The 61,098-nt window shown below is 35.7% G+C and overlaps 2 protein-coding genes and 1 pseudogene across 2 annotated transcripts; 2 read left to right on the forward strand and 1 right to left on the reverse strand.

Annotated features, from left to right (window-relative positions):
- The first annotated feature begins 10,810 nt into the window (after positions 1–10,810).
- On the forward strand, positions 10,811–12,283 carry LOC132046106 (zinc finger CCCH domain-containing protein 48-like; annotated as a pseudogene).
- Positions 12,284–34,118: 21,835 nt separating this feature from the next.
- Positions 34,119–36,094, forward strand: LOC132046105 (receptor-like protein 35). Its single transcript, XM_059436645.1, has 2 exons — positions 34,119–34,314; positions 35,028–36,094. Exons 1-2 carry the CDS (start codon positions 34,119–34,121, stop codon positions 36,092–36,094), a joined length of 1,263 nt encoding a protein of 420 aa, XP_059292628.1.
- An 8,998-nt stretch (positions 36,095–45,092) lies between these two features.
- Positions 45,093–49,634, reverse strand: LOC132046107 (ammonium transporter 2). The gene is made up of 4 exons (XM_059436647.1): positions 48,912–49,634; positions 47,801–48,086; positions 46,728–46,831; positions 45,093–45,734 (listed from the first exon to the last, which is right to left on the reverse strand). Exons 1-4 carry the CDS (start codon positions 49,560–49,562, stop codon positions 45,297–45,299), a joined length of 1,479 nt encoding a protein of 492 aa, XP_059292630.1. The 5' UTR covers positions 49,563–49,634; the 3' UTR covers positions 45,093–45,296.
- Positions 49,635–61,098: the final 11,464 nt, after the last annotated feature.

The following is a 61,098-nucleotide window of genomic DNA, read 5'->3' on the forward strand; positions in this document are numbered from 1 at the left end:
AATTTCTTGATGACAAACTATTGTAGCTATTAGTAGACTATTGCCACGGATGTTAGTACTCGAAGCAAAATATTTATTTAGCTACAATAGTTTGTTTAAAAATAACTTTTTGTGGCTAAAAGGTTACTATTGCTACAATAAATTTCAACTTGTGGCAAAAAACCAATGATTAGCTATGAAATTTTATTATAGCAAAAACTTTGTAGCTATAAAATTTAACTATTGTCACACTTGTTTATAACTTGAAGCAAAAATATTTAGTTAACTACGACATATAGTTTCAAATAATTTATTGTGCCTAAAGGTTACTATTGCTTCACTAACTTTTATTGCGTGGCAAAAACTTATGATTGCCTACAAAACTTTATTGTAGCAATAATGTTTATGCAATTTAGATAATTATTGCCACGATTGTTAGCAATTATAACAAAAAAGAGGAATTAGCTTTGTCAATTTGATTTTCATGGCTAAGAAATTTTACAAATTTGTGGATAGCCATGGAGTATAATTTTTTGTGGCTATTAACGATTTTTGAATTCATGGCTAAACTTTCGTAGCTATATATGCCTTATGTTGTAGTGACATTAAGATTTAAATACTTATTGTTGCGAGACAAAGCAACAGTTTTCAACACAACTACTAACTTGGCTAATAGCCTAATACGAAGAAGATTCAGGAAACTTATATCGCATTTAAATTGTAAGGCTGCCTTCTTGAATGAAAGGCCACAACCTAGGCCAGGCAAGGTGTCACAAATACATGTCAAGTTAGTGAAAGGAGCCTTCTTGATTCCTCCAAATTCTGCTCTCTTGATTGCAAGGTACGTAAAATGTTGTCGCACTGGTGTCGAATTTTTCAAAAATGCATAGTTTTTAGAGGATCCGCCACATATCCGATAGTATTTTAAAGTGTCCGAACAAACATAGCATAAAACAACATGCCCTTTCTAGAGTTTTTATCTTTTTTTTTTTTTTTTTTTGGTTCCCTTTGACCAAATTTCTTGCATTTATTTGACTTCTAACAGCATTTTTGAGGATCCAACATGCAACCGGTGGCTATGTTGCTTGGATTTTCCAAAAATCTTGCAGCACTCGTATCAGGTCCTCCAAAAGTTTTGCAAAACTTTTGGAGGATCCAACACACACTCGTTGACATTTTTAAAGAGTCTAAGTATCATAGTCTGACGATAATTTTGAAGATTCCGTGCATCGTAACATAAAACAGCAATGCCCTTCTAGAGAAATTTTCTGGCATTTATTTGACTTTTAATGGCATTGAATTGAATTGGGCGCGTCTAGGAATCTTGAATTGCGTAGATTTCAAGTTATTTTGGTGTAATGATCGTTGCTGGTGTGTTTGGCATTGAATGGGGTGGGGAAATTTTACTCTTACTAGTCTATTGATAGGAAAACTTTGGCATAATCAGTTGTTTTGTAATTGGAAATTTCAAAGTTGTTGGAATTTGGAATTGCCAATGAAGATATTGCTAGAACTCTCAAAAAATGTTGTCGCATCAGTGTGTCGAATCCTCCAAAAGTATACTACTTTTAAAAAATACAACACGCATAACATTTTTGAAAAATTCCAGCAACAAAGGGCAATGACCCTTTCTTGCATTTATTTTGTACCCAATTGGAAAAGACACTGATATTGATCACTTAGTAGCAATCTTTGATATTAAAATATTATGTGAATAGAATTGGTCCAAGTAGGACATAATGAATGCAGATGATTTATATAGTCGATTCCAACTCAATCTTTACAGGTTATTGGGACCTCAAAAGACATTGTTGAGAACTGAGAAGCCGAGGCAGTTATCAGCAAAGAGGCGGCTGACAGTGGTAGCATCATACTCCGATGACTGGTACATCAGCAGTAACCACGGCTGGTACTGAAGTGCCATCAACAAGGTCCAAAGCTTTATTCCATCGACGCCCCCTCCAACTTCGGTTAATGACAGAACCTCCAAGAAAGGGAATTCCACATAGAGCCCCAAATTCCAATCGGAGGACTACTCATAGAATTATATGTGCTCAACATTGAAGTTCATTTTAGTAGAAAACACTTCTGAAGTTGGTTTTAAAGTTGGTTTAGAGTAGAACAAGTTTAAAAACATAGCACTTATGAGAAGATTATAGTCTAATACAAATCAGCTTGTTGTAATACAAATCTTGCTTACTGTAAAGGCCTTCGGTGATCAAGTTAAGCACTGAAAAGCAGATTGAAAACACTCATTCTTCTCTTTTTTTGGTAGAAACTGAGACCAAGAACCATCTGACCATTTTTAAACACACATTGATCGACTCATGAATCACAAAGGCTAGATTTCTGCATCAAGCAAGAGAATTGCACCCTCCCCATCATAAAGCTTGAGAAATGGTGTACACTATCGTTCTAGTCGAGCAGCGAAAAGACAGGCCATGCACATATAGACCAATCTGTCAAAGCGCCATTGTAATGCTACTACTTACCTTTCTAGCTAGAATTCTTTCCCAACTTATATCTTGCAGTCACGATTTTCCGTTGGTTGAGTGGCTGTAGTTTCTTGCTTCTCCATGTTTGAAGTTACTTCTCGAATTTGCTTACCATGCTGACTGTATCCCCCGCTGTGTCATGTACAAGAAATGGTCAAGCAAAATGGATAGGATAATAGAGGTTAATTACCTCTATTCTCAAGCATCTGGTACTTTCCTCAGTTTAAAGATATTTAGTTCCTTAAGCTTCGCTAAAATTGGCATTCCCGCTGGTATCTCAAGTACACATACATTACGCAATAAATGGGTGTGACGTAACTATTAGCTCATGATAGGCAACACAAATTAGAAGCATCTAAGCCTCATATGTTTTTAGCACAGAAGACGGATGAACCTGCAGAAATCAAATAGGTACTTGAGATTTGAGAATTGAAATTCACCGGTTCAAGTATAAAATCATAATAATGGAACATTTACATAACACCAGCAGATATAGATCTAGTGTCAAATATAATAAACTGACTACGTAGTACCTACCCTGTTGGGAATAAAAATAGACCCGCAAAAATAATATTCACGGTATTAGTGATAAACGCGGAACACTAACTTATGGTTAAATCAACAAGAATAAAATGCAGCAATAATGACACCAAGATTTTACGTGAAAACCCTTCTGAACAAGGGAAAAACCACGGCCAAGAGGAGCAGCTGATATCACTATAGAAAGGAATTTTCTGTTAGTGTATGATCACGAGTATAAATACTCCAAAGACACTACACACTCAAAAAGAAAAAACACTCTTTTGATTTTCCACTCACTACAATATCCCTCACACTCTATTTTTTCTGAAGACTATTTTCTTACGATCTATGGAATACCTTGCTCTCTATAATTTTTTTTCTCTCTTTTACAGTGTGTTTAAAGATGATGGAGAGCTTCCTATTTATAGGGATGAAATGTGCATTTTTCGTCCTTGCATTTAATTTAGTAGGTGCCAAATTAATGCAAGGACGAAAAATGCAATTTGTTTCATCCCTATAAAATGATAGCTCTCCATCATCTTTAAACACGCGATGAAAAGAGAGAAATTTCATTTAGAGAGCAGTGTATTCATCATCTATAGACTATAAGAAAATAGTCTCAGAAGAAAATAGTGGAGGGATATTAGCGATAAGAAAAATCAAAAGAGTGTTTTTTTTCCTTTTTTTTTGAGTGTGTAGTGGTCTTTGAAGTATTTATACTCGTGACTACACAGTGTAAAATTCCTTACTATAGTGATATCATCTACCTCATCAATAGCAACATCGTTATCATCATCAACATGCTGATCTGGAACATGATTCTGGGCATCACCATCGTCATCGAGCCCACCAACGTCATCAACATTTGTATGAGGGACTTGATCAAGATTAACTAAACCTTGTAACTTGAAGATTTTATCTTCTCCGTTGGTTAATATCTTCAATGGTTTGATCCTCCACGAAGATAACATCGCGACTTCTCACGACCCTTCTTCTCAATTGGATCATATAGCTTGTAACCAAACTCTCATCAAGGCCATAACCAATGAAGATGCCTTTCGCCTTGTCTTGAAAGTTAATTTTGACCTCTCATCTTTAGGCACATGTACAAAAGCTTTGCAACCAAACACTTTCAAGTGGTCATAGGAAACATCCTTGCCATACCAAACTCTGTTTGGAACATCACTTTGCAAAATAACCGCAGGGGATAGATTAATAATATGTGCGTGGTCAACAATTCCTCCCAAAAGGAATTCGGCAACTTTGCTTGTAAAGCAAACATCTAACTCTTTCCATCATAGTCCTGTTCATCCTCTCGCTAAACCATTAAGCCGAGGAGTCTTGGGAGGATCTTCGGTGTCTAATACCCGTTGCTTGCAATATTCGTCAAACAATCCACAATATTCACCACCGTTACGCACGAATACACTTGACTTCTTTCCGGTTCTCTTTCAACCGAAGCACGAACTCGCTTAAAGACACCCAACACTTGGTCTTTAGTCTCAAGACGTAGACCCAAAGTTTCCTTGAGCAATCATCAATAAAAGTAGCAAAGTAAAGTGCACCACCCAAAGTCCTTGTCTTCGTTGGACCACATAAATCCGAATGCACTAACTTAAGCAACTCTTGTCTTTCTTGAAGGAGGATGAGACTTGAAAAGAAATTCTATTTTGTTTTCCGGCCAAGCGATTGCTCACACTTTTCTAATTTAGCACTTTCGAAATTTGACAATAATTTCTTTTGGCGAACATTTAGTCATTTTTCGCTAATGTGGCTAAGCCTCTTATACCATAATGTTGAAGAGCTATTGCTCTATTTGCATTACCATATCAACACGGAGAGGCCGTAGTCCGGTATAGACCAAGACGCTTTTCGCCATGAGCCACAATCATGGAACCTTTAGTAAGCTTCCACTTTCCACACCATTGAGTACTGACATATCCCTCATCATCCAAAACACCAACAGAGATCAAGTGCAAACGAACATCGGGTGCATGCTTTACATTGTTTAAAACTAGTTTAGTTCCAATACTAGTTTCCAGACAAATCGTTCCAACACCAGCCACCCTAGATACAGTCTCATTACCCATACTCAAAGTTCCGAAGTCACCGGAGTATAGGATGAGAAAAATTCCTTCCTTGATGTCACACGAGATGCGGCACCCGTCCACAACCCAACTTGACTCATCACAAGCAATATTTATCGGATCCGCATCAAGGACGGTGACAAGATCTTATAGTGACGGTGGCCACACGATTGCCATCTTCTTTCTTTTTCTCCTTATCTTTATTCTCCTTTTTTCAAAATCCGGAGAACTTTGTGTGCCATTGTTTCCCGCAATGATAGCACTCAATATCTTTAAGTCTGCTTCTAAATTTGCTTTTATTATGTTCTCTATTTTGAGAACCACGATTCTTGCCTCTCCCTCTAGTGTCAGTCACCAAGACATCTGATGAGGAGGAACCTTGAGATTTTCTTCTCATCTCTTCATTTAAAAGATCGTTCTTGGCAAGATCCATGAGATCACACCATCCGAGACAGAAATTGATAATGAAGTTCTAATAATTTCCCAAGAATACGGTAGGGAACAGTAGAAACAAGCTTGAATTTCTTATCAAAATTAATGCCCATAGTAGATAATGGTTCATGATCCCTCGAAAATATTCGGATGATCTGTCATTGCGGGAACCATTGGTATTTTAAACCCAACATATTTGCTTTATCAAAAACATGTTGTTGTTACCGAGTTTTCGAGCATACAAACTTTCAAGATGCTCCCATAGGATCCAGTACATGTGTCTCCCAAGAAATATGGTTCAACACATTATCATCAACCCACTGTCTAATAAAGCCGCAAACCTGCCGATGCAACAAATTTCACTCTTTATCTGATTTATTATTAGGCTTTTTAGTGGCAAAGACAGGTTGATGAAAATTCTTGACATAGAGCAAATCTTCCATTTTGCCCTTCCAAATGGCATAATTTACGCCACTCAAAGTAACTATTCTACTAGTGTTGACTTCCATCGTTTATCACAAATACAAATACTATTTATTCGGAGACCAAAGTAATTCTTTTCTGATGTGGAAGTTCAGACTGTACTGCAACCACAGAGTATACTTAGACAGAACCTTGGCTCTGATACCACTTGTTGGGAATAAAAATAGACCCGCAAAAATAATATTCACGATATTAGTGATAAACGCGGAACACTAACTTATGGTTAAATCAAAAAAATAAAATGCAAAGAATAATGACACCAAGATTTTATGTGGAAACCCTTCGAATAAGGGAAAACCACGGCTAAGAGGACGGTGATATCACTATAGTAAGGAATTTTACGGTTGTAGTCACGAGTATAAATACTCCAAAAATCACTACACTCTCAAAAAGAAAAAACACTCTTTTGATTTTTTTCACCTCACTACAATATCCCTCATACTCTATTTTTCTTCACAGACTATTTTCTTACAGTCTATGGAATACCTTGCTCTCTAAATTTTTTTTTTTCTCTCTTTTCTGGTGTGTTTAAAGATGATGGAGAGCTTCCTATTTATAGGGACGACATGTGCCATTTTTCATCCTTGCATTTAATTTGGCCGGTGTCAAATTTAACCATTTGCAACTATCTTTGAAAAGAGTTGCAATTTGGCTGGTGCCAAATTCTTCCTTTGCAAATTTTTCCTTATCAAATAATGGGGATGGACCCCACATACACCATATTTAAAGTTCATTTTTCAAACTAAAGATGAAACTTGAGCCCATGACCTCCACAAAAAAGGGACCATCAGGACAGATTACCACTGTGAAAGAGTAATTATCTGTATGAGTTCAGACTTGAAACCAAGAGTTCGATAAATACGTTCAGCAAGCTGATTAGCATAGTCAATGCACTATGATTTCCTAGTTTTTTAAGAAAAAAGGACAAGGTAAAATTCTACAACTCCCGAACAGGGAAATCAGAAAGGATCTTTATTTATCAATAGTTTCTGTTTTAACAACTCTAGCAACAGGAAATCATTGCGTTTAGCAATTTTCTGAATACTTGTTTGATTTATTAGTTGTATCCAAAAATTCAAACTTTCCATTCATGCTTACTCGGTAACATATAGAAGCAAGGTAACAGAAGAAGACAAGAACCCTGAACGATCAGCAGAATCAATTTCAACTTTCAATTCATGCTTAATTGGATATGTTCCGACTTCTGAACAAGATTATAGTAGAAGAATACGAGAAACTGGATTAATTAGCAGTATCAAAATCCAAAATAGCTTCACATTAAAGAACAAGCTCCATATCTGATCAGTGATACGGCAGTGCAAAAATAGATGACCAATAGCTTAAACATGCTTTCCACATAAAAACACCTATTGCACAATATTTCTCTTTTATATAAATATTCATGTGTTAGACATGTGCTTAAATTTCTGCACTCTTGTTGGTTTGCCTCTCCGTCCACCACTAGAAAATTTCTATTTTCCCACTGAAAAATGATCAGTGGATATTTCCCACTGAATGTAGTTTAGGTGGAAAAATGGGAAAAAAAAAAAGTAGTATTTTGACATCTAATGGAAAAATTAGAAAATTTTGGGTTTTGCGTGAATTTGATACGGGATGAAAAGTGAAGGGAATGTAAAAGAATGCGTATATTTACCCACTACATGCATTTTTCCCAATGATCTAGTTCGGTGGAAAAATCATGTTTTGTAGTACAAATTTCCACTGAATGTCGGTGGAAAAAACTTTTGTTTCTAGTAGTGGTCTTTTACTTGTTTGGACATCTAATGAGCCTAGTTTTAACAAGACAACATAAAGCGACATTAGGAGCTTGATTTTCTCAGGAACATTATGGAGGCACCCATGCATTTCCCTAAACCAGAAATTAATAAACACTAATTTAAGGGAGACACAAAGTTAATCGCATGGTAGACTATAGATACTGAATTCTGATATTTAAGAGAAAAGGACAAGTTAAAATTCTACAACTCCCGATCAGGACAATCTCAAATGATCTTTATTTGTAAATAGTTTCTGTTTTGAAAACTCCAGCAACAGGAAACCATTACCTTTGCAATTTTTTGCATTATTTGAGATAACTGTTTCCAGACATACTGTCACAAACACCATCCCACATACCTATAATTGTTGAATTTATCAAAATATTTTCGCATCTCACTCCGGTCAGTAGCAATACTTTTTTTTTCTGTTGACCTCCAAAATAAATAGAATATCCTTATGTCCAGTGGCACAAAAAGTTAAAAAGATTTATCATACTTCAAATAACAGTAAAAATCAGTAGTACTGGAGAATCACCTATTGGAACAACCCATTTGAACTTCAAAACCAAGAAGTGTCTTAAATACCAACAGCTAGAATTTAAGAATGGCAGAGAAGGCCTGAACAAAGTTGAATAAACTGAAATATAACAAACTGTTATATAAAATAATAGGAATAACAGTGTTTGTTGCTTCAAAAAAAATTCTGCAAAAATGGTAATCCTACACTAAAGGTAATGAGATACTTATTATTTAGACGATCATCATACACCCAATTTTGGAGAGATCAAACTTTCTGTATAAATAAAACCATGCTGAATGCTGTATACATCATTACCATCACAATCTAGAGGCCACTTTGGATTGCTTAATCCAAATGATCCATTGGACGTCCTGTATATACTTCCTTTATTACCAAAGTAGCTAAGTAGCACTTCATCATCTGAAAACCTATATATCGGTAGGATTGTACTAACCCCATTACTTGCTAAATTGACCCATTTCGTCCAAGATTCTTTGATACCATAATCTTTCATTACCCATAAATTAAAATTTATCTCGTCGTTATGATAATAACAAATTCTTCCTCCCACCGCTGATATTGGACGAGTGTGCTCTCGCTGGGTACATCTCATTCGAAATATTAAATGAAAGCACACAATACTTTTCCACACCGAGCCAATGAAATGCTCTATCTACAAATGCCAAACATAATTCCCTATCATGTATCTGAACGCCGTTCATCCCCCTGAGGAACCGGTTTCATCAATTTTCCTCCAGGAACCACTTTTAAGTGCGAGAAATTTGTCAGATGCTTCTTCATCAAATGCGTTAATCCTAAGGATTTTATAGTCATCAGTAGTAGAGTCATATCCCAATCCATAAGTATATTCCTCTGGTGGCGATTTTGGATATTGACTTGGATGTACTATTGACTCTCTCATGGAGGGGTTCCATCGCAATAATATCGGAGGAAGTTGGTCTCCCTCCCCAGGTTTACTCCAAATCCCGATGAAAAACAAGCCATCACAACAACAATAGAGTCTACCATGCCTTGGTTTAGAGCTTAACGGCCAATCAAGTCTGTGTATATCCTTAAGTAGTCGTTGACCCGAGCTGAATAAAGAACAAGAATAGAAGTAAAAAGTTTGTTTTTGATCATGAATACTTTGGCCGATAAGCATTTTTTTGGGGGGGAACTCTGGTGAATATTGAGATGCATTTTTTATTTTTATTTTGGCAAAATATTACCATATCAGCAAATTTAATACACCTAAGGAGCACCAGTTCCCTCAACCACCATTTGGAAAGGTGTTGAGCAGAATCCAGCCTCAGTTTCTAGTTACATACCCTGTCTAAAAAACCAATACAGTGCCTTGCTAATTTCTGACTTCTACACTTATTTATCCTCTCTATCACTACAACTTTTATCTGTTGAATTGTAAACTCTATATTTACATGTTGTCCCTTGAGTATCTTCCCATTTCTAGCCTGCCAAATATGATATAGCACAGCTCCATAGCTAGCAGCCACTACTTCTCTCTTGAATTTGCTCCAGTGTTTGTGTTTAATCTTCTGCAGAATTAAGTGAACTTTTTCCAGTTGCATTGTAATCCCCAGCCAAGTCTGGATGCCTTGCCAAACTTCTTAAGCCCAGACACTCCACAAACAAATGTATTGCATCCTCTGGCCTGTATGTTCCACATAGTACACACAAGTCATCTTCACAGTCAATCCCCAGCTTGATCAATCTTGCCCTTGTAAGAAGTCTTTGCTTCATGGCTAACCATACCACCACTCTAGGCATTTTCTTAAAGTAACCTTCAGAGATTAATTTATTCCAAGATTCTGAAACACACTTGAACCGAAGAAGAGACTTTACGGGTAGCCTGCTAAGGATGTCCATAATTATTTCTTCTTGAATATGGTGAGTTCCCCTTCCTACATCACACACTTTGAGGTATGGTTCTTTCCCGGACCTTGCCAACGCAGAATGCTTTGTGCACCGGACTGTCTTTTGCCTTTTTTCCATTCCTGGCAATTAGAGAATAAAGATGATTTCAAAGACTTCTGTTCCTGAGAGAAAAAAAAAAAGAAACAGGGTTAATTAGCGTTGATCTAAGCTAGTGGCTGTATTTATATTTTTTTCAAAGAAACTATTTTCCTTAATTTGATTCCTAAAAGAATTAGGATTACTTGTTTGTTATTTTTTGGTCCATAATTGGGTTTGTAATCCTAAAGGAATTAGGATTACATAGTTGTAGACAATTTGTTTACTAGTCAAACAAGTAATCCTAATTCTTTTAGGAATCAAATTAAGGAATTTAGTTTCTTTAAAACATCTATAAATACAACCACTAGCTTAGATCAACGCTAATTAACTTTCTTCAACCCCAAAAATTACAATTCATTGAGCTTTTTCAATCAATTTCATTCCCTCCTTGTCATGATCAAACCCAAAATTAGGATTTATCTCCCAAAGATCCACTGAGAAGAAACTCGCAAATTCAAAATCACACGGAGTTCATATAAGGTAATGGACATGCATGGAAGAAAGCACGTATTCCAGCGGTTAGGTCCTTCGTCACAACAACAAGGGGACACCAACAACAACAGTAATAACCATAATGTGCAAAAAGTATGTGCTTATAGGAGGGCTGGAAGATGTAGCAGATTTCCATGTCACTTCCCCCATACAGAATTACCAGGACCACCGCCACATCAGCAGTATGGAAACAACAACAACAGTAATAGTGGGATATGGTCCTCGTTGTCGAAGAGGCCTAATGGTGGTGGAGTTGTGAAGAAGACAGATAGAGTTTGTAATTATTGGGTTAAAGGGAATTGTAAATATGGAAATACATGTAGGTATTTGCATGCATGGACTACTGGCGGTTGCTTCACATTGTTGAGCCAACTTGAAGGCCACGAAAAGGTTGTTACAGGGATTGCTTTGCCACCAGGTTCGGATAAGCTTTATACAGCGAGTAAGGACAAGACAATACGAGTGTGGGATTGCCAGTCTGGGAAGTTTGCAAAGGTTGTCAATTTTGATGGTGAAGTAGGTTGTATTCTAAGTGAAGGGCCATGGATTTTTGTGGGAATAACTAATCTTGTCAAGGCATGGAATACTCAAACAGGAACTGACTTCAGTCTTAATGGTCCAGTTGGACAAGTTTATGCTCTTGTTGCTGGCAATGATATGCTCCTTGCTGGTACGGAGGATGGGATATTGGTATGGAAATATAATGGGAGCACCAACAATTTTGATCCATTCACAGTATTGACTGGACACACACATCATGTGGTATCACTGGTTATTGGAGATAATAGACTATATTCTGGTTCCATGGACAATTCAATAAGAGTATGGAACCTTGAAACTTTTCAGTGTCTACTGATCTTGACAGATCATACAAGTGTTGTTATGTCTGTTCTATGTTGGGATCAGTTTCTTTTATCATGTTCACTGGACAAAACGATAAAGGTCTGGGCTGCTAACGAGAGCGGGAAATTGGAGGTTACATAGACTCATCAAGAGGAACGGGGTTTACTTGCTCTCTGTGTCATGCATGATTCAGAAGAAAAGCCTGTATTGCTCTGCTCTTGCAATGACAACACAATTCGCGTGTATGATTTGCCATCATTGTCCGAGAGGGGGAAGATATTCTCTAAAGAGGGTGTTCGTCGAATCGAGATCGGTCCTGCTGGTTTATTTTTTACTGGTGATGAATCAGGTCAAGTTAGAGTCTGGAAGTGGTTAACTGAATCCAGCAGTAGTACATCTTGAGAGGGTTGCTGCATTTATAGCGAATATATTTTTATGTTGCTAGCCAGCAATTATCTTGTTTTTCTTCTCCCCGTGAGAAAATGTACCGAACAAGGAACATATATATAAGATAAAGAAGTACCAGTTTTGATTTTCAGAGGTAGAGTACTCCGAGTCACGTCCTAGCAGCGTAGCTTAGAGCCTTGCCATTTTGTTGATTTTAACTATTGAGTGAGCTCTTGATGGGATCCAGGAATATTTTTTTCCTAGTTTGGTTTGTACTCAAAATCATGATATTCATGTAAATCTCTGGAGGAGATATCTATTATGTCCTGTATTGTTTTTCACAAGTTATGGATGTAGCTCAAAAGTCTTGTGTACCCTGAATAAGTTTACTCTTGTATGCACTGAGCGTTCACAGTGAACAATGTTTCTACGGACAGAATCAAGCATTCTTAACTAATTAGTGATCTCAATGTTTCGCTTTTAGACGTGTCCCAGAGAAAGAAAGGCTAGCCTAGACTGTAATCTGAACTAGAAAAGTTAGAAGTGCAAGTTTTGTATCAACTTTGAACCCCTGGTGTGAGTGATTTGATTTGAATTATATTTATCAAATGTAAATCAAAAAACAAAAAAAATGAGTTTGAAATTAATTGCTTATTGAAAAATGAAAGGTTAAAGTGCACTGCATGAAATGAGGGGAATATCGAGGTTTTGAAAATTCGATGGCATAAATTCCATGTTATATGTTGCTTTTGTTCTCATTAGCCTTGCTCGTTGTACTTCCATTTGGGTACAATAATTTCTCTTTGTATCAGTTGATTTAAAATCTCCACATGTTCGCAGTCTTCTGCACTTAAACTGATTTTAGTTTGGTTATTTTGTAAGATGCAGTGTTTCTTGTACCTAAAGTTTACTTTATTTTAAGCTACTCTGTAAGCTACACAATTTGTTCTCCAATTGTCCTATGTCACTGAATGCATATGCACTGTACATCACAATCACAAAATTACTGAAATACAGGCTTCTGGTTTGCCATTTTCGTGGTAATTGTACACTCTTAAGTTGTAATTATGTTTAGAGATGTTAAAGAGTTTAGTTCCTATTGATCTCAAAGGCACTTGGTTATACAATCATGGTTGAACTTCCTCTAGCAGTTTCTCCTGGAAACAGGAAACATATGCTGCTGTTTTGGAAAAGACAACTAATACTATATTAGATAAGTAAACAGAGTGGGATTTGTGACACCCTAGCTTAAAAGGAAAGTTTCACATCGCCAAAACACAAGAGAGATGCTGGGTATATAAGTAAGTATGTCTTATCTCCTAGTAACGCCTTTTAAAGCCGTGCGGGCCTAGGCCCAAAGCATACTCTATCACTGGCAGGCTGGGCTTTTACAAAATGTGACACCCTAGCTTAGGAGGAAAGTTGATGCGTTTTAAAGCCGTGTGGGCCTAGGCCCAGAGCGGATAGTATCACTAGCGGGCTGGGTTGTTACTGGATTACAATCCGGTTCTGACCAGTTGAAGGACAAGTGTGTGGGAAATACACACTCCTCTTTCTTCCCTTTAATTTGCCCCCTGAACTTTTCTCTGTGTACATATTGTTGTAAGAGGGTCACTTCAGAGTATAGAAATTATGTTGGTTGAAGCCTTGCATACTCTGTAAGCTTATATCTCCTCTGGGTTGAAGGCTAATGAATGCTGTTGTGTCTGAAGCACAATAAGAGTAAAGCGAAATCGAAGTCATTTCAGCCAAAACTTGCTTACAAATTTTCATGAAACCAAGTGAAGTCAAGAATGTGATTTCTTCTTTTTCATCTTCGTCTGGTTTTAAGATGTAACAATCAGCAGTGCCTATTTATATTCTTCTCCTTCTCGTTTTTTCTGCACATTGCCACTTCTCTTCTTCCATGTCGTCATCTTCTTCTTCCTAATATCTATATCAACAAGGATTTTCATCTCACGACCAACATGACTCTCGTATAGGTATCGCCATCTTATTTTATAGGAGTATAAATTGAAGTTTGAACTATAATTTAAACTTAAAGACATATAGTCCTGATTCAAACTTATAGACAAATTTTCATGAACATATGCACTGCGTTAGACTTCTACTCACCAAAGTTGAAAACACAAAATTGAACTTCAGGACACAAGCCTAAAATTTGAAATACAATGTGAACTTCAGGACATCGCGTCCCTAAATGAACTACACAATGAGAATTTCATGACATAGTGTCCCTGAAGTTTAAATTGAAAAAGCTAAACTTTTGGACACTAAACCGAAAATCCTGAAATCCTGAAGTTCGAATTCAAAAATTAAACTTACGGATATAATGTCTCGAAGTTTTGAACTGGAGAAACTAAGCTTAAAATGAAGGCAAAATACATAACAGACCCTCAAACTGACCTCAGCTGGCAAGTATGCCCTCAAACTTTGGGTATACATAAGTAGGCACCTCAACTTGTATAAAGTTGAACACGTAAACACAAATGCTGAAATGGCACTGATGTGGCGCATAAATTTTGGAGGTGTCTAGATGATCATTTTGTAAGTTGGAGTGTTCAACCGACAAAGTGGAGACAAGTTGAGGTGCCTACTTGTGTATACCCAAAGTAGGAGGGCACACTTGCTAGTTGAGGTCAAGTTTGAGGGCTTGTTTATGTATTATGCCTAAAACGAAGTATCTAAGTTTTGAAAAAAATAATTAAACTTAAGGACGCAATATTCTTAAGTTTTGTAAATATTAAACTTCAGGACTTCTGGAGTAACAATTGAAAAATAGAACTTTGAATTAATTGACAGAAAAACAGTACTCCTAATTAATTAAATTATTCAAATAGCAAGAGACCAAAAAGTGCTCGAGCCCACTCAATCAGTTTCCACAAGCAAAGATCTACGAACTGGAATACAATTTTGCCCTGTCATTTTTTATTTTTGGCTACTTATATGATGTGCAAACAGACATAACCATAAGTAAATAATTTAATAGCAGTAGGTAGATCGATCAGAACTCCTCAATCAAACATCATTCTTACTTAACGACTAAAAGAGACCATATAAAATTAACAAATACAGTATGACGTTACACTTCCTTCTGGAGCATTTCATTGAATACTTCTTAGAGTTATTAAAAACATACATGAACTATTACTTTTTCGTGAGTTTCCTATGTGAGCTATCATGTGTGCTAGTTTCTACCTGAACTATCACCAACTATTTATCAAAACACACCTAAACTATCAATTGTTCACTTTTCCTACCTGAACGATGGTTAAGTGTTAAAAATTTACGCAAAAGACATACGTCATGCATCGATAAATTTATTGTAATCACCCGATGCAGATTAATTTGGAGGCATTAACAATTCTCCAAATGCTCAATTCTCATTTATCCATCATTTCATATCTGGTTGAGCATAGTTTCTAACAAAGGAAATCAAACTAAAATCAAACTAAAATCAAATCTCTACAAGTCTTTCCTTTCTTTTTCCAAGAAAGAATTTGAACCCCTAATCTTCAAAAATTACATTAATGAATTTTAACTATGAGTACAGATAACTTGAAGCTGAGACAGGTTATCACCAACATCCTTAAGATTCTGGAGGGGGCCTCATAGCAAGTTACTCATTGCTTTAGGGAAGCAAACTCTGTTGGTGACTATCCGGCAAAGCTTGCATCATCAAATGGAACCAAGACCTTATACGATTCTCACCAAAGTCTACCAAGAGAAGTCAAGGGATTAGTTCAACTTGATAAATGGCAGTTGCCCATTGTTAGAAAAAGATATGAAAAATGCAACTTCTTTGTTAGTTAACTTGCGTTGTATTTATGGAAAGAGCTTTGTATAGGCTAACTCTTTCATTTTAAGATTGATATACTCAATCTTCCTTTGTAGATTAGAGGCAAGGTTCCATGTCCCCCTCTAATCATTGTAATCTTATTACTTCAATTAACATGGTAGGGATCAAGCCAAACCCTCCACACCCTAGACTCACAATCTAGTGGTGATGGCTTAATATAAAAAATAAAAAAATAAAAATAAAAATAAAAATAAAAATAAAAACTATGAGAGTCCATTAGATCAGACCTCCAACCCCTAACACATCATAACCTTAAATTCCTCAAAATCAATCATTCCATCACCGTCACAATAAGTGGCGGAGCCACATGCATCCAAGAGGTGTCAACCGACATCCCTTCGCCGAAAAATTACACTGTGTAATAGTGTTTTAAAAGACAGTTTTGGGACACGCCTCGGGGCTCGCCTCAAGGCAGGGCACTGGCAAAACGCCTTGGGGCTTACGTGTGGGGCTTATGCCCTAAGCGCCCGACTGTACGGCCTAAACACGTCTAACTCTCAGGGCTCGCCTAACAGTTCTTACACAAATTATGTGTCAAATTCCTTAGTTTAACAATATTGACCCTCATAATTCTTTAATAAAATCTTGTTTAATAATTTTTTCATCTATAGAAATAAGAAGATTGAGAGTAACTCAAATAGCAAGCCATAGTATTGCATACTTAATTGAGAACACTGTGAGGGTGAATAGCAATTAACATTTACATTAAAAATAGATAGAAATAGATAGACGAATTTTACTTATCATTAGTTTTCATGTTTTTGTCCTATGTCTCAAGATTATCATATTTTATTATTTCACTATTTGAAAGTAGTTTTGCTTTTATTCATGAAGGAGTGACGTTTTAATTATAATACAGATAAAGTTTATTAATTATTTTCTTGCAGGGAGGTAAATTGCATAGTATGATATTGATGTATTTTATGAAATTGTGATTCTTTTATTGTTTGAAAGTAAGATGTTAGAGTTGATTTGCATCTCATAATAGCTTTTATATCATTGCATTACTTAAACTTGTATGATCATGTTAGAAGTCTTATTTTCTATGAGTTTCTTTAATGTTTTTAATTTTTTTAAAACTATTAATGTATTTTTTGATATTACTTTTGTGTTATTATACTATTTTATTATATTATAAATCAAATATTTAAAGATTTACGCCCACATGACTCGGGCTTACGTCTTGCCTCATGCTAAGTAAAACGTCTCGCCTCACGCCTTTTAAAACACTCATCATGTGTAAATACGTAAAAAGAACCTTTTTATGTATATATACTATGTGTTGAACACCCTTAATACGTCGTATATTTACTTTTTTATATTTTGACACCCCTTAGTAAAAATTCTAGTTCCGCCACTGATCACGATCAACACCGTTAATCATTTTTCTGCACTCTTCCAACGAGCATTCTTCTCCGATACTATTCATCACATTCTTCAACTCCTCAGCATATATCAACCCGTTCTTATCCACATCAAACACCAAGAAAGCATCCTTAAGATTCTCTAAAACCTCGTCCGAATCGATGTTCTTCGTGTTGTTTAGTTTGCTATTCATTCTCAGCTATTCTTCTTCCATTACGGTGTTTCCTAAGCTGACCATGATGAAACATAGTTCTGGTGACGATATTTTTCCATTGCCATTTATGTCGAATTTGTTGAACACTTGTTCTAGTTCATATTCGATCGTTGTTGAGTTATTTGTGTTGGGCGGGTTCTTTTTCTTTAGATTGAAGAAAACTGGAGATGTATGGGGATTATGAAGAGATTAGCGTGAATATTAAGTACGTATATTTTGTTACTAGTCCTAAACATTTTTGGATTTTGGTGAAACTCTGTTACTGGGTGGATGCACGATGAGAATCATGCCATCCGTACCCACCTGCTATAGTTGCAAAAATAATACTCCCCCAGTCTCAATTTATTTGATATAATTTGACTAGGTACATAGTTTAATTAAGAAAGAAGGAAAGAAAGGAAGACTTTGAAACTTGTAATCTAAAATAATCCATAAATATTTGTGTGGTTGTAAATCATTTCATTAAGGATAAAAGGAAAAGTTTGAACTTAAATTATTTCTATTTCTAAATAAAGAAATGTATTATCCTTTTTTGACATACTACACATAAATTAGGACAGGGAGAGTAATAATTATAATCTAAATTTTTTGTCCGAAAAAAATAATTGAAATTTAGGATAAATTTAAGCTAAACATCTTCTAAATCAACACTAATTAGCTCATAAACCCATGACCTGCCCAACCCGCTCAAGTTTGAGGGGGTTAATGATCCGTCCAATTCAGCTCATCTAAAAATAGGATGATATGTAACCAAAATTGATCCATGAAATTTTTTATGTTTTGGGAAAATGACCTAACAATACTAGTTAAGATCTTATATTACTAAATATAGGGATACTTTTCCTTATTTACAAAACATAACAAGTTAATTACAAAATATACCAGATTGGGGTTATGCACAGACCCATGATTTTGGGCTAAACTTTAGGGATCTGATATTGGGCTGAATTCTGGATAGTAGTTACCCATTTAATTCCATCTCTTTTCAAAATATTTCTCTCTCTACAGAAATATAGTTAACGTGATTTTCTCTCAATTTTGAGACTGCAAATTCATCCACTTCAAACTACGATTTCATCATCATCAACAAAATATACGATTCATCTTCTTCAAACCACTCTTTCACCATTCTTATTGTTCATTGTCATTTTGTGTATTAATAGTGTTTTCGATCCTATTTTCATTTGTTTGTGCGAAATAATGGGTAAAAAAACAACAATGAATCTTTCTCCCCGTAAAAGCCCTAACATTGCAGCTTCAACGAGCTTTAAGAGATGACCGGAACCAAACACTGAACATTGAAGAAGAAGGATCAAGCCGAAATTGAAGGTATAAAAATAATTGGGATTCATTTTATTTACTTTCACTGTTTGATTGTATGTATTGTGTATAGAATTTATATACTTTAGTTCTAGAATGTTTTCACAGTTGATTATGTGGATCGTGTATGTAAAGCATTGTGTATCGGTTTTTAGGTTTTTTTTGTTTGTGTGTATGGAATGTGTATAATTTTTGTTTACCTTAATATTACTATTTTGATTACTGTTTTTTGAATGAAATGTGTATGAAAATCAGGTTGCACTATTTTTTTTGGGGATGTGTGTGGTTACTGAGTGTATGAAATGCTTATAGATTGTGCATAAAAACTTATGTGCACCAGGAAAAAATTGTGTGTTTTGTTTATGTTTGTATGAAATGTATATAATTTGTTACTTATTACTATTTATTCATTACCTTTAGGCCATATAAGACATTAGCTAGCATATCTATGTAAAGTGTATGAAATGTGGTTTTTTACCTTTTCATGTCATGTAAGACATTAGTTAGCATATATGTGCATGTGTAATTAAGGTATATGAATTTTTTTTTTTTTTTAACTTTTTATGTCTTTTGACTTAATATAGAGAACTATTGAAAAAGAACTGAAAGTTGTCTAAAGCTAAAAGTTGGCTCCTCAATTACTAAGTTGGCAATTCAAATTGCAGCTGTAATTTCATGACTTTTTCTGTTAATTCATAAAAGGTTAACTTGAACCTGAAATTATAATTGATTAGAACTGAGTAGCTCTAGTGCTGAAATCCTGTCTTTATTTATCCACTAAAAGTTTCTTAGTTTGTTAGCACTTTATGTGCAAATGTTTTATGATTAAGAACTTGTTTTGGTTGTTTGAATCTCTTAGTGCATTGAACTGTTGTGGAGATTGATTTGATGAACCAGATTTCGTGTTAGTAGTGAAAATCAATAGTTGAAGTGGTTATAATCTATTCTTGTCAGCTGTGTTGCTCCAGTTTGAAGCAATAAATTTTAGCCAGTTTAGCTTATAAAAATCTGCACATGTGTTCGATCAAATTAAATTATATGTATGTAATTTGCATGGAATTTGTATGGAATATGATTTCCTGAAATCTGATTCATAGTTTCATTGACATGTTTTTCAACAAGTTGCTATGATTATATTTTACTCAAGGAAGCAGGCTAAGTATGGGCCAAATAATCGAGTCAGATATTTTTTTCAAGTAGTGGGTTGAGTTGATCCACCAGCAGTTTAAGGATAACAATTATGATACTAATCTGATCACTCCAGATCATGATATGGCGCAAGTTATCTGTGGATTTAAGCGGCTTGCAAATATCGTTTCGCTTGGGATAAAGTCGACTATGTACTTATATCGATTAATGTAGGCAAGGAATACCATTGGGTACTAGCTGTTTTGTTTATAAAAAGCAAGTGTCTTTATGTCTGATTCATTAGCTGTTGCGCACATTGCTGCGGTTACAGAAGTTATTGAGAAACTAGCAAAAATGATACCCCTCTTCTTCAACATAGACTGGAATACTGAACCGGCCTACATTGAGAAGGGCATTTGTGATTCTTTGGAATATATCTTGATGGATGATTTGCCAGAACAACATCCTGAATCAAAGTATGTGTTTTATTGTATGGAATATGGTTTTTATGTGTTAACAGTTTTCATACATAAAAAATAAATTTCTCTTATATTGTATTTTCACTTTCTTTTCAGTAACTGTGGAGTCTATGTATGTGCATTTACTGAATATATCAGTCAAGGCCTCGTGGAAATTTCGAAGGATGACTGCTTCGATCATAGTCTTCACCTCAGTACGTATGGTGCTCTATTGTGAGATTACGCAAGGCAAAGCGGACTGCTAGAGCTATAATGAGAGTGAAGTCACTGAAATGGTTATCAATAAATTAGGTGGGCCAAGAATTTGCAAGAAACCTGTCCCGCAATGGAGTTATTGCCGAGATCCAAAAGAAAAGTCAAAAATAGTTTATTTAGTAAACTAGTTGTAGTGTTTGATGTAAAAAGATAGTTTATTGGTGACTCATTATGCTACACTTTAATTCGATTTATCTTAGTTTTTTATTATTTTAATCTTGTAATTCATCTTGTTATAAATCTCTCGTTTAGTATATCACATTTGATACATATTGGATAAAATTTGGCATCACAAGGTTGTTTATATTTTGTACTTGTTTCACACATGACTAACAGATTGTAAGTTAAATATCTATATCAAAGCAATGCAGCGATGTGTATATAATATGTACTCCATATAACATGTATTAATATGCATTTATGTTTTCTTAAAATATGCATGGGTTTTTGACATATATTTTTGTGTTCATACAACAAGCAGTTTATATAGTTATACAATAAACAAACAGCTTTCATACACATCTCAATCACTTTAGTATAACACATTAGCATGTTAAATGCATTATTCATACAATATTCATACACTAATTATACAAATTTTAGATAAACTGTAAGATTTCATTATAGGCAATTGAAACCAAAATTGTATTGTTGATAACCAAATTTATATCAACACTCAACGTTATCATTATCAAAATTGTACCCAAGTAATAAGTTTCTACTCTCATTAAAGAAAAACACAATAACATTCTCAAATTTTAAGTTCCTTGTGGAATATTACCACAAGCTAAGTCTTCTTATTGTGCCCTTCTATACCACATCTGCTGCATGTCACCTTTGATTTCTTAAATTTTTCCTCGTGGAATGGTGTCATTCTTTTGTCAGCTGGTCTTCCCGGTGGTCTTTTATAATCTAGTGACAATACAATCTCTTTCATTACATGTATTGACATATTCCATGTAATTTCGCATGGAAGAGTCTCAACCCGTATTGCATATGTATCGAGGAAATTCTCATTGCCGTAGTAGGCTGATGAATGGTCCTCTCCATGTTGGTACCTTATATACTATAATAACCATAGCATGCCCACAAGGTATCTCATCCAGTTCAAATCTTCCACAACTACATGTCCTAGCTCGAAGGTACACTATGAACCTCTTAACACCATCAGTCCTTTGTATGTAGGAATTCAGTAGAAGCTCGTACCTGCAATCAAAATTACATTTGGACTAGTATTTAGAAATTACACACTAAATATACAACATATATACATATATCATACATATGACAAAATAAAAAGGAGTAGATAAGTTATCTTGATAAACTATTGTCTGAACCAAATCAATTAACATTACATAAATCAAATTTATAGCACATTCATTCAACTTTCATACACTCTTCATACATATATTTTTTCGGAGAACCTATTGTCTGAACCAAATCACTTTCATTCTAGATGAACACAATTTATACCACATTCATTCAACTTTGGTCACATTCATACATATATTTTTTGAAAAAATTATTGTCTGTACCAAATCACTTTACACTACATAGACCACATTTATACCACATTCATTCAACTTTCATACAATATTCATACATATATTTTTGATAAATTATTATCTGAATCAAATCACTTTTACACTACATAAACCACGTTTATACCAAATCGTTTCCACACTACAGTTATACAACTTTCATACATATTTTATACACAACTTTTACATGAACGATATCATATGCTTTAAATAAGATTCAGTACATAATATATGCGGAATTCAAAGTTATTCACCTGATGCGCCCCATCTCCCACTGTTTTGTATCAATATTGAATAAATTGTGCACTCTGCCATTGTTAGAATACGAAATCTTTGATCTGAAATTTGTTTGAAGTTGAATGTTTTATGAATTCTGGATTTCAATCACAGATTTTGGATTTTTATCTTAAACTGTTGAATTATCAGTATCTTCAAACAAATTGGATATGAAACAAAATTATATCAAAAAAAAGAGGGGAGAATAACTTTTCGTAGTTTGTAATTCTTCTGTGTATTATTTCTGACACTTTGATGTTGGGTATTTTGCTGATTTGTAAGTTTATCGATGTTGAAATCATCTGTATATTCAATCACTTGATCTGATGAAAAAAACCCTATGAAAATATGGGATATACACTGTGTATTGATTTTGAATCTAATTTGATCGTTGAAACACCTCTTTTTGACTTTGATTTGCTTCTGCGATGAATCTGGAGAAATTGGGAGAGAATTTTTGGGAGATATTATTCAATCAGTCGGTTATGATGAGAGATTTGGGGATGTTGATAAATCAGTTACCGTGTTTAAGGGATTTTAATTTAACCATGTCTTTTTAAAAAAAAACTGTAATTGTTTAGGGTTTGTAAGTATTCTAGTGTTATGTTTTGTAAACTGAAAAGTATCTTCGCATTTTGTAAATATTTACTCTAAATATGTATATATACGTTTTTTTCCCTTTTATTAAACAAACAACAATTAAAGGAAAAGTAATTTAAGAGTCACAATTTCGTAGACTCCAAAGAAAAAGTCTTTGCTGACAACTTATCAAAATATGAGACATTATCTCTAAAAGCCAAATACACAATGCTCCAAAAGCCGTGCAGTACCTTTTCATCCCTATTTTTTTTTTTTAATAAACGAGAGGCCAAAAGTAAATTGGCCTCAGGAGGTGTCAGCACATAATAAAGGTTGAAGTCTTCAAAATTAAAGACCAGCTACAGAGTCATCTTCAACCTTTCGCCGGGTCTGCTTGACCCGGTTTAAAATCCATTTCAGACCCAATATTCTACCATGATTTAAACACCCAAAACGATTTTTCAAAACACAGCCATGTTAGAAAATCGATATTATAATGATTTTCGATGTCAGTTTGCATTAAAAAATTTCAAAACCAGATTTATCAGACCCGCTTTATGCAAACTCCAAAAACGAAACAAGGCAGAGGTAAACGATTGCTCTGATACCAAATGTAAGTGATTTACATGATACGAAACATGTAAAACTTTAGTTCAAAGCAAAACGCAGCGGAATAAGGAGTTGACATACCTCCAGCCATTGTAGCGGAATCGTTGTTGCGTCATTTTTCCTCCGATGAGTCTTCTAAGCACTCAGAATATCTCACTAGATGGTGTATTATTTTAAAATGTGATTTTCTGTGCTTAGGGACCCAAACGGATGCCTCTATGTATAAACTATTCAACCATCAAGAATAGTTTTTGGGAAGCAGTTAGTCAGTTACTTAGTGGCCTAATGGGTTATGGAGCAGTTTCAGAAAGTGGTGAAAATGGAAGTTATTTGGTCCAAAACATACGGACCATCTGAAGAAGTTCAAATATTGAACTCTGTTAAACACAATCCAGTGCCTTTTGAATGTTTATTTAATTATTTCGATGAAAAGACACTTCTTACCATTTCATCCATTTTCAGTAGGTATTTATAAACATATCCCTTGTATGCATCAGATAGTTATTACTATTTCTTTTGCTGTGAATTGAAAATTTAAATATTTCTTTGTTGAATTTGTTTAGTTTTTAAGAACTTTCATAATTTTGTGGAGATGTCTACCTGCTAAATTCAGGTAATGTAAATTGATCAAATCATTTATCAGCACTGAGTGCATAGGATAGGCTTTCAGTTTAAGGCTGAATTGTCTCAACAGATCAGCTCCTTCAAATTGTGATCGTCAAGAATTTCTAAAATGATAATTAATTTGAGATAACTATTTTTTTAGAAATCATGACATATAATTTGAGGTGGGGAAGAGAGAAAATTTAACCAAAAAATTAAAGTCCTAACTCCTAACCACCACCAAAAAAAAACCACACACACGCGTTAATGATCAACAAATTTTTGGACTGAAACGTCTGAAGTAGGACCTCACTAGAAAAAAATGGTGGTGCTGTCCGGATCTTTTGAAAAATCAAAAGTGAAGCAGCCATGAATTTAATTAGTTGTGTATTCCATGTCTTCGTGGTGCCTTTCATTGTCTTTCCATTCCCTCAAATAATTACGTGGATATGTGATACTTATCTCATTTACTTCCTCTGTCCCAAAATAAGTGCACCTTAGTAAAGAAAAATTTGTACCAAAATAGGTGTTACTTTAAAAATTCAAGACAAAAATTGGCAAGCGTTTCCAACTATACCTTAGCATTAAGGAAGTAATCCTCTTTTAATATTAGTCAATTCATAAAAATAAAAATAAAATAATAAAAAAAAAAACTTCCAATAAGAAGGGGTAGTTTTAGTAAACTCTACATTGTGTTTACATGGCATAACTAACTCTAGTACATATTTATATTTAATAATTATAATTTAGATTAATTACATCTATAGCTAACAGTAATATGTTAAATACAACTAATAGCTACATATTTTTAAAGTAGAATACTCTATATTTATTATTTTATATCTTGATTGAAAATTTTAGGGTAGCTTTGAAATGCTTCTTCTCTCCGCCGCCGCTGACCACCACAAAATCACCACCGGAATCTCCGCTACAGCCGTCGTTATCCTATGGTCAAACCCTACAACTCCGATATCCAGATCCGATCGTTTTTTGTCATCTCCTCCTCTAGATCCGTCGTTTTCTGGCTTCTCTCCCCAAATCCGGTCCCAGGTCAATGATAATTAATTAATGATATGCAAATGAAGGGCGTTATTAATACATGTGGAAATTTAAGCAAGCAATTCAATGTTTTCCTTACAGCAATATTTGACATTTAAACTTGTGGTCACTTTGTCATTATTCTAGAAAAGCTGGAGCCTAAGATATAATTTCAACGAAACTTACATATAACTACTTTTCATTTTAAATGTATGCCTCCTGGAAAAATCTCATAGCTGATTTTTAGATTATATTCATTTCTTTAGGGTGTATTTTGTTAGCATAAGGGCTGTTGTTGTTGTGGTGAAATTTCCCGTAGATCTAGCCGGAAATCGTCGACAGATCTGACCAGAACTAGTGGTTGGTATTGTTATTCACGAATACGGCAATTGTATTCACTTTTTAAAGCTTTTTTTGGTTAAATTTTTAGATTGTATTCATTTTTTTTAGGGTGTATTTGTTAATTTTTGATGTATCTATTTTTTTATGTATTCAGTTTTTACTCATTCTATTCATGAATACAGCGAGCCCGTTTATGAATACAGATAGTCATTTCATGAATATAGTGAAAAAATAGCTACAAATGAATACAACTAAGTTGAATACATTTGACTTGAATACAACTTAGTTGAATACATCTGACTTGAATACAGCGAAATCTGATTTAGCTGAATTTTGAACAATCTACTGTAGCACGTGAATACAATCTACTGTAGCTACGAAATGTAATTAGCTAGCTATGCCAAATTTTTAACCCTCAAAATGTAGTCATTTATGTAAGTTTCCCTTTTTTGATTTCTTGACGGGCCAGTTTTTTTGCTAAGGTGACACTTATTTTGTGATAGAGGGAGTAAATATCAAAGGTTTAGATTTATTTAATTAAATGTGTCTAAATTATGGTCATTAATTTATTTAATTAAATGTGTCCTAAATTATATATGGTCAAAACTCAAAATGATCAATATATATTTCCACTTTAGCCTATCAGTCCTAAGTGTGATCTCCTAAAATTTTGACACCAAATAAATTCCTTAAATAAGGATTAGCATTGATTTGGCAAAATATATGAACTAATAATACAAAGAAGAAATCAAATTGACTAGGCCAGCTTTACAGCCCTAAAATGAATATTCTATTTTCTTTTGTGATAAATACTTTTTATTTTTCATGAAATAAATAAATGAATGAATTTTGTCTTTTGGTATCCATATATAGAAACTTGGGAAAATGAAAAGAAGGAGAAATAGGGAGAAATGCTCATCTCATTTAAATATCAAAGGTTAGCTATAAAAAATAAAAATAAAAAAATTTCAAAGGTTTGCTGTGACCTCTGGGAGAATACATGGTAAAAGCCATTGAAAACTCAATAATTGGAACTGTTTGTTGACAAACAGATGATACAATTAAATATCCGTCAACTTAGATTAGGTTACAACTTACAAGCATTGGTGTATAAACCCGTTTCTTATTACCTTGCTTTTCACTGCTAACTCCTTTATGCAATAGTGAGTGTTGTTTTTGGTCGGTATCTGTGACAGAACGATAGAAAGAAGCGGGGGCCAAGCCATGGTAATGATGACTGGGATAGTATAAATTTAACCCATGTCTTATACTCTATATAGTTGATCCTAGAGTCGGGTAAAATAAATCTGACACGGGATGTTTGGTTTGAAGACAAGTTATGATGGAATTAGTTATTTTTTTTTTTTTGGTTCTTCATCCAGTGTTTGATATCCGTTGGACGTGATTATGCATTATATTCGCGGCGGTGTCATTTCGGGGGGAAGCGCTCCCTATCCAGAACTTTTCCATACTCATGGCTCGAACCTGAGACTTCTAGTTAAGGGAGGAGAGGCTCCATCCACTGCACCACATCCTTTGATGGTAATATTATTTCTTATTGATTTATTTATTTGTTGTATTAAAAGTAACATGCATTGCTTAATTTTTAAGAAAAAAGTTGTTTGTGTAAAAAAAAAAAAAAAATACCCTCCACCTTATTCAGTAGAAAAAGGAGATTTGAGGGACCTCGGGGCTATTTTGTCATTTTCATTATTTTATCCTGTATAACTAGTTTTGGGATTGTTTTTCCACCCTCTGTAGGGATAATTTATCCTAGTACTATTTTTAATCCTGACATAACTTATCCCAGGATTAGTAACCAAACAATGAATATGATGGTACTAAATTTTCATCACAGGATTATTTTTCCTTATTCATCATACCAAACGACCCCTACAAGTGGCAATCATCTAAAGCCCTATTGAGAAATAAAGGACCGAATGTACTGAGGAGATATCAACCCCTCAAGTCAACAGATAGAAACCATATTGAGGGTTTATCTTGTTAGAGATTAAAGACACATCAACCACCCCACGCGTAAAAGAAATTTCAGAAACATTAAATACCGTTTAGACTTCAACATTGTTTGACTTCCAATCTTTTGAAAGTAGGACCTCATAAGACAAAGATGGGATTCGGTCTTTACCTTTTGATAAATTGTAAGTGGAGTTGTTGTATTATAAGTTGCTTATTCCTTGTTTTCCAACAATTTTCTTTGCGACTTCCTCCCATGTAGGCATAAAGCAAAATTACGTTCCTATAAAAGGAAACTTATCATCCATTCAATTGCATCAATATAATATTGCCTCACTATGAAAATATCACTCCTACATTTTTCTTTCATCACTATCCTGGGGGCACTTCTTACTGCTTCTAACTATATTACTCAAATATATGGCCAATGTTTGGCTGATCAAAAGCCTCGTTGCTTAAACTGAAGAATGGCCTCATGTTCGATCTTCAATGATATATACTAAGAGTCCACCAAAACAGATAAGGGACCAGGTACCTTCCCTACGACGGAAAAGCAGTAAGTAAATAAGCATAATATTTACGTGGAAAATTCCTTGCTCAAGGGATAGAAAACCACGACCCACCAGAGTAGGATTTCAACTCCACTAAACGAGCAATGTTTCAGATTACAAGACCTTTGCAACCTAGGAATTAAACTCGTAATCCCTCTCCTTACAATAACTTTATTACAAGCTAAGTCCTTAACTAACTCTAGCTAAGACTTCACTGATTCAACTAAATCTAGTTGAACCCTAACTCACCATAACTAACTCTAGTTAGGCGTTTAAACGAAAAGCTTGTAAAAAGCAAATACCTACCAAACCCTTCTTGAGAGAAGTGTAGGTTTACAATATTGAGAACAAAGACTTAAACAACCTAGGACTTAAGACATCTTCAGTCTAGGGATCTGGTCCTTGGAGTTATTTAAGCTTGATCTTGAAGGCTCTAAGAAAACAGTGGCGGCTGCTTCCTTCACACAAATGAGAATTCTTTCTTTGTAAGTGCTAGGTTAAACAATGCCAACATGTTATATATATATAGGGAACCAAAAGAAGAGCATGTGAGGGGCATGTGACCATGGATAGTGACATTACAAAGCCTTTGGCTTTTAGCATAACATACAAGTTGCCCGCCGAGTCACGTGTGCTAGTGTCGGAACGATGCGGCTTTACATTGGCTGTGGTCGTAAAACACCCGGGGAATCTCATGGGGACTGGTCCACTTAAAGTATGTCAATCATCAAAATTATGAAATGTTTGAACTCATTATTCAACATCTTGAGAAGCTCAATAAAGCTTCTAATTTCAAAGACGTGTTCCAATACCAACAAAAATTTATAAGATAGCAAACTTCACGTACGTATTTGTCGCAGGTACATTTGACGAGCATATTCCAATGGAATTGTCTAGATTGACACGGTTAGTGATTCTTCACCTTTCTAGCTGGGGTTAAAGCTTGAGAGCCCAGATCCGAAAGAACTGGTTAGGAACTTAGCAAATCTTAGAGAACTTTTGTCACACCCCAACTTTTGATAGGGCATGATGGGCACCCGACCCTTACTTAGGGCCGAGCGAACCCGCTGATTCTCATGATACTCGTAATCTTACTGGACTCTTAAATCATGAAATGAGTGTATAATGTAAGCTGTTCAAAAAAAACATGCTTTTCATCTTCCTCAAATCAAGTAAAAACTGTAATCACATGAAATTTGTAACATAATGCATAATGATACATCTGGCCATTAGCAGCCGCTTACAAGATCGATACGTTATATACGTGATACGTGCCGCAAGTCTCCCACATAAATCAAGATACCATAACATAGATACTACGACTCGGCAACACTCGGAAGGAGATGGAGTTTCGCAATCCAGTACTGAACATCTTCTATTAATATCCTCATCATTTGTATACACACACGTGTGCAAAAACGCGCTCGTCCACAAGAGCGGACGTCGGTACGAATAATGTACCGAGTATGTAAGGCATGGATAACAACATAATATAGATATGGGAAGGTAACATGGAATAAGAGAGATAACTTTGTTCATCCGGATGCCTCATAAGGCGGATGTCAGCGCATGCTTAGCCTTTAAAAAAATATTTCTATACATATACATAGTACCATGCCCGGCCATTAAGGGCTCGGTGTCATATATATAGTATCGCTCCGGCCATTAAGGCTCGGTGTTATGTATATAGTATCATGCCCGGCCATTAAGGCTCGGTGTTATCATACGTGCTTGCGTCGGGCCTCCCCCGCGTCCGGGCACATTACAACATGCCCACTGCAGCCGTGCGCACATCTACGTGCCATGCCCGCCGACTATAGCGCGGCGCGGTGTGAGAAAATACATACATATATATAAAGCATGCATGAGAGCTCAATCAAAAGCCACAATTATATCGGAGTGACGTAAGGCTTCCGTAGCCTCCGATTATATTATGGAATAATCATCATCGCCTATCTCACCTTGGAGAACATTATTATAAGCGAGATCAACAACAATGAATAAAATCGAGAAAAGCATGAAATAATCTCAATAATCTCATAATGAGTATTAACATCATAAGCTTTGGAATTTCTAGAATTTAAAATCATCATCATCATAGAAACATTCTCATTCATATTGTAAAAACATGTCCGTTGTTGTTGTCATAAAAGCTTATAGAATCATAAATTTTTGACTCGGAAAATAGGGACATTTTTGGAAAATATTTATGGATTATCGAAAGAAAGAAGTCGCCTTTGAATCATAAACTCTATGAATCATGAATTTCTAGTTTTGGGAATAAAATATTTTGGAAACATTTATGGATTCACGTAAAAGGGATCATGAGACCATTATTTGGGCAAACCGAAAAACAAGGGACGCGAGTTAAGCTTTTCCTTCCGCGATGCGGAAGGAAAAGCACAAGGTTCTCGAGGGCTTCCGCTTTCTTCCGCATCAATGTCCCGAAGCTTTCTCGCTCGAACTCCGTTTTTTTCTTCCGCAGAATGTTCGAGGCTGATTTTGAATGAGAAATCAAGGATCGGATTCTTGGCCTTTCGGGGTGACATAAGGTCGTTAACCCCTGAATAGTTTATGGAATTCATATCGGAGTCCAAAGGATTAATCGCCGACGATGAGTGAAATAATGTCTTAAAACCAATCAAACGACAAAACCTTAAGATTTAAAATACAAGGCATAAGAATGAAATGGAATTTGTTATGGAACGCTCGTGTTTATGTACTAATTGTATTCATAAGAAAGGAATAAATGCTTTTTAAGAAAGGGACTAGCCTTAATGTTACACCTCGGAAAAATTTCCGTTGGCATGCAAGTGATCGAGCTAGTGATGAGTGCGAGGAGTGCGTGTGTATAATGTTCCATGAGAAATGGATGAGAATGATTAGAATGAGAAGCATAAGGATTATGAAAAGTTCGTAAGTGGAAGCGTTCATGGTCGTTAACTGCACAATACGGACCGTAAAGTGCAATACGGGCCGTAAACTAGGCAGTCGTAAACTGGCATGCAAGATTTCAAGTTTCTGCGTTAAGCAATTGATTAAAAATGACCTGGAGGACGGACCGTAAAGTGATTTACGGCCGTAAACCATGGTCGTAAATCACACGCGTCACGACCAAGTTTGCTTTCGGCTAAGCTGTTTAAAGACGACCACGAGGACGGTCCGTGAAGTGGAATACGGACCGTAAACCTCCATGGACGACCACCGTTCACTGTGTGATTATTTTCAAGTCATTAAATATGAAGACCAAGACTTGTTTTATTTCATTTCTACATTACACCACTTCTCTCTAGAATCATCTCTCTACATTTATTTCATAAGTTTTCAAGGATTTTAAGCCACCAATAACATAAGTAAGTGAATCAAGTGTAAGCAAGCCATTAAATACCACCCAAGTCAAGAAATGCAAATGGAGAAAAACTAGGGTTTTGCTCAAAGAGAAGTATTATCAACTAAAAGCTTGTTCCCACATCATCCAAGGTAAGATTCATGATGTTTACATGGTTGTTAACATATTGGGAAGTTGAAATACTTGGATGGTAGGAGTATATACTAAAATGGTTAATGGAGGACAAAATGAAGAATGTGGATAATGTGAATGACTAATGGCTATTGTTATAATGTTAATGAAGGTAGGACCTTGAGCATCGGAGGAGTACGCGCAAGAGTAGAATAGTTTGACGAAGAGGTATGTGAGGCTAACCCTCCTTTCATAAGGCATGGTTCTCGGGCCAAATTTCTAATTCCTCTATATGAGTATAGTGTCTTCAAATGATTGATACTCCGAGCTCATAAGCTCACGAATCCTTGATATGTACTACGATCGTACCACGCACCTCGCGCGACGAGTAAGCCCATGTTATGAAGTACGATGATGATGTTAAAGGGTGCCTACGGGCTAGTATACTTATATATGTGTGCCTATGAAGTTATTATAATAACACCAGGAGCTTAGAACGCGGGTAGAATATATGGATAAGAGTATATGTATATGATTATGTATAAAGTATGTATACGATTACGAAACGCGCGCACCCCCGGAGAGGTACGGATAACCACGAAGCCTTGGTAAGGCCAGGTAGATATAACCTTGAGCCTTGGTTGGCCAAGTAGATATGAACACCGAACCTTTATGGTCGGGTATGCTATGTATGTATATATGTATATGCTATGGATATGATGTGACTATGAATGTGAATGTGAAGAGATTTGTAAAGGAATGTAAATGAGGGCATGTGTATGAAAACGAAAACAAAGTGGTAAGGCTATTATTACGGGATACGACGATGACGTTATGCCACCCTCCCATGCTAGTTTATATGTTGTCTATTATGCTTCTATGTTGATGTTGATCATGCTTTACATACTGAAGACATTCTTCGTACCGACGTCCTTTTGTTTGTGGACGTCGCGTCGCGCCCGCGCGGGGAGCAGAACTTGACCCATAGTCATTATTCGGAGATCGCACTGTAGCTCCATTTCTTCGAGCCGTAGCTTTTGGTACTCATTCTTTTGTGTACATAATTATGGGCATAGCGGGGGTCCCGTCCCGCCATATGATATGTCATACTCTTAGAGGCTCGTAGTCACGTGTATGTGGACAGATGTGTCTGGCCTTGTCGGCCTATATTTTTGTATATCATTTTGCTGGCCTCGTCGGCCCATGTACGTTGTTGTGGCATAGACGCCCGTGATATGATATATGATTGATTGTCGTCCAACAGGACTATTGTGGTGTATGATTAGAATGCATGAAATGATTATGGCTCACCTAGATGTTATGTAGATGCATGCGAAGGGGTGCCCGGGTGGGGGTAGCACCGGGTGCCCGTCGCGGCCCCCTAGTCGGGTCGTGACACTTAACATACCTGTTCAACCTCCAGTTATCCACACTTATTCATCCGAATTCGTGAGTCACATTTAAGAGGATTCACACTATTATTAGACTCATCATAGTATACTTATACTAAACTTTCAAGTCAAACAACTCTATATCTGCGAAAATCGGCAAAGATCTCCCCTATTTATATGCCTAGCCCGAATTCTCAATACCAACAATCAACAACAAATAACAACAACGAAACAACAACAACCTCATTACTACCAAAATATTCCATCAAATACACCATATGATATTTTCTCCAACTCCTCCACAAACGAATTCGCTACATAATTATTCCATAAATTTATCTTCGTAAATAAGCCTTAAATGATACCAAAAGAGAAAGCTTCATACCTTATTTCCGCTAATACCGCGATATCTCCAACACTTGCCTTACTCCCAAGCCACAAATTCACCGCAACACAATATTATAATCGTAACTATACGCCTATTTAACCCGAATCCGTGAGATTTTTACTTAATTCGCGTTGAAATTTAATGGAGCGAAGGTTGGGGAATTCTCTAGAATTTTTGGGAAATATTTTTGGGCTGATTCTTGGCTGAAAATGAGGGGTTAAACCCCTTTATATAGCTGCTCCGAAGTCACTGTAGCAGTACTGTTCATCCGCGGACATTATTTCGAGACTTAAAACTTTTATACGTCGATCTCTTTATTTGCATACTTGGATATGCCCAAAATTCCATACAGTCTGTATAACTTATTCAACATCCCAAACTTAGCAAAACTTATTTTATTTTTTCCGATTCGTTTAACCTCCAACCTTCGCGGCACTTACTTATCACTTGTTGAACATAACATAAACACTTATAACTTCAAACATAATCCTGTCCTTTGAGCTTATGTGACTAACCTATGATGCAACTTAACGCACGAAAATACGGGATGTAACAACTTTACCTGATTTCATGAACATATCATTGAAGGGGAGTGAGTAATGCTCGACATTATCTTCATCTCTACCTTAATTGAGAGTCTTGTCAATGATACACTGTAATAAGAAGTTGCAATTTCAGTGTACGTATTCCATCAAAAATGGGAAATCTCACAAACCTAGTTTATCTAGACTTGTCATACAACAGATTTACTGGCTCAATCCCACTCTTTCATAAGGCAAAGACACTCAATCGCATAGACATTTCTAATAATAATGGTCCACTTTCTTATGCTAAAACTCAATTAGCAGTTCTCCTTTCCCTCCCATCATTGCAATTCCTTAGTTTTCAGAACAGTCATTTAAGCGGAGAAGCCCATGAATTTTCGAATGCATCCTCCTCCATTTTGGAAACACTTGATTTGAGCAATAACCATCTAAATGGATCGATCCCGCAGTCTATCTTTAAACTTAAAAGGCTTTCCAGACTCTCACTTTCTTCCAATTCCTTCAATGGGACCATTAATCCTGAAGCGATAAAGGGACTTCCTAGGCTAACCAACCCCGACCTTTCTTACAACAACTTGAGAATAGATATACATGACAGGAATTCAACCTCATTTCCCTTTCGCTAGTTGGAAGTACTGAACTTGGTGGCTTGTCGGTTGGAAAAGTTTCCAGACCTTAGAAACCAGTCAAGGATGTTCTACTTAGACCTTTCAGTTAACAAAATCAAAGGAGAAATACCCAATTGGGTTTGGAGAGTAGGAAATAGAGTTTATCTAAATCTTTCTTGCAATCTCCTAGGGTCTCTGGAAAAACCTTACAACATGTCCACCATCCTACAACTCATTGACTTGCATTCCAATAGGATCAATGGCGATCCACCCATCCTACCTACTTCTCTGAGTTACTTTTCAATTGCCAATAATAAACTAACGGGATCAATACCCTCTTCCATATGCAACATACATCACCTTCAATATATTGACATGTCAAATAACTCCATAAACAGCAAATACCTCCATGTCTATTCCAAAAGGCTGACAGTCTGGTAGTGTTGAATTTAGGGAGAAACAAACTAAGTGGCATCATTCCTGATACATTTCTGCAGAATTGCAATTTGAGAATTTTGGACCTCAACAGCAATATCCTAGAAGGGAAGTTTCCAAAATCCCTGCAAGGATGTGCATTTCTGGAGGTCTTGGATATTGGAAATAATAAGATTAGAAATACATTCCCATGCATGTTGAAGAAATTTTCCAATTTGCATGTCCTAGTTTTGAGGTCGAACATGTTCCATTGGAATCTCCGGTGTCCAATAGCTAATAATGAAACCTGGTCAAAGCTTCAAATTATAGATCTTTCAGCCAACAATTTCAGCGGATCTCTACCAACACGGTACTTCTCAAGTTGGCAAGGCATGATGCTGAGCAGCAATCCAGATCAAGTTGGATCCAAGCCCTTGGAAGTTCAACTCCAAGCGGTTGGCATATTCTATCAAGTTAGAGTGACTTTAACTCTCAAAGGTCAGCTAATGGAGATTGAGAATATTCTTGAAGTTTTTACTGCCATTGATTTCTCTTGCAACAACTTTCAAGGAGAGATACCAAAGGTATTGGGAGATCTCAATTCGCTTTACCTTCTTAACTTATCACACAATGCTTTGACAGGAAGAATACCAAAGGCCCTTGGAAAGTTGAGTCAGCTTGGATCCTTAGATCTTTCAGTTAACCATTTAAGTGGGAGGATTCCAGATGAGCTTGCGAGTCTCACATTCCTTTCCGTCTTGAACCTATCTTTTACTCAACTTTCTGGTAGGATTCCAAGAGGCAACCAACTTCAAATGTTCTTAGAGAATTCCTTTGAAGGGAACACAGGGCTGTGTGATTTTCCGTTAAAGAAGTATAGCGACACCGAGGCGACTAGACCGTCACAATTCCCTAGCGACCATTCTGAACCTGAAACAATTGACGGGAAATACATAAGTTTTGCCTTGGGATCTTCCGTGTGTTCTGGCATAGTAACCTGGTTGCTTTTATTTAGCCCAAGATATAATGAGCTAGTCGATAGACTTCTATTCAGAATTTTCGGTCAGCATAATATTGCTGGCAGGAATGGAAACCGAAGGAGGTAAAGGTAAGTTAAGGTTTGTTGTAGAGTACAGAAGGCCATGAAAGTTGCTGCAGTTAGAAGTTAGATCTTTTACATTATGCTTGGTAGGAAAAGTCTGCATGTGATAAGCATATGAAGGAGTCATAATACTCTGTTAGCTTTCTTTTTCCTTTGTTTTCTATATGGTGTTCTCAGAGGTTTGGGATGACAATGTGCTGAACATTATTTCATCTATTAGGCAAATAAACTAGCTCTTTTACTTTATTCAACTTTTGTTAGTCAATTTTGAAAGAACTTATTGGCAACCTCTTTCAGATATGAATCTATCTAATTCAGTAGGGACTATTCCAAAACAACACTTAGTGAAGTTATCTTATTGAAGAAATGAGGTAGAAGCAAACTAGCAAAACAATCAAGATTAACAGCTCAAAATCACTAAAAATTTCTGAGATTTAATTATGATTCATTATTCAGGTAGTGTATCACGGTATCAGATTAGTACCTTAAATTCTTAGTCTACTCAGAAGAATAACCTTATATCAAGCTTGGACTAGTTCGTGCAATCAAAGTTTGTTGGTGGAAAATGATTTTTCCTATATCCCGTGGTGCATATATTAGACATAACAAACACGCTGTTGAGCTTGCGAATTAAGGCAATAAACATAAGAATTTAGCTTGAGCACAATCATATTGTACATAAACATGAAGAGTGACATGAAAAATCCCTAGAACTTTTGCAATAAACACATAGTAATATTTTCACTATTGTCGATGTCATTTTTAATTTTCCAGTTCACATGTTATTTCAATTATGGGGTTTTCACTACGGTACGAGTTTGCGAATCGGAGCCCGTTATAGAACCTTTGGTTATTTATTATAACCTAGAACTTAATCCAAATTACCTGAATTATTATTGAGATAATTTTTTATGAGTTAATGTTATTATTGTCACGACCCGCCTAGGGGGCCGCGACGGGTACCCGGAGCTAGATACCGAGCACCATACATTATACCATTATCGTCTTAACCCGTATTCATAAGCTTCATAAACATGTACACATACCCACATATACCAGCATTCATGACAGCAAAAGAATAATGTACAGAATATACATCGAGGGCACATGACACCTGCTACCCACATACAAGTATCTACGATCCTCTAACTGAAACTCTGAGGTCATGACGATGGGACAGACCCCATCATATCCAAATATGTACACAAAAGAATATATCAAGACGGCACCTCCGGCCTACGGAAGTGCTTCCGGTGCAAGCCGATCCGACTCCAGAAGCCGGGTCGTCTCCCCGTCTACCCGCGGGTACGAGCACAACATCCAAAAGGAAAGGATGTCGCACGAACAATGTACCGGAGTATGTAAGGCATATATCATAAAGTAACAAGAAGAACAAGAAGACAAAACAAAGATGAAAAGATAGCCGGTAAATCGCTTTTCGAGGCGGAGCCAAGCATGCATACGCGTAACATATCATATCATGTATTCTTTGCGGAACGTGCGGCCGATCCATATATTGCCGTGGAACGTACAGCCCGATCCATTATCCATATAGCTCCGCGTCCGGCATCCCGCGTCCGGATAATATCATCATATGCCACCGATCGTGTGGCTATGCATCTATAGCATATGTATAACATACGTAGCGTACGCATGAGAGCCCAAATAAAAGTGCACTCTCTCGGAGTGACATAAGGTCGTAAACCTCCGAGTGCATTATGACATCATCATCATTAGATCGTGTATTCGGTGCTCCATGACGTAACCTACGGCCATATGTAATATAGCTCGTACATGTCAAGCCATATGCTTTATAGCGTCCGGGGCCATATGTAATATAGCTCACTTAGACACGAACAGTGGCCATATGCTTTATAGCCCACTCAGTCACGTCAGGAAACCATTTAGAATGCTAATCTTGAAAATCTTTCGAATTGGAGTCATTGTAAGATTCTTCAGGAACTATAAACTTTTGGCATTTCTGGGAGTAAAAATATAGAGAATGACATATATAGAATCAACATGTAGGGATCATGCCTTTGAAAGAAGAAGGGGATAGCCTCACATACCTTTGTGTCTCCTTAACGACGTCGACTAAGAGCTCTCCTTCCGACTTACAATTCTACATATAAGAGGGTTTGTACGAAGGTTAGATTGTTGAGGGCATACTTAAGTTTAAACTAAAGTGGATAAAGCTAGCGAAAATCAAAGCAAGATTTCGTTTGTTTCGACAACTTTTCCTCATATAACCAAACAACTCCCAAACCATAAAACAACATTCATATTATCATACTACACAAATTTCCCTCAAGTTAAACATTATTCAATCTCTAAACTCATTTCCGGAATTCCCCATAACCATTACTAGAATACAACTTCATACTTGTTTATAATTCGAGTTCTTCAACTACTCAACACCCTTACTAACATGAAACAATTATAATACTCACCTTGATTACGTAAGGATGATCTTTGGATAAAAATACTCCACTTGAGAAGAACTCCACTTGACTACCAAGGAGATTTTCAACCTCTATCAATCTTTCGGAAGCATTTACACCCTTGATTCTACCAACTCTTGGTTGTTTGATCCTTGATTTTTCTTCTTGGATATGTGTTAATATGACATGGAGAGATTTCTAGAGGTTTTTGGAAGTTTAGAGGGGTGAAGAATGAGAAAAAGAAGAGGGAACCGTATATATATAAAAATACACTTCGGACCCGACCCGGAATATACGGTTCAATATACGGTCCGTACAATTTATACGGTCCGTATATTTGACCGTATGTTCCTTCCAGAATATCCAGAAAATTCCCCTTCACTGGAAGGGTTCTACGGCCAGGTCTACGGGCTGTATAAAATATACGGTCCGTACATTGGACCGTATAATCCCCAGTTTTTTCGATTTCGTTCTCGTCGCTTCGTTTGATCTCGAATCCTTATGGAACCTTCTTGGTATTCGTGCAACACCTCCTTAACGATCTAACGGAGACTATAACTCGTCCTCAAGACCTTGCTACACATCCCTTAGCTCGACGCCCATGAAATCCTTCCCAAGCGTAACTTATACTTCACTTTCACGACGAGCCTCGTTTCGCCAAGTCCGATAACCTAAGGATCTTATCGTATATACATTAAGGTTGCCAATTGCCCTCTTATAGTCATGAAGGTCTCGTGTCCACCTTGACCGACGTCATTCCATTCACGACACAACGTCACGAAATTACTGAGGTGTAACAATTATTGCCTTTGGTTATTTATTATAACCTAGAACTTAATCCAAATTACCTGAATTATTATTGAGATAATTTTTTATGAGTTAATGTTATTATTGAAATACCATATCAATATCCCAAGTCAATGACTTACAAATGTTAAATAAGTAGGAATGATAGAGTCAGAGTCCCGGAGAACAATTAAAGTCGGTATCGTACTCTAAAAGGTGTGATTTTCAAGTTTATGCAGTTGGTTGTTGCAAGACAACAAACAGAAGAAGTTCCAAGGCTCAACAAGTTCATTGGCCCAGACTATTTATGTAAATTTGGCCCTTAATCAAGATAGTAGTTGAATCAATTTTATAATTTCTGGATGTGTTTTACAATTAAAATAGAAAAGTGACAAACATGTTTGCTTCTTAGCATGATAGGTTAAACATATTACTATTAGTTGAGTTTTCTTGTCTAACTTGTTTTTGTAAATTTTGGTTCTAAATCACAAGCTAGGTCTATCAGCTGGGCATCCGCATGAAAAAGGCACTGTTTAGTTGAAGTTGGTAACTTTATGGGTAGCTTTTTAAGTTAATCTTTTTGTATTATGAATGGTTTTTTACCTATTGTTAGCCAGGAGATCGATTTCAATGTTGATTAGACTATGCAAGATTGGTAAATGATGAATTTTGCGGCTCCTAGCTAGATAAAGACTGATGTATATGCCAATTGGATTGTATGAGTTCTGTGTATTAATAGATGCCCACAAGGCAGAATATATTCATACTTATTAGGTTCAGTAGAGACTATTTTCTGTCATCTACAAATCAAGTATATCCATTCTATTGCATGCTCATGACAGGGTTGTTGGGAAGAAACAAGCAACAACCAAATTGCACGACGAGGTAACAACGGAAGAAATACCCAAGTCAAAACTTCACACACTATTTGAATCAAGAGAAAACAATAAACACTAGCACAAATGGAAATCCGGATAGCAACTATACCAACAACAAAATAGCAAAGCAAGCAAAAATAAATCAATGCAAGAGACACCAAATTTACATGGTAAAATCCCTTCAAGGTGAAGAGGAAACATCCACGGGACCTCCGGCCCACAATAGCTCTACTATAATCAACAAGAGTTACAATAATGTTCTCTAAATGGATACAACATCAACACCAAACACGGAGCAACAACACATAAAAGATAGCACCAAAACTAGTGAAGAAAGGAGAGAAATCACCCCCAAAAATGAGCTACTATTCGTACTCGAAAAAGCGGAGCTACGAGATCACAAAATCCGATTTTCCTTTGTTGAAATAGAAGAACCAGATGTTTAGAACCCCCAATTCAAATTTCAGAATGATCCAACGGTTAATGAATCGGGTATGCAATTTGAAGCGGACTTCTGTAGCTGATTTTCAATGTGCGAAAATCAACATTTTTCTCTCAATTTTTCTCTCTATATGGCTACTATGAATTCACTCTTGTGTTATGAAAATAAGACCTAAGTTGATCCTACATATAGTGGAAAAAGTGGCCTGGTCCAAATTGGATTGGGTTTTATTAATCCAATTCCACGTAGGAAGGAAAAACCCAACAATTCTCCCCTCCCAATTATGTAGATAAAATACGCATCCGCGATTATGCAAAGATCTTCAAACTTCCTCTGCAACGCTTTAGTCAATATATCATTATTATCGGTGTGAATCTTCTCAAGTTCAAGCAACTTATAATCCAACACATCTCTAATCCAATGATATCTCACATCAATATGTTTCGCCCTGCTATGAAATGTAGAGTTCTTGCCAAGATGAATAGCACTTTGACTGTCGTAATGAAGCACATACCTCTTTTGAGCAAAGCCAAGTTCCTCCATAAATCTCTTCATCCAGAGCAACTCTTTACAAAAGCTTCAACGCAAAGCAATAAGCTCGCTTCTGTAGTAGATAGAGAAAAACATTTTTGCAACCTAGATTGCCAAGACACAGCTCCGCCTGTATAAGTAATCAAGTAGCCCGAAGTAGACTTACAAGTATCAACATCACCGGCCATATTTGAATTAGTGTAACCACAAAGAATAGGCTTCCCAAAAACACAAACTCAGACTAGAAGTGCCACAAAGATATCTCATAATCCACTTCACAGCATTCCAATGCTCTCTTCCCGCATTAGAAAGAAAACGGCTAACAATACCAACAATATGAGTAATATCTGGTCTTGTACAAATCATTGCATACATCAAACTATCTTGAGTGAAGCATAAGGAACTTTCTTCATATCTTATTCTCATCAGTCAAGAGTACAAACTCATTGGAGAATAACGAGATGAAGGTACTTTCTCCAAGTAGATCTTCCGAGAGAACTCTCGGAGGCATCGAGTAGCCGGTGATTCCGGGCCAACTACATCATCTTCCACTAGAGCATCAACAACATCATGATGGTCATTCTGAACATGATCATTATCTTCATTATCAACTTGAGCTTCATCATTTTGAAGATTTTCTTCAGGTGCTATAGTTACAGGAATTGGATCAACATCAACTAAGCTCTCACTGTTATGAGAATCAACCTTCGCAACTTTGTCAAAATCTTCAGTTGTCTGGTCTTCAAATAACACAACATCACGGCTTCTAACAAGTTTCTTCTCAACTGGATCACAGAAACGATAGCCAAATTCGTCTTGACAATAACCAATGAAGATACAACGCCAGCTTTAACTTCGAGCTTTGACCCTCTCCCTTAGGAACATGCACAAAGGCCTCACACCCGAAGAATCTCAAATGAGCATAAGAGACATCCTTACCAAACCAAACTCTATCAGGGCCATCACCATCTAAAGCAACAGTAGGAGATAAATTGATAACATAAGCAGCAGTATTAAGTGCTTCTGCCTAAAATGCATCTGACAACTTAGCATCTGAAAGCAAACGTCTAACCCTCTCAACTAGAGTTATGTCATCCTCTCTGCTAAACCATTTAACTAAGAGTCTTTGGAGGAATTTTCTGATGCCGAATACCCTGCTGTCTATAATAATTATCAAAAGGACTAATGTATTCACCCCCATTATCTGAGCGGATGCATTTTAGTTTCTTCACAATTCGTCTCTCGACCAAGGCCTAAAAGTCTTGAACACATCAAGTACTTGATCCTTGGACTTCAAAGAAAATACCCGAGTTTGCGAGAATGAACATCAATAAAAGTCACCAGTAAAGTGTACCACCACGAGAACTTACTTTAAAAGGACCACACAAATCGAATGTACCAACTCCAGCAAATCAATCTTTCTTGAAGGAAAATGACTACGAAAAATTTTTTACGCATTTCCGGCTAAACAATTAAAAGACATCTCTTCACATCTCTTAAACTTTGCTTGTTTCGAGAAGAAAGCAAATTCTTCTTAGCCAATTACCCCAATCCCCTTCTCGCTCATATGACTCACCTTCTATACCATATAACTCTGAAGTATTATTCTCCACCAAATTTACCGAGTCACCATAAGACCTTTGAAATAGTACAAGACAGAATCTTGTTACCTCGAGCCACAATCATTGAACCTCTAAGAAGCTTCCATCGTCACCACCACGGTTTGATTATAACCCTTCGTCGTGACTTTCCTACATAAATTAAATTCGACGAACATCGGGAGCATATTTGACATTGTTAAGAACCAACCTCGAACCATTCTTACTTTTCAAGCAAAGCGTGCCACTAATACCTCAACCTCACTATCATTGCCCATTCGTAACATTTCAAAATTACGGAGTATAAGAAGAAAATAATTCCTTCTTTGGCGTGACATGAGAAAGTGGCACCGAATCCACAAAACGAGGGTAGACTCATCACAAACAAGATTGATATCATTTTTACCACAAGCAACAAGAAGATCATTTTCAGCAACAACAGCAACACGATTTTCATTATCGCCTTCTTTCTTTTACTTTTTCTGGTCTCTCTTAAACTTGTAGCAATGTTTCTTGATGTGCCCTTTCAAGTGAAAATAGTCACATGTAATACTCTTGTACCTGGGGGTTCTTGACTTGCTTCTACTTTTACCTCTATAATTTTGACCTCTGAAACTGCTTTTCCCCCTGTCTTTAGTAAAACCCAAAACATCGGAGTGTGAAGCTGAAGAAGACGAAGCTTGAGATCTTCTTCTCATTTCTTCATTCAAAACACCACTCTTAGCATATTCCATAGTTACACCATCACTGGGAGCAGAATTAGTCAAAAAAACTCGAAGAGTTTCCCAAGAGTCTGGCAGAGTATTAAGAAGCCAAGTCCCTGTATTTCTTCATCAAACTTGACACCCATTCCAGACAGCTGATCAAGGACACCCTGAAAATTATTTATATGATCAGAAATAGGACTACCCTCTTTGTATCTAATGTTCATCAATTGTTTCAGCAGGAACAACTTGTTATTGCCAGTCTTCGAAGCATAAAGTGTCTCGAGCTTTTCCCACAAGCTTTTAGCATTTGTCTCATTCACAATATGATTTCGAACATTATCTTCAACCCATTGCCTAATATAGCCACAAACCTGTAAGTGCTCAAATTCCCAATCCTCATCTTCAATAGACTCGGGTTTCTTAGAAGCAAACACAGGTAAATGCAATTTCTTGACAAATAGAAAATCTTTCATCTTGCTTTTTCAAATATGATAATTACTGCCATTTAAACAAACCATCTTGCTCATATTTACCTCCATCATTCAAATAGACGATCAACACAACCAAATTGCACGACGAGGCAATAGCGGAAGAAATACCCAAGTCAAAACTTCACACACTATTTGAATCAAGAGAAGACAATAAACATTAGCACAAATGGAAATCCGGACAACAACAACTATACTAAGAACAAAATAGTAAAGCAAGCAAAATTAAATCAATGCAAGAGACACCAAATTTACATGGTAAAACCCCTTCAAGGTGAAGAGGAAACATTCACGGGACCTCCGGCCCACAAAAGCTCCACTATAATCAACAAGAGTTACAATATTTTTCTCCAAAATGGCTACAACATCGACGCCAAACACGGAGCAACAACACATAAAAGATAGCACCAAAACAAGTGAAGAAAGGAGAGAAATCACCCCCAAAAACGAGCTACTGTTTATACTCGAAAACTGGAGCTACACATCACAAAATCCGATCTTCACCATTGAAATAGAAGAACCAGATGTTTAGAACCCCCAGTTCAAATTTGAGAACAATCCAACGGTTAACGAATCAGAAAACGCAATTTGAAGCAGACTTCTGTAGCTGATTTTCAATGTGCGAAAATCAACACTTTTCTCTCTATATAGCTGCTATGCATTCACTCTTGTATTATGAAAATAAGACCTAAGTTGATCCGATATATAGTGGAAAAAGTGGCTTGGTCCAAATTGGATTGTGTTTTATTAATTTAATTCCACATAGGAAGGGAAAACCCAAAAACACAAGGGTAATAGGCATGTTAAGGAAGTGTTGGTTAAATATGAGTATAAGATAAGATTGAAAAAACTAAAATGCCTTATTATTGTAATCTTCACCTCGTCTCAGGCAGATGTGTGATACTCGAAGCAGTTTTAATGGTTTTCTGAAATTCACGCTGGTATTTTCTTTGTCTCCACATATTCATAATTTTGTGAAGATGTCGACCTGCTAGATTCGGGTAATGTAACACTTTTCACTCATGAGTTCATGAGATAGAACTTCCTGTTAATGCTGAATTGTATCAAAAGTTCAGCTCCTTCTACATGTGATGATTGAGAATTTGGGAGACAAAAAAGAATGATAAAATCTAAGGCAATAGGAATATTATTAAAACAGAAAATTTACTGAATCTGGTCATGAAAGGGGAATTGTAAGGATATTTTGCACTCACTTTTCACTCGCAACTAGATGCCTTCCCTAAATTCCACTAATTTCCATACACACCTTACAAAATGTACAAATCTATTGATCCTGTAAAGTGTAAACCAATAGATGTATGGCCTTATAGCATGCTATAAACTAATTGTCACTCCTCTAGCTCCATTGACAAAACCAGATTGGGTTGTTTCTGGTGGAGAAGTTGAGCCATGCCAACCATGTCTTGCGGGATCATATTTCTCTCCATCACCCCAAAGGGCATAGGCTTCTTCTCCATGAACCGCGTCATCCCCAATCATTAGCTGCTCATCCGACATTCTTAACGGGATGAACAACCTTATCGCAAGTAGTATTAGCGTCGTTGCAACTATGTTCCAACCAATGATGAAGAAAGCTGCAACTATTTGCTTAAGGAAAAGCATTCCACCACCTCCACCATAAAATGCGCCCTTTGTGTTGCTGACTGGAAGAACAATACTACAGAGAGTTGGTTCTGCCAGAAGACCAGTTAATAAACCGCCAAGAAGTCCAGCCACAGCATGTGTGTGAAACACAGCCAGGGTATCATCCACCTGTTATTATCCAACATGGAAATTATCAAATTCACTCTGCTATGCTAACAGCATAAAAGAATTTAGATACTAGTATAACTATGGGTAACCGTCAATAATAAGCGGGACTAGCAACGTGAAAAATAAGGCAGTTAACTTGCCACAACAGTTTAATAAGATTAGTTGATAATGTAAAGCTTTTTACCCTGTCAATGTATAAGTTAAATCCTTTTATTATTAGGAACAAGCGGTAATAAAGAATCCAATTTCATAGTAATTGAAATCTTGATAGAGTGACAGAATCATAAAAAAGAAAAAAGGAAGCTTGTAGATTATTTTAATTAAGTTATACATGATTATTTTACATGTGTTTGCGCATGAACTTTCACTATAAGAAAATTGGAATTAGCTATGAACTTTGTCTCTAATCCATCGCTAAATCCGCTAATTTCTATTTTTTTAGTAGTGTTTTGTTACTAAACTACTACTATGTTTGACCTTATTTTATCACTTAAACAGGATAACTTAATAGGATTTGATGTGAAATCAGAGGTATGAACAAGTATTTTTCAATGTTCAGAATGGACTTTAAGCATTGGACTTGCAGGCAAACAAAGTGGGGGTGTGAAGAGTGATTAGAAAATCGACTTTGGACCTAACCCCAAAAATTAGCTCTTGAGATGAGGATTGTCCAGGACTACATAAGAATACAAAATCCCCATTCCACCACTGATGTGGGACTCAACATATACTATAGATTTTGCTTGTGTACCTAACAACAACAACAACCAAAAAAAAAAAAGGCAAGTTGTTCAAACTTTTAGTGCTTACCTACTTTTCTCCTCCGTTCGAGTATGACATGGTAAGAGCCGTAGGGACAGGGGAAGGTTGGATCTTATAGCAACTAATATTGACATACAGACTATTCAATTTCAACAACCATGAAGACAATTACCAATACCCTATAGGACAAGTAGTCTTTACAAAATGGAATATTAAAGTACAATAACGTACCTGTTGTAGAAAAGTGGACTTTTTGTGGAGGATCATCATGGAGTACCACGGAATGCTTCCAGCAAGTATTCCCATTACTATGGCTGCCCAAGCTTGCACCACTCCTACATCAATAAACAACAGTAATTAACCTTCAGTGACATGACTTGTTGGGACCTTCCTCATCACCGCTCATTTAAAATCAAAAGACATGTGAAATTCTCACTACCACTTATTTAAAAGGATATGTTTGGCACTTTCTAAGCATTTGTCTTATATGTCACAAGTTTTCTATAATTTATTAAACTTTATATCCAATCAAACACTGTCATATAAAATGGGACGGATCGGAAGGAGTAACACATAACGAAAAGGTTTCTCCAAACAAAATAACAACCAAAAATAGATGTTCAGAGCTCCTCTAAGTGAAGAGCGCATGATTCCTTTTTTTTCTTAAAATAACTTATTGTAGTAACTTCACATTGTTGACGAAATTTGACTCCTAATATAAGGTGGTTTACATGTTGTCTGACTTAAGAGAGCCAATAGTATATTTTTGAACTTTAGACAATATGTGATCCATTGGAGCGATAAATATACAATTGTAAGTGCTTTTTGTTATTGGATTTAAGTTATACAATAAAGTAAATACTAAACACATTATTAAATATAATATGACATTCTATCCAGTTAGTTTTCTTTTTCATAAGGTTAACAATTTATTGTTACTTATCATCGAAATTTACTTTTAATTATCATAGAAGCAACCTAGAGCCCGTTTGGATTGGCTTATAAGTTGCTTATAAGCTGTTTTCAGTTTTTTTGAGTGTTTGGCTGGCCAGCTTAAAGCCATTTTGTACATAAAATAAGCTCAAAAAAATAATTGAGTCCGTTTGACTTAACTTATCTAAAGCAGCTTATAAGCTGAAAACAGCTTATAAGCCAAAAAACATAAGTTAGCCTACCCCAATTTATTTTTTTTGGCTTATAAGCTGTTTCCAGCTTATAAGCTACTTATTTTAAGCCCATCCAAACAGGCTCCTAATTAATTATGTAAAAATCTTTTAACTGTAAGTACATAGAACTTAAACTACCTGCTCCAGGAGTTACACAAGCGAGGCCGGTCATCATTCCCTGAATAGCTCCAATAACGGATGGCTTGCCAAAGTAAAAAACATCAAGGGTTGTCCAAACAAGAAGACTTGTAGCTGCTGAAATATTAGTGTTTAACACAGCCAAAGGAGCAACTACATTTGCAGCATTAGGTGCTCCTCCATTGAAACCTGACCAACCCATCCAAAGTAGCCCTGCTCCTGCAAGCATCAGCAACACATTGTTTGGTGGAAACCTTTCCCTATCACTCTTCAATCTTGGCCCAACCTGCCATCCATATATGCAACCAATTCAAATAGTGTACTAAAAATGGATTAAGCAAGAAAAACAACTAAAGATGTCAATTTTTGGAACTTCAACATATATGAATGTTGGAGAATATATATAGGAACAGGTTTCAAGTAGAACAGAATCAAATGCTTTCAGTTCGGACTATGTATTCGTATACAAAAAAAAAAAAAATCATAAAGTGTATACATATATAATCATGCCAGTGATGGATGGAGCATGTAATCAACAGGTTCAACATAAGGTTTTCCGACACACATATAAGTAAAAAATTACTAAATTTCAAAAAAAAAATTACTTTTACCACAAAAATATTCCAAAACTGTAATAAAATTCAGTTAAAACCAAAAAGTTGAACCCCGTCACGTATAAGTAAAAAATTACTAAATTTCAAAAAAACAGTTACTTTTACCACAAAAATTTTAAATTATGAATCCACCTCTAAGGCTCTAAATCATGCCCACTCCAAATAAACTGGCCATACTGATCGAATGAAGAAATTGACTTTGATATGTTTCTCTCAAGAACATGTCATAGCCATTGGCGGATGTAGCCTTTTGACTATGTGCTCATCTGAACCTATAATTTTTGACACAGATATGTATATACAAAAATCTACTAAAATCTCAACAAATATTAAATCTAAACCCATAATTTTAACAGTATGATGAGTTCAATATAGAGAATTTTAAAAGCTAAACCCATCAATTTAAATTTTGGATCCGCTATTACAAAACAAAGCTTTATAGAACGATTTATTGAAAGTGAAGAGGGAAAAAGGAGGAATTAGTTGGCTATACGTACCCAATAAGCAGCAGTGAATCCAGAAATTCCAGCTGACAGATGAATAACATAACCCCCAGAGTAATCAATAACACCCCAGTGATACAGAAATCCACCTCCCCAAAGGCTAAAAGCTCCAACCGTATAACAAAAAATAAGCCAAAGAGGAACAAAAGCCATCCAAGCCTTAATATTCATACGACCAAGAACAGAACCAGCCAACAAAATCATCGTAATAGCAGCAAAAGTGAAATGAAAATACACATGTGCAGCCATAGGATAAAAAGGTTCATGCATAGGAGATTCAATCTCCCCATTGCTAAAATAATGTGTCGTCTCTGGCATTCTTGCACGTCCGGTCAAGTACTTTTGGCCTAAAGCAGGAGCGCCTTTTGCCCAGAAGGGCAAAAGTTTATCGCCAAAGGCGATACGATAGCCTACTAAGACCCAACAGATGAGAACTGCTGCGAAAGCGTATAGAGCCATGAAAGCTGAATTAACTGCCCATTTTTTCTTGACTATGCTGGCGTAAAGGATGACAAGGCCTGGCATACTCTGCAGACCAACGAGGGTCGCAGCAGTCATTTGCCAGGCGTTGTCGCCGTTGTTTAGCCATGGAGGAACACCCGGTAATTGTGGTTGATATGCTCCTGGTTGTCCTGGTGTAGACATGGCTTAGTTTTTCAGAGCTTTTGAATGATTGATTGAAATTTTATGCCGTTTATGTCTTGTCTCTGTTTTATTATAATAAAAATTATGTGGCGTGGTATATATGGTGTGGTCTGTTTTGTTAAATGGAGCAAATTGGAATAGAGCTTACTAAGTTGACTAGAACAATACATAATTTTCACGCTCAGGTAAAGTTGACTTAGAGAACATGTAACTTCTTGTAGCGTCTTGATCTGAAAAATAAAATAACAATTTACTATACCCTATTAAATTAAACGGATAATCTAAAACTTCTTAACACTGACAAGACACAAGATGCATAACTTCAATTTATTACTTACTTCGTTTCAATTTATGTGATCCTATTTTCTTTTTAATATGTGCAAAAAAAAAAATCATTTTTCATATTTGAAATTAATTTGCCTTTATGCAATGATTTTATAGTCACACAAAATATATAAGCCTCATTTTATACTACAAGTTCAAAATTCTTCTCTTTTTTTTTTTTTATTTTAAATTTTATGTCCAGTCAAATATGCTTGCATAAATTGAAACGGAGGGATCAGAGTAGAATATGGAGAAGTGGTATAAGTAATTAAAGTAGAGAAATAGTCAATAGGTGCGAAAGCGTGATGAAGTAGCCGGGAACCTTCGAGCAAATTAGAATAGAGCTCTATGCACTAATCCTGGAGTATATAATTCTTTTATATTATTAAGTTAGTTTGACCTAAGATATAACATATTTCTATTCATAGTAATTAGTAGGTTGATATAGTAATCTGAAAAATAGAATGACAATTTCTTATATCCGGAGGCGGGGCAGGATATTCACCAAGAGTTTCATCATTTGCTATATATAAAAAAAATTGACATTATATATAGTGTGTAACAAAAGGGGCTCAGATGACCGGGGCGGAGCTAGTAATTCGATTATGGGTGCAACCGAACCCAATAACTTTAGTCTCCTTTAGTCCAATGAATTCATAGCTTTAGTCCAAATCATATTTGTATTTTTTTTTTTAAAAAAACTATTAAATATGTACATAAATTATTAATTTAAAACTCAATAATTTTAAAGAGTTAAAATTTTGAACTCATAAACATCAAGTCCTAACTCTGCCTCTGTCGGAGATAACACTTCCACCCCTCTAGCCCCGCTATCCAATCAAATTACAATAAACGCAAACATTCTACATTATATTGTCATATGTATAACTTAAAATTCACCAGAATACAGTCATCACACTCAGTGTTACGCAGCCAAGTGTGGAACTGGAACAGTTCAAGGAAAGCAAAGGTCAAGGAGGAGGCATGTGAATGAAAGTGATGAGGAAGCTTCTAGTTTGATTAGTCAATATTACATGCTTTTGACTTGTCTTAGTTAGAAGAAAATAAATGAACGTTCCAACAATCCAACTAGTTATCTTGTGCCAACAACTGTGCAATTGATGGTGACTTGCGGAGACTTTTCATCAGTTTGAAAAATAATAATTCTTGCTTTCAAATTACATAATCATTAAAATAGTTATATATAAATAAAATATTTAGCCTTAGATAGGGAAAATATGAGCTCATATGATTACCTTATTTTCTTCTGCAGTTGTACTTTGTTTTTGTTAATATACTCCGTACTGGTTAACTAGTCCTCTATTATTTATAATCTTGTTACGCTGACATAATCAGATAAGAAGTGTATCCAAGCACGACATGATTGCTCGATTCATTTTTTAAAATTTAGGATCATATAAATAACATAAAAGTGGTCCTCAGAAAGAGAGGAAAGAAGATAAAAGGAGAAATGAAGACTAGAAATATAGTTTAGACTTAGATTAAGATTTTTGGCTTTGAAGTTCGCGAAGGGGGTTATTTTTAATGTTTATGAAACTTGGGAATTTTATCAAATATAGGGACTTTTCCAATTGTGTTATTAATATTTTTGACATTAGTTGTATGTTACAAGCATGGATTGTCAATTTTAAATTTTATTAGATTTCTTTTGAAATTATTTGAATTATTATTTTTATTTTAGGGTGAATTTGAATAGTAATTGTTAATTAAAAATTGTTAGTCTAATTGATAATTGAATTGTTCGTAGTTAGTTTAAGTATATCGTGAAATCGATAGAATCGTTATTTGTTGTTTTGAAATAGTTAGTTTAAGTATTTCGTGAAATTGATAGAATTGTTATTTGTTGTTTTGAATATTAAGTTGTTAATTTAATGAGTTAATTTCGTTTCATTTTTTTGTGCGGAATGTCCTTCAAATGCACTGGTCTTTAAGTTTTGCCCCTCAAATTGGTGGTCTTTAATTTTTTTTTGAAAAATTTTTGCCCTTCAAAAATTTTAAAAAAACCTTTGGTTCGGGATGTTTTGTATACGAAGGCAAGGTAGAGGTTTGCATTAAGACAAAACTTTTTTTTTTTTTGTTTTAGTTGAAATTTTGCAAAACTCTGCCTTAAGGCCCTTTTTTGCCCGAATAGGTCTAATTTTGCTACGAAACTCTGTCTTGCGAAATTTTTTTTTGTTTTTTTTTTTTTTTAATTGAGCCAGGGTTTGAAAACATAACCTCGAGGTATTAGGCGAAGAGCAAAAATTAAATATCACCAATTTGGGGGGCAAAAATTAAAGACCATTGCCTTTTGAAGGGTAATCGTGCAAATGACCCATTTGGTTTTCCTAGCTCCAATATCAGTTTGCTTGAATTGAAAGACATGCTTAGGCCTCATTTGTTTTCATTACATTTTTTTTGTACAAAATGTCCTTAAAAGGCACTGGTCTTTAACTTTTGCCCCTCAAATTGGTGGTCTTTAATTTTTGTCCTTCGCTAAAAAATCCTTGGTTTCGGATTCGAACCCCCGCTCAGTCAAATATTAAAAAAAAATCGCAAGACAGAAGTTTTTACCAAAGTTAGGCCCATTCAGGCAGGCAAACTTTTGCCTTAAGGCAAACTTCTGCCTGAATAGGCCTAACTTTTGTGCAAAATTAGGCCTATTCAGGCAAAAGTTAGGCCTTAAGGCAGAAGTTTGTAAAATTCCAACTAAGTACAAAAAAAAAAAAAATCTGCCTTGCGAATCCAAACTCTATCTTGCGATTTAAAAAAAAAAATTTGACTAAGTGGGGGCTCGAACCCGAAACCAAGATTTTTTTAGCGAAGAAAAATTAAAGACCACCAATTTGAGGGCCAAAAATTAAAGACTGGTGCCTTTGAAGGGCAATCGTGCAAATGACCCTTTTCATTAAAATTAAGACGCCTGAATATGAATGCATATCTGAATGATTAAGATGTTATCTCCTAGATCCGAACATTGAATTATTAAGAATGTTTATTTTTCAACATCTAAATGTTTATAATGTATTTAATTAAACATAATAAATATACAATTCAAAATAAATAAAAAGCGATAACTAATATTAAAAATAAATACAAATTTAATAAAATAAAAATATTATTTTGATAAAAAAATGAAAGATTTATATTTGCTAATAATGGTGGAGATGCTTTTTAGTGGTGATGGGTGGTGGGGGTGAGGGGTGGGGGGGGCTGCTTAGGAGGGTTATGGGGGTAGTTGGTGGTGCAGTGGGTCTGGAGGGTAAGGGTGGTTGGGGGTAAGGTAGGTGGGTGGTGAATGGGATGGGTGGTGATGGGCGGGTGGGGTCGGTGAGTAGTGAAGGGGTAGTGAGGGGGTTAGGATAGTGTTGGTGGTAATGGTGGTAGGGGTGGTGGAGAGTGGGGTTAGGATGGGGTAGTAAAGGGTTGGGGTGGGTGGTGGGAGTGGGGGTTGGGGGTGGGGGTGGAGCTGGTGGTAAAAATTATTCATACAAAATACCTCTTAATAATATTAAGTCTTTGTTCAATATCAATTAAGACCTATTCTGTCACGCCCCGAATCATAACCTGGACGTAACAAGGCACTCGGTGCCTGTCTGCAAGTGACCGAGCGAACCAACTGGATGGCTAGATCAACATGTGGTATGCTGACATCTAAGAATGATAAACACATGCTAATCAAGTGAGAAATAACTGACTGAAATATATTTGTGCGGAAGAAATATTAAAAGTTTGCAATACTGAATAAGTAGTAGCCAAAAGGGCTAACTCAATAATCCAAAAAATTATTGAAATATTTGACTGACTCTAATCTATGAAGCCTCTCTTTTGAATAAGAAAATACTGACTGACTACCGGGACAAAGTCCCCGACATAGCTTAATACTGAAATACTGTTTGCTAACTGACTGAATATAAAGATAAAGGTAGGGCCTCGGAGAACAGAGGGTCACCACTGAAGCTGAATCTGAAAGCCTCCTAGCGAGTTGCGTCTACGCCCTGTATATCGATATCTGCATCATGAGATACAGGCCCCTAGTAAATGGGACGTCAGTACACTTGAATTGTACTAGTATGTAAAGCAACTGAATGAAATAATAAGTCAACCGAAACGGGCCCCGAAATGTTGATAAGCGTGCGAACGAGAGAAGTAAAGATATGGATACTCCCTGTCTTGAATAATGAATAACCTGTTTACTGTCTGTGACCTTAGGTATAATAATAATAATATGCATGCAAAATCTGTGGCATGGTGCCTAAGTATGTGTATACATAATCTATGATCTTAGGTCCATATCTGTGGGATGATGCCCCAATACAGGTATTCAATAACAAGCATTGAGACAACATGATATTGATTACTGATTATGAAGACAAAACTGGTAACTGTTCATAATAATTCTAAGTATTCATACTGAGACTCATGAAGATACAATTCACAAGTCTATATTGATTACGTACTGAGTTCATGATATTCAAATTAATCATCATGAATGAATTTTGAAACTATAAGCCTAGAAGATAACAGTTCTATAATTATTCAAGAAACTAGGGCTAAACTGTATTCTTAGTCAATTTACTGATAAGTATGAAAAATGAGGCGTAGGGAGAATCATGAACATTCCCTAACGTGGATAGTTAGCCTCACATACCTTATTTGCTTCACAATCCTCAATCCAAAATTTTGAATTCTGAGAAGAACCAAAAAACCTGTGTCTCAAACCTTATCTGTGGGTTTTCATGACAACCCCCGGTTAAAAACAATGAATTCTATTTTAAATTATCTAAATACATGATAGAATTTGATTGGAATGGGTAAAACTTGCTTATCTTAGAGTTCTTGGGGTTGGAGAGGAAAGTACTTTCTTGGCCGTAACAATTCTACTTTACCAACTTCAAACCAAACAATCGGTGACCTACACCTTCGCCCATATAAAGCTTCAAACGGTGTCATCCCAATGCTAGCATGATAACTATATTATAAGAAAACTCAATAAGGGGTAAATGATCATCCTAATTACCTTTGAAATCTAGGACACATGCTCTCAACATATCCTCAAGAGCCTGAATAGTGTGCTCTGCCTGACCATCTGGCTGCGGATGAAAAGCTATGCTGAGGTTCACCTTGGTACCCAATCCTTTCTAAAAGGATTTTCAGAAGTTTGTTGTGAACTGAGCACTACGATCTGAAATAATAGACCCTGGGGTCCCATGCAATCTGATAATTTCATTAACATATAACTTGGTGTAATCTTCTGCTGAGTCTGTGGTCTTGACTGGTAAAAAGTGTGTTGACTTAGTAAGGCGGTCAACGATCACCCAAATAGAGTCATGCCTCCAGTTGAACGCACGGGTAGACCCGATACAAAGTCCATATTGATCATTTCTATTTCCGGATAGGAATATCAATATTACGAACCAAGCCGCGGGCCTGCGGTGTTCGGCTTTCACTTACTGACAGTTCGGACACTTAGCCACAAAATCTGCTACATTCTTTTTCATGTCGTTCCACCAATAAATTTCCTTAAGGTCATGATACATCTTAGTAGATCCTGGGTGAATGGAATACCCGGAGTTGTGAGCTCCTGACATGATTCACTCTCTGAGCCCATCTACATCTGGAACACACAATCTGCCTCGGTACCTCAAGATACCATCATCTCCCTCTTGTTCAAAAGTTGTCATCTTATGCTTGTAAATTCCCTCCTTCAGCTGCAACAAATAGGGATCACTAAACTGTTTCTCTTTGACTTCAACCACTAAGGAGGAAAGAGCTCTATTTTGAACAACAACACCACCATCCTCGGAGTCCAAAAGTCGAACCCTAAGACTGGACAAACGGTGAATTTCCTTGGCCATAATTCTCTTATCTGCATCAATATGGGCTAAACTTCCCATAGAACGTCGATTGAGAGCATCGGCTGCAACATTCTCTTTCCCTGGATGATAGAGAATATCTACATCATATTCCTTAAGCAATTGAGTCATCTTCTCTGTCTGAGATACAACTCTCTTTGCCTGAAGATATACTGCAGACTTTTATGATTGGTAAAGATATCAACATACACTCCATACAAATAGTGACACCCTATCTTCTGTGCAAAGACTACTGCTGCCTGAACCATTCAGATTCACACCTCCATTAAGTACTTAGATCTTAATATAAATAAATGCACTTAATGGCCTAAGGCCTGAACCATTCAGATTCACACCTCCATTAAGTGCAAAAAAATGAGGCCTTACTTTACCTTCCTAAAGTCCACCACCAGTTCATCTTGAGAAAGTTAGTGGGTCGTTTGTGCTTTTTCCTTATTTTGTGATGGTCTTTAATTTATGACACTTACAACAAAAAGAAAAAAGAATATCGCAGGACATAACTTTATATGTTCTTATTGTTATAAAATAATCAAACAAGAACAAGAATATTGTAGAAAAGGAGAAAAGAGGGGATACATCTTTATTTCTCTTGTTTTGGGATGTCAATACAATGAAGAGAACCTCTCTATTTATAAGGAAAAAGTAGTTTGGTCCCAAAGTCACAAATCCTAAATTTTCTCCTAAAGATAGACATCCACAATAATAAATAATATTTATAACACTCCCCCTTGGATGTCTATTTAATAGATAATGCCTCATTAAAACCTTACTAGAAAAAACTCAGTGGGAAAATTCTAGTGAAGGAAAAAGAGTACACATTTCTAATAATACGTCATTTGGTTGCCTCATTAAAAATCTTACAAGGAAAACCCAATTGGGACAAAACCTTGGCTAAGGGAAAAAGAGTACAACGTGTATTAATTCCCCCCGATGAGAACATCAATCCAAAACTTGAATCTTTGCATTCCAATCTTCTGCACCATCTTCTCGAAAGTTGCAGTTGGTAGAGACTAGGTGAACAAATCAACCATATTATCACTTGAACCCATCTATTGCACATTGATATCACCATTCTTTTGGAGATCGTGTGTGAAGAACAACTTTGATGAATTATGCCTTGTCCTTTTATGAATCCTCACTTTAGTTGGCCTATGTATGCTGCTATATCTTCAGTCTTTGGTTAGAGTTGCATCGACATATAATATTGTTGAAATCAATCTAAGTGCATTCTTCACTTACTTTATAAACAGATGTTATCTTTATATGATTTGACTATCATGTAGAACAACATTGTATGACTGTAATCCCTTAATGTCATAACAAAGTGTATAAATGCATCAATTGCATAAAGATATGGCACTTCAGGACCAAAGAATTCTGCAAGTTTCTCATTTCAACCTCTTTCAGCAGATAATCTATTGCTTGTGGAAACTCTTCAAGAGTTCGAATAATATTCAAATAATCAATTTACACTCATAAAGACATAAGGATAATAGATTCATGTGTACCCTTAGTCAATGAATACTCATTATGATAAAATCGCATTCATCTTTCTTGATTTAATCCATATAAGAATTATGAACAAATTTCTACAACTTGTATATACTTCAGGCATTTAAAATTCTTTAGGAATTTTCATGTAATTTTATCAAGTAATTCATATAGGCTGTGACAACATCTATTTTTATTTAAATGATGTGACATCTTCTGGTGTCTGGATAGCAGGTCCTATAAGCTTTACGCTTACCAAGATGCGTCATTTCACCTGATAATAATTTCTACGTTAGCATGGTTTAATAGACGTAGCATTTAGATCCTCACAATCTTTTACAATATTGAGCTATATTATACCAAAGATATTGTCGACTATATATCATTTGTATCAGTTAGCAATGTGACATAACTTATTGGGATCTCATCACTTTCATTATTTTTAGGTACCTAATCCTCTCATGAGATTTCATGAAGTGTTATGTCATATGCTCTTCAAGAGCACATTGCGTCCTTATTATGACCATTCTGATCATTTGTTCCTCTCTCTTTTCAAGGATTATTTCATTTTGAACCGATTGACACTATGCTTCATGCATGCTGTACATGTTGTAGGGACATTAATATTAAGGAGCATTTTGCAGCTGAAATATGAAACTAGTTTTTGGTCAGCAAATGCTTCTAGCATTTGCTTGAATTACTTTTTGAATGAGGATCATACTAATGATAATTCACAACATATTTCCAAGCTACTTATTCTCTCCCCCTTATGTTAGAAAAACTAAAATATATCTCATCTTCTTTGGGGGAATCCATTTTTGTGTATCATGGTAGATTAATTAATCATATACCACACATTAAAAACTGTTAGATGGAAATATCGGGTTCCTAACCCTGAACCAATTGTGAAGGGAGAATTTATCATAATTTATCGTCCGAAGCATACAAGTGATGTTGTATACAATATATCATATCTCGGACCAACCACACGAAGCTTTGTTCTCATAAACAATGATTTAGCTATTTAGTGGAGGCATTTAACGCCAAACCAGCTTGGATAAACCAGCATTATCAAGATGGATTGTCTTGAATACATAATCTGAAAATTGTGCTCTTAACTCAATTATTTTGGAGCAAGTAATTTTATAAATGTTAAACCCATAGGTTGGCAATAAACGCACATGTGACTATCTCATTGATGCATCTATTTAAGATATCACATAACAGGTAAATGGGCCCATATTCACCTTTTATATTTTTTCAGAATTTAAGGAATTCAATCCCTACATTAGACAGTATAATCAACTTGTCATGAGAACCAGCAACACAAATAAATCTTTAAAAAATCTTCTAGTTCTTCAATATATGTCGAATACTCAATTTGCACATCATATTTGATTCGGGATTGCCAAATTGCTCATGCCAACTGATAAAATTATCTATGCTAGTAAACTTCAGGTTTACCTTGCCATGTGCTATTTGTTTTAGTGAACTTCTGATTTACTATGACATGAATTCTTTTTCGCATCGATAAACTTCTGGTTACCATGACATATGATTTCATCATGCTTATATTGTAGTCCACTTAGGAGAATAAGGCGTGTAACCTTTCACATAGATATTTATTACCCACCATTATTTTGAAGATATTTGATCATCCCATCATTAATAGCTAGAATATGATAGTCATTTACTTTAGTAAATTTCAGGTTTACTACAACTTGTATTTTGATCATAACAACTTCATAGAATACAACCTCGAACGAATAATATAATAATATATAAGCTATTGAGGAGCCTTTAATTTAATCTCTATAATCAAATATTGTTTGGACACTATTGGTGTCATGATCTTCTAGATATAGTTAGCTCTTCTGGAGCCTTGATTAATTTTGTACTACCAATATTGCTTAAATATTGTTGGTATCATAAAAGAAATTTTAGTTAAACACTGCTGGTGTCATGAGATAAACAATAGTAGAGATCAAAACTTGCTACTTCGGGAGCAAATTTCTGAGTTTGCTACTTCGGGAGTAAATTCTATTGTTTACCACTTCGGGAGTAAAGTATAGAGTATTTAAAGTATTTCTTCTCAATTATTCTACCTCTTCTGTAGGTGAGGGTCACAAGAAAAAAACACGTATGTAATTATATTCTAAATATCATCACATTGATCACTTCAGGAATTGGATATGTATTTGTAATATTTATCAAAAGTTCTCATTCTTCAAGAATGGAACATAATCACATGAACGTGTCTTAACCATATAAAATTATGGTCGCTTAGAACCTCTTTTAAAATATAGCTACTTCAGAAGCAAATTGAGGCACACATATAATATAGAGAATTTTGTCTAAAATATTTTCAATTGTAATAACAATATACCTATGATAATTGTTATACCCCATTTTAACCGGGTTAAAGTATAGTACAACATATTGGAGATTCCTATTTTGCTTATTTTAAGGAGTCGCCACCTAATTAATTTTACTAAGAATTAGGCAACCTATTTATTAACTAAGGTAAAAGCCTAACTAAACCTCCGTTAATGGTCTCGCTTAATCTTAATTCTAGGTAAGGGTTCTAGATTATTCTAAAGGAAGGGTTAGGCATCCTTTAGAATCCGTTAACTACGGTTATCCGGTCAAACTTAGGTTAATTAATTAAGATAAATATAATGCTTAAATTTTAAAATGGTTCACCAATGTTGCCAAAGTTTTAAAAGGAAGATAAGGTTAGTGAAAATAAGATTTATAGCAAGTATAATATGAAAGAAAACTTTAAATATCACTTTAAAATAGGGCTTAGAAATATTACTAAGACTTTAAATGAAAGTAACAACGATGCTATTTAAAATAGTACTTGCAGAAAATATTATGATTTGCAGAAAAAGAAGATTTTAAATGCTATTTAGAATAAAACGTGTTGCTAAAGTCTTGAATGAAAATGTAGTAATGTTATTGAAATAAAGGCTCGCGAAAATATAACAGCCCGCCTATGATAGCCCTGTAAAATATGAACTTTAAACAAAATTTATGTTCAATATGGTGATATAAAAATACTTAGACTCATTTGCTCTAAAATGCGATGAAAAGGGTATGAGTTTCTTTTTTACACTAACTAAGCTATATTTGGCTAAATATAGATAATCGGATCAATCTAAAATGTTTATCAATATAACTTGGATTAAGACTTATATATTAGGGACGTTTGAAATTTTCAAGGTACTAAGTATAAATCATGATTCCCTCTTAGCTTCGATATATAATTATACCATTTTATAAGTCAATTATTCTAAGGAAGGATAAATATTATAGGTATTATAAATAATTTTAACGTAAAAAGAATAAAATATATGGGATTAATTATTAGTTTTCCTTAAGTCAACTACCCATTACACTAATATTAATCCTATCAATCTATTAAGGTTCATTTAAGTTAACGAACAAAGCAAACAAAGAGTTAGTTGCATAATTAAATACACAAAAAATAATTGAGGAAAGAAAATATAAATGGGCTCAGCCCATTTTTTAAAAGTGGGTGCCGCAACGGGATCAAGTTGTCGTACGGGGCTTTGGCCCGTACCCCATGTTTTGCTATTTTCACGCGATTTAACCGACGGGAGGAATGATGTTTCGTTGGGCCCTGGCCCAACACCGAATGCGAAAGAAGACGAGTCCCTTAGACTCGCGTGTGATGGTCATGCATAAAAAATGAAAGAAAAGAATTAGTATATATAAAAGACTAAGGCCTAACATGTAAAGTATACACTCAAATTAGATCAGTAGATTGTATATATTCTGTGTATTTTTAAGTGTACCTTATATATACCACTCAAAAAAAA

Source organism: Lycium ferocissimum, unplaced genomic scaffold (assembly GCF_029784015.1).
Source record: "Lycium ferocissimum isolate CSIRO_LF1 unplaced genomic scaffold, AGI_CSIRO_Lferr_CH_V1 ctg9446, whole genome shotgun sequence".
Classification (NCBI taxonomy): domain Eukaryota; kingdom Viridiplantae; phylum Streptophyta; class Magnoliopsida; order Solanales; family Solanaceae; genus Lycium; species Lycium ferocissimum.

Excerpts from the sequence above, each read along its gene's own strand:
- LOC132046107 (XM_059436647.1), bottom strand. The coding sequence starts at position 49,562 with ATGTCTACACCAGGACAACCAGGAGCATATCAACCACAATTACCGGGT. Across the intron at positions 46,832-47,800 it reads TTGTGTAACTCCTGGAGCAG|GAGTGGTGCAAGCTTGGGCA; the intron begins GTAGTTTAAGTT and ends TTATTGATGTAG. Across the intron at positions 45,735-46,727 it reads AGTCCACTTTTCTACAACAG|GTGGATGATACCCTGGCTGT; the intron begins GTACGTTATTGT and ends GGATAATAACAG.
- LOC132046105 (XM_059436645.1), top strand. The coding sequence starts at position 34,119 with ATGGGAAATCTCACAAACCTAGTTTATCTAGACTTGTCATACAACAGA. Across the intron at positions 34,315-35,027 it reads ATTCCTTAGTTTTCAGAACA|GGAGAAACAAACTAAGTGGC; the intron begins GTCATTTAAGCG and ends TGTTGAATTTAG.